Source organism: Ceratotherium simum, chromosome 33, assembly GCF_057802395.1.
Source record: "Ceratotherium simum simum isolate JZ-2026a chromosome 33, ASM5780239v1, whole genome shotgun sequence".
NCBI classification, from domain to species: domain Eukaryota; kingdom Metazoa; phylum Chordata; class Mammalia; order Perissodactyla; family Rhinocerotidae; genus Ceratotherium; species Ceratotherium simum.
In genome coordinates, this window is record NC_141932.1 from 27730039 (window position 1) to 27790915 (window position 60877).

The 60877-nt window shown below is 37.5% G+C and overlaps 1 protein-coding gene across 3 annotated transcripts; it reads left to right on the plus strand.

The window, feature by feature from the left end:
* Window positions 1-739: 739 nt before the first annotated feature.
* Window positions 740-29170, plus strand: LOC101402913 (uncharacterized). Of its 3 annotated transcripts, none has more exons than XM_014794830.2 (5): window positions 749-1118; window positions 10674-10746; window positions 13543-13669; window positions 13967-14065; window positions 27092-29170. In XM_014794830.2, the coding sequence occupies exons 2-5, from the start codon at window positions 10738-10740 to the stop codon at window positions 28114-28116; spliced, it is 1260 nt and encodes a 419-aa protein (XP_014650316.1). In that variant the 5' UTR covers window positions 749-1118; window positions 10674-10737; the 3' UTR covers window positions 28117-29170. The 3 variants fall into 3 exon arrangements, with proteins under 3 accessions (XP_014650317.1, XP_014650316.1, XP_004439827.1); XM_004439770.3 differs by having other exon boundaries at window positions 755-1118; window positions 13970-14065; XM_014794831.2 differs by lacking the exons at window positions 13543-13669; window positions 13967-14065 and having other exon boundaries at window positions 740-1118.
* The last annotated feature ends 31707 nt before the right edge of the window (window positions 29171-60877 follow it).

Below are 60877 nucleotides of genomic sequence, written 5' to 3' on the forward strand. Positions count from 1 at the left end.
CCCCTGATGCTCCAGGAATATCTATCCTTGTTATTGTTTTACCGATGAGACTAAGAGATTACTCTAATCCCAGTCATATACACAGTGATACTCATTTAAACTATCAATTACACACATACACTCACACACAAAATCCTGAATCCAGTTTCGCCTTCTCTCTACGACCCCCAACACCCTAAGTCACACACACCCGGATTCTCATTACTTGCTTCCTGCAAAGCCTGCCTCATCGCCCTCATTCTTTTCATGCCCGGACTTGCATACAGAAGTCTGAGCTCAGAACAACAGTAGCCCTCTTAGCAATTTCGGAAACTTCTCCCTTTTGACCTCCCCACCCCCGTTTTGAGTTTAGCGATTCCTCCCCTGCATCTCCCCAATCCCTTTGCAGGTTCCTGGTCTCCTCCCCTTCGGCTCCCTAACCAGCTTTGGGTCTCAGAAGCTCAGGTCCCACAGCTTCAATGCACTGAGGAATCCCAAGCCAAACGCACGCCCAAACAAGGGCCAAAACGGCGACCTAGGAAGCCCGCGCACTCCTTGGGCGCAGCGACACTTCCAGAAGTCTCCGCGATGTGGCCAGGAGGAGACTGTGAAGAATCAAAACAAGTTTCAAACGGTCCATCCACCGCTTTTCCTGCTCCGAACTACATTTCCCAGAAGGCTCGGCGGTGCGAATCCTCTTGCAAACTAACCCTCCTCTTCCTGAGCCTGTCCAACTCTTGGGAATAGTAGGACGGGCCCGAGAAGCCCATTTCAAACATGTAGGGGTGGACTTCTTTGGGAGCTACGGCCCGAGGCTGAGCCACGCTCCGCGAGGCCTCCGGCGAGGGGTTCGATAAACGGGCACAGCTAACCCTGACAGGAATCCTGACGATCAGTAGCCACCTTGCCGGCCAGCCGTACGCCTCTAACTACATTTCCCAGAAGTCTCCTCGGCATGAACACGTTCTCGCGTGATTTCAGCCTCAAAGTCACGCGCTGGCGGGACCCTCTGGTCTGGCACCGGCAACTTGCAGTGCTGTAGAGGGTTCTGCTGCTCTGGAAGCTTGGGAGGCCTGTGGTGAGGACCCGAGGAGAGGGCGGGGCCGGAGTCGGAGCCTCGGCTTTGTATGGCGGAGGAGGTGAGATTAAAATGGTGTGATTGTGTCTGTGTGATGGTATGTGGTGAATGACCGTGTGGTTGTGACTGGCTGTTCCTGTGGTGAGCGTGTGGTTCCAGTGATCACCGTATGCAGCACAGTCTGGGAGCCTGTGGCTGTGCTGGTGTGACTGGATGCGAGCCGATGGTGTGTGTATGAATGGGACCACGTGCGGCATTGTGTGTGCGGGTGTGGGGAGGTTGTGACTCCGAGGATGTGATAGCGTTTGTCCCCGTAGGGGTGTGTGGTTGTGTGACTGTGTGACTGGGTGCTGCAGAGTATAGGTGGGGCACCTGTAGATATTGTGTGGTTTTATCCGTGGTTAGTGCTATTGTGACTGAGTGTCCTCTTGGTAAATGTGTGACTGTGCTTATGTGACGGTTTGAGGCGCTGGGTTTGCTCCCCTTTTGCTTTGGTTGTGGGTTACCTCTAGCTGTATGTCCCCATGGTGATTGTGTGATTATGTTTGTGTAACTGGGTAAATGTATGAGGTTTTTTCACTTCTGTATACCTCTCTAACCATTGTACTGTAGTTTCCCCCCGTTTCTAAACTTTGTATCATTGCTGCCATACTGTCTTTTATCTTTTATTTTGCTTATTTGTACAACTATGTTTTTTAGAATTATCCATATTAGATATAATAGTGGTTCATTTATTTTCTTTGCTATATTGTATTCCATTTTTCCACTATACCACTATTTATTCATCCCTTCTAGTAATGATGGACATTTGAGTTATTTCTAGTGTTTTACTTTATAAACAATGCTGCCCCGAGCATTCTTTTACATAGGCTACACGTTCATGAGTTTATCTACCTGCCAATCGAATTGTTGGGTCATGTGATATTTTCCACTTTACTAAATAGTGCCAAAATGTTTACCAAAGCGGATGCACAAATTTATACCTGCACAGTAATGTTTGAAACATCTCATTGCTCCATATCCCTACCAAAACATGGTTCTGATAGGTTTTTTAAAAACATTTTTATGGTATGGTATATATAAAGTGTACAAATCTTAAGTATACAGCTGTATGTTTCCTACATCAATATAAAGAACTTTGCCAGTACTCCAGTTATTTCTCTCCCAGAATCACTGTTCAGAATTCTATCACCATTAGTTAGTTTTACCCATTTTTGAACTTCATATATAAATGAAATTATATAGCATGTACTCTTTTATGCCTGACTTCTTTTGTTCCACATTATGTCTGTGAGATTTATCCATGTTGATGAGTGTAATTGTACTTAGTTCTCATTACATTTGGGGATATATTGCAATTTACTAATTGATTAGACTGTTGATGGACATTTGATAGTTTCCAGTTTTTGGCTATTACAGATTGTGTTGCTGCAATGAACATTTCTACTGTGTTTTTGGTAAACACATAAATGCTTTTTTCTTGGGTAAATGTTTCGCAGTAGAATTGCTAGATCATAGGGTAGGCATATGTTTTTAAGAGATAGTACCAATTTCTCATGTGGTGGTACCAATTTCCACTCCATCCAGCAATGTATGTGAGTTTCATTTGTTCCACATTGTCTCCATTATTTGATATTGTCAGTCTTTTATTTTAACTGTTCTGGTGGTTGTATAGAGGAATTTCATCGCAGTTGTAATTTGCGTTTCCCTGACGTGTAATGATGTTCAGCACCTTTTCCTGTGTTTTTTGGCCATTTAGATATCCTGGTTTTTAAAGTGTCTGTTCAGGTCTTCTTACCCACTTGCCTCGTCTTAATTTTTTTTCATTTTAAAAAACTTTATTTTCATATTTTAAACATAGTGTAGAGAATTCCTATATATTCTTCACTCAGGTGCACACACCACAATTATGAAAACCAGGAAATATACACTAATACAAGACTTTTGGCTAATTTACAGACCTTTAAATTTGCTAAATGTCTTATCAGTGCCCTGTTCTGTTCCAGGATCCAATCTAAGATCCCACATTGATTTAATTGTCTTGTCTTATTAGTCTTCTCCCATCTTTATATAGTTCTTTAGTCCTTTTTATCTGTCATGACCTTGATACTTTTGAAGATTTATGTGCTGTTTCCTCATGGTTAAATTTAGACTGTGCATTTTTGGCAAAAAGATCACAGAAATGATGTTGTATTCTTTTCAGTGTGTCATATCAGGAGTCATGTGATAGCAGTATATCTCATTACTGGTAATGTTAACTTTGCTCACTTGGATAAGGTGGTGTCTGCCAGGTTTCTCCTTTGTAAAATTACTGTTTTTCCCTTTTTAATTAATAAGTATCTTGTGGGGAGATGCTTTGAGACTATGCAAAAATACTGTTTCTCATCATACTTTCACCCAGTAATTTTAACATCCATTGATAATTGTCGTCTGTAACAATTATTACTGTGATGTTTGCCTAGTGTTGATTTTCTCTATTATCCCTCCTACATTTGTTAATTTAAATTCTGCTGTAAGGAAGAGCTGTCCCTTATTCCTCGTGTGTTTATTCAATTATTTATGTATGAACTCATGGATATTTGTTTTATTCTATGAGTTTATTGTTATATAGTTTGTTGCTCAGATTGTCCCAGATTTGGCCATTAGAAACTCCTTCAAGTTGGCTCCTGTGTCCTTTCAACATGCCGTCAATTTTTGAGTGCTTTCTTACTTTCTGGCACCAAAATGTTCCAGGCTCTGTCTTGTATTTTCCTTTTTCCAGCCCTGGAATCAACAGTTTCTCCAAGGAGCCCTGGTTTCTTTTATTGGAGAGTGAATTTATAAACCAAACTCTGGGCACCTGGTGTGCTCATTGCTACTGGGGTGTAATTGCTGTAGTTCTTGTCAGTGGACAAAGGTAGAAAATATACAAATATATATACACACATCTATATCTATTTGTCTATTTATTTGTGTATGTTAAAAAACCCACTAGTTTGTACTCATACTTTCGATTCCAATCCAATACCATGCGATTCTGTCAAGAACTGTGAAGTGTCTGAGATTTTACCTTACTTTTAAGTTAACAAGTTAGCTTGCCAGAGTTGCACAGATGCTGGCAGGAGATGTGAGACTTCTGAGTCAGGATGAATGACAGTTTATTGCTCATAGCAATAGTCAATGTATCAACATTTTCTTGCACTGGATCCCATAGGGTGATGCAAAATACACAGGTATTTGTGTGTTCACTTGAATTTAGGTAACCTGAATCTTTATAATAGGTAGTAAGCATGCCTATCCTTTGCTCTGGAGGGAAACTGTTTCTATCTTCCAAGGCTGTTCACTATATAAATATCTTGGAGAAATAGTTCAAAATAATAGCACTTAGTGCCTCTGAAAACAGGATGTGCAGAAACACTCGAGACCCATGGAGAATTGTCTTCATCATGTTTGGCCATTTCTTTATTTGTAACTCCTTTCTCCAACAGTGAGAAACCTGTTTCTTAGTATCAATAATTTTTTACACATATCCTGGAATACATGTAGTTTCAGAATTGCTAACCCATACTCATGTAAACGAATTTACTAACTACAGTAAAGTATTTGTGTGCAACTTTTTTTCTTTAACCTTTCAGTGTATAGTCAAAAACTGTTTCCTGAGTTATTTCACTTAGTTCTTTTCTTAGCCCCTCTTCAGTGTAGTTTTGCTACTCAGTTTTCATACATTTACCTTTGTGTGTTATGCTTTCCGTTCCCCACATCCTAGTTGATTGTAACATGTCACAGTATTTTGAGTGTGAAAACCTTAATGTAGTTCCTGCCCACTCCCTGAGCATAATCAACCTCATTAGTTTCTGCTTTATTCTACTGGTATTTCTTCACACCAGTGAGCAGATACATGTATTCTTTTGCATGGCCTCTTTTTTTTCATTAAAGATAGCATATTCTAGGTACTGTTTTGAACATTGCTTCTTTTACTTAATGTTATATCCTGGACATCACTCCGCCACAATTCAAAGAGATACTCCTAGTTCTTTTTTTTTTTTTAACAGCTACATAGTTTTCCAGTATATGGATTTACTAAGGTTTATTCAACCACTCTCCTATTGTGGGCATTTAGGTCATTTACAATATTTTGCTACTAGAAACAATGCTGTAATAAATAACTTTGTATATATGTATTTTTGTATTGCTGGAGGCATATCTTCAGGGTAGATTCCTAGAAGTGGAATTGCTGGGTCAAAAGCTAAGTGTGAATGCAGTTTTGTCAGGTATTGCTGAATTCCTCTCTAGAGCTGCTGTACCAGTTTTCATTCCCACTTGTAATGTGTAAGAGTGCCTGTTTCCCCCACAGCCTAGCCAACAGGATGTATCATCATGCTTTTTAGTTTTTACCAATCTAATACATGAAAAATGTCTCTGTTTTCTTATTTCTTTCATTATGAGTGTGCTTGAACATTTTAAAATCTTTTTGTGTGTGTGATTGCCTATTTATGGTCTTTTTCTAGCAGGTTTTAGCCCTTTGTCTTTTATGATTAGTGCTTTTTTGTATCTTGAAAAGAAATCTTTGCTTATTTCCAAGGTCTTGAAAATATTCTCCTATGTTTTCTTTTAGAAGCTTTATAGATTTAGCATTCACATTTAAGTCTGTGATCCATCTTGAATTTATTTTTGTGTATGGTGAGAGGCAGGGATAAAGGTTAATTTTTTTTTCCCATTAAGTACCCAGTTGTTCCAGCACTGTTTATTGAAAACGTCGTTCTTGCCCATCTGAATTGCAAGGAGCTTTTATCATGAATCAAGTGATATTATATATGTGGCTCTCTTCCTGGGCTATATTCTGTTTTATTTGTCTTTTTGTTGTACCACTGTCTTTTTTGTGTGTGTGTGTGTGAGGAAGACCAGCCCTGAGCTAACATCCGATGCCAATCTTCCTCTTTTTTGCTCAGGAAGATTGGCCCTGGGCTAAAATCTGTGCCCATCTTATATGGGACGCTGCCACAGCATGGCTTGACAAGGGGTAGCGTCGGTGCGCTACCGGGATCAAACCTGCCAACCCCGGACTGCCGAAGCGGAGCGCGCGCCCTTACTAGCTGTGCCACTGGGCCGGCCCCCTACTGTCTTAAAATCTGTAATATTAGTCCTCCAACTTTTTTCTTCTTTTTCAGGACTGTCTTGGCTATTTTAAGTCCTTTCGATTTCCTATTGATGTTAGAATCAACTTGTTAATTCTCACCAAAAATGAAAAATCTTTGCTGGGATTTTGTTTGTGAATCTGTATGTTAATTTGGGGAAAATTGACATCTTATCAATATTGAATCTTCCAACTAATAAATATGGTATATATCTACATTCGTTAAGTTTTTAATTTCTCTCGGCAATTTGTTATAGTTTTCAGTGCACATCTTTTGTTAGATTTATGACTCGTATTTGATGTTTATTGTTGAAACTAAATGGTATTTAATTTTTTTTATTTTCCAGTTGTTTGTTGCTAGAAGTACAGTTGCTTTTTGTATATTGTCCTTGTATCTAACATCTATAAAACACTTACTATAGATGCTATTTATCAAGTTGAGGAAGTTCTCTTTCTCATTCGCTAAGACTTTTTTACATTAATAAGAGCCAAATTTAGACAAATGAATTTTCTGTGTCTATCAAGAGGATCATATGGTTTTCTTTTTTTTATATCAGTGTGGTAAATTACATTGATTTTTCAAATATTGAACCAAACTTTTCTTCCTGAAGTAAATCCTACTTGGCCATAATGTATTAAACTTTCTATTTCACTTGGTTAGATATGTGAATATTTTGTGTAAAATTTCTGCATGTATGTTCATGAGAAGTATTGGCTCATAATTTTCTTTTCTTCTAATGTCTTCATTAAGTTTTGGTGTCAGGCTTATATTAGCCTCATAAAATGAGTAGGGAAGAATTTCCTGTGTTTATTCACTATGTGTAAGGCCAAAGTTATTCCTTAAATTTGGAAGAATTCACTGGTGAAGCTGTCTAGGCCTGAAATTTTCTTGATAGGAAGATTTTAAATATGGGATCAATCTAACTCTTTAGATGTTCTGTCGTTTTTGTTTATTAGTTTGGGCATGTTTTTAGCTTTCAAACTTAAGAACATAAAGTTATTAGTGGTCTCATATCATCTTTTTAATTTCTGGGGCATCTGTAATGATGTTCCCTTTTTCATTCCTCATTTTATTCATTTGTGTTACCCTCTCTTTTTTTCATCAGTGCTCTTGGTCATGCATCTTTTCCTCCTCTCGTGCTTTCAAGATTTTTTCCTTTCTCTTTGGTTTTCTTTTTTTTAAAGATTTTATTTATTTATTTTTTCCCCCCAAAGCCCCAGTAGATAGTTGTATGTCATAGCTGCACATCCTTCAAGTTGCTGTATGTGGGACTCGGCCTCAGGATGGACGGAGAAGTGGTGCCTCGGTGCGCGCCCGGGATCCGAACCTGGGCCACCAGCATCGGAGCGCGCGCCCTTAACCACCAAGCCACGGGGCCGGCCCCTCTCTTTGGTTTTCAACAGTTGGACTATGATGTGCTTAGTTGTAGTTTTGCTTTTTGTTTTGTATGTTTGTTTTGTTTTCCTTTTTATTTATTATTCTTCAGGTTTGCTGAGTTTCTTGAAACTCTTGTTGAAGCTTTTGATCAGTTAGTCTATCGAATATTAATTCCTCTCCAATCTCTTTTCTCCTCTGAGACTCCACTTACATGTAGGGTAGATCTTTTAACTGTGTCCCATGTGTCTTTCATACTCACTTCTGTTCTTTCTGTTCTTTTTTCCTCTGTACTTCATGTGGATATATATATTTTTTATTTGTCTTGGAGTTCAGTAATTCTGTCTTCTGCTTGTCTGGTCTCAAGTTAAAACCATGCAGTGACTTCTTTTTTTTTTTTTTTTGTGAGGAAGATCAGCCCTGAGCTAACATCGATGCCGATCTTCCTTTTTTTTTTTTTTTTGCCGAGGAAGATTGGCCCTGAGCTAACATCCGTGCCCATCTTCCTCTACTTTATATGGGACGCCACCACAGCATGGCGTGACAAGCAGTGCATCAGTGCGCACCCGGGATCCGAACCTGTGAACCCCAGGCCGCCAAAGCAGAGTGCGAACACTTAACTGCTTGCACCACCAGTCGGGCCCCTGTAGTGACTTCTTAATTTCTTACTTTGCTGATCTAGATTGTCTTTTTGATTCTTTTGTATAGATTTCAATTTTGTTTAATTTCTTAACTTACCCATTTGCCTATCTTTTCCTTGGTTGTCTTTAACATTTTAATTATAAATATTTTAAATTATTTGTTTGCCAGTTCCAATATCTGAATTATCTGTGGTTCTGCTCCTATTTTCTGTTTCTTATCTCCTTGCATGTCTAGTAATTTTCAGTTGTATGATAGATATTGTGTCTAAAACAACTGATGGGGCTAAGGCCAGTCTCTACCTACTTCTGGCTTCTCATTATATATGAAAAATTAAACTGCTTTTCAGGTCTCTGTTACTAACAAATACAATTACTAGCATACAGGAAATTATCAGGATAATGCTGGAAATAATTTAAAACATTTTTTATTAAAATTATTTATTTAATTTATTAAAATTAAAATTTATTAAGGGGGCTGGCCCGGTGGCGTAGTGGTTAAGTTCATGCTCCACTTTGGTGGCCCAGGGGTTCGCAGGTTCGAATCCTGGGCGCACACCGACACATCACTCATCAGGCTACGCTGTGGCAACATCAGACATACAAAATAGAAGAAGATGGGCACGGATGTTAGCCCAGGGCCAATCTTCCTTAGCAAAAAGAGGAAGATTGGCAACATGTGTTAGCTCAGGGTCAATCTTCCTTACCAAAAAAAATTAAAATTTATTAAAATTTATTATTTAGAAGAGTGCAAAATGCTCAAAAAATTTAAGTTATTTAGTAGATATCAAAGGACTCTCTTCTCTTTAGTGGTGTCTTTTGGCAGTGCTCCATACCACAGGTGTAGTCATTTTGCAAGCATACTACAGTCTTGGCCACAGAGATTGGTGGCTTTAAAAGGGAGGAGCAGATCCCCCAGATGCAAGAATTCAGCCTGAGAGGATACTCCCTAGGGGCAAAGATGAAGAGGGTTGGGAAAGCTATTGAGCTATTGAACTGAGAATGTTTCCTGCCCGTTCTGCTTGGAAAGTGCAGCACATGAGGACATCCCTTTAGCCAGGGAAAGGCCGGAAAGAGAGACCAGAACGGGGGACTTAAAGTGAGGAATATGAGAGAAGGAACTCTGTTTCCAAGTCTTTCTGGATTACTGTTGATTCTTTAGTATCTAGCACAATGCCTGGCACATAATTGGCTATGTGGTTGATGAAAGAATACTAAGAGCTTAATAAATACTACTACTAATAATAATATTAAAGGAGTACTTTCAAGTTTTAAGGAAGAGACATTTGTGGATTACTTTAGTTTTCATTTCCTGGAATGTGTATACCCCTGGGAGAATGCAGCGAGTGTGTAGGGGTAGAAGAAGCCATTAAATAATTGATAACTTGGTGCTACTTCCTGGGTTGTCAGTTTTACCTGAAATTATTGATAAATTGTTTAATGATCAAGAAGCCTTGTGCATAGAGAGGAATGCTCACTGCCCTTTATACTTTTATAATGCTCAGTTTATTATATTCCTATATCTAATAAAGAAAAAAAATTCTTAAACATTTAAACATTGATCACAAATTCAGTTACTCCATCTTAAGCATGCAGAATATACACAATTATTACAATTTTTATTACTACACTTACAGTCAAAAGCTATTCTAAAGCATCAATGATGTGGGTTTAGTCCATTTGTACTTTTTTTGTACTTTTTATTTCCTTCCTATTGTTACACTAATTTTAACGTCTTCCTAAAGTTTCAGTAATATTACTTTCTTTGCTTTTCTGGATTTCAATTATCTTAAGGCAAGACTCTTTAACCCCAAAAGTCTTCTCAACAAGGTGAGATTAGAGAACCTGGTTTATCAATCAGTTGTTTCTTGGTCAGGACTTAGGACCTGATTGTACAATCCAAGATCATTGAAAACTGATTTGACCAATGTATATCCAAACTAAAATGCATATGATCGACTTTTAGAGATTAATCATTCAGAATTCATATATGGGTAAAGTGAAATATGTACAAAAATATTTATTACAGCATTGTTTGTTGTAGTGAGAGACTGGAAACAACCCAAATGATCATAGGCAGCAGATTGGTTAAATAAAGTATATCCATTTAATGGAATACAATGTATCTAAGAGAATTATGTAGCTCTGTATGTACTAGTTGGGATCCGGTCTAAGATATACTAAGTAAAAAAGAGCAATATGTATAACAGTGTGTATAATATACTAAGATTTGTATTAAAAAATTTTTATCTTTGTGTGTATGTACATATGTATACGAATTATGTGTTCCAAGCTATATTGGGTTGTGCAAATCTATCCTGCTCCAGTCAAAGCCTAAGGTTTCTGGAGTTGAGAATAATGAGAGATTTGCCCATTCTTCTCACTAATACCCCTCAAGTGTTTGTGTGGAGTGAACAGAGGGGAAATGATCATGCTGGGAGTTATGAGGCAACTGGGATCTTAACGAGGATCTTCTTTTGCTTCCTCCAGCTCTGCTGTTTTCCAAAAGAGGAGCCCAGAGGAGGAGTGGTACTTTTCTGCAAATATCAAAGCCATGGCTCAGGTGAGATGCTGTTTCCTTTTGCTCAAATAGAGTCATTTTTACCCCTTTCCTCATCATGATGCTTTTTGTTGTTTAAAAAAAGCAAAACAAAAACTTTCAGACAGTTTAGTTATAAGCAATGCCAAAGTTGTCTTACCCTTGCTCTAAAGAAAAAGGTTTCTAATAAGCCAATTCAAAATTTCTGTCTCACTGGAGATATTTGTAGAAAAAAGAAGTGCTTAGATAATCATTGTTGGAAAAAAGTAAAGAATGTCTGGTTAAAAATCTTGACACTTTTGGGGCCGGCCTCGTGGCGTAGCGGTTAAGTGTGCGCGCTCCGCTGCTGGCGGCCCAGGTTCAGATCCTGGGCGCGCACCAACACCACTTGTCAGGCCATGCTGTGGCAGCGTCCCATATAAAGGAGAGGAAGATGGGTATGGATGTTAGCTCAGGGCCAGTCTTCCTCAGCAAAAAGAGGAGGATTGGCATGGATGTTAGCTCAAGGCTGATCTTCCTCACAAAAAAAAAATATTTACATTTTTAACTTACAGATAACTGTTAGAGAGCCAACTGGTTGGATAACAAGTTTCTCTGAAGATATCTTAAATTAAAATCCATCAGAAAATTGCTTATAGATTTCATCAAGAATCCTTACTTGTTCCCACAAAGAGGTTGTGAATTACATAATGTAAAAAAAACGGCCTGATTAAGACCAGCTTTGGAAAAATTTTTTGTTGCTGATTAACACAGTCCCCTTTCAGGAACCTGAGCCCCATTTCCTCCTAAACAACCCAGTGCCCTCCCTAGTTCCCCCTTCTTCTTTTAAACGATGTTTACAAACTCATTTAGTAAGTCCTTCAGCATCTTCTATCTCAGACTTCTGCCAGAAATCTTGATAGAACAGAAGTGTGTTTCCCATTTGTTAATGAATCTAATTTGCTTGGACGGTGATTTGATAGGATGGAAATGAATAATTAGAGACACCTCTTACGTGGTTGACCTAGATTTTCCAGTATGAGAATATGTGGAATGATTCTGTTTGATTTTAGTCTTAATACATGGAAGGATCTCCTGGTGTATGAGCCTGTCAGGTTTGGGCGTATGACTAGTGATCAGTGCAAAACTCTGACACCCCACCAGATCATCCATGATAAACAGACTTCAGTAACGCCGTTGTGTGAATCTGGATCATCCTCCATCAATTTCCTGTAACTCAGGAACAAAGGGAATTTACAGTTAAGCAAAAGGTGGTTATAAGGAAGATTGAGCCAATGTTGGGGGAGGTCTTTAAAGATCACCTACAGCCTCAATGTCTGTAAGCAAAAGAAAAGTTATAATTTATATCCATATAATAGAATATTATTCAGTAAAAAAAAATATGCTTATGAAAAGAGTTTTTTGTAACAAAGAATAACTCTTATTATATGGTAGTGTGACATGAGAATGGATCAAGTCTTGAATTATATGCAAATTTAATTTTCTAAGATAAAATATTTTTTAAAGTCATTTTATACGTATTTATAAGGGAAGTAGTACAGTTCCAATCTTGCCTCATCACCAGCCCTGCTCCCAAAAGGTGGCTGCCCTCAACACTTGAAAATGGTTTAATTGCTATCTTTTGATGAATCAGTTTTACTCATTGTCCCTTAACTTACTGCAGAGTGGAAGGGACATTGTACTCCTGTATTGCACCCTTCATTTCCCCTGGTTCTCTTATTACTTATATCACAATTTTTGGTTAAATCAATAGTGTACATAATATTATGACAAATATCACTCACTGTTTAGCCAGTTCATGGCTTTATTGTATTACAGCCTTTCATTTTTTCTGGGGCTAATTGCTCCCCGCCACCACCCCATTTGCTTAGTTGGCCATGTATTTATATCCAAAATCTCCAGAATGTCTGCCACATGCCAGTCAAGATGTTTTCTGGTCAAACACATCAATTCCTTTTGAATGTGGAGACTTCCGTCCCTTCTACTCCCATCTGGTCTGGTTACTCTCTAGGCCTGCTTCAGTTTTCCCAAGACTTTCCTTTTTTTGTTTTCCTGGGATTTTCCTTCACTGTTCTGTGTTAATTCACCTATTTCTTGAATCTTATCTTCCTCTTATCTGGTTTACTCCTCCATTTTGATGGAGCACATCCTCTGGTAGTTTCCTAAGAAATTGTGTTTGTGTCCTTTTATGTCTAGGAATGTCTTTTTTCAACCCTCACAACAGAATGATAGTTTGGTTATAGAAGTCTAGGTCAGGATTTCTTTTTTCCATCAGAATATTGAAGAATTGTTGTTATTTCTTGTTTTTAGTGGAAGTGTTCAGAACCCCATTGCCTCTCTGATTCTTGATGTCTTTTATATGATCTACTCTCCTCCGGATGCTTTTAATGTCTTCTCTTTATCCCTTATTCTGAAATTTTACTTTTAGCTATTTGGGAAAGAGGAGCGAGAAAGAAGCTCGCATGTGGTGATGACGTATAGTTTGACAAGTATTGTGCCAGGCATTTGTATATACTGTTTCATTTAATTGGGAAACTCATATTAGCTCAAGTTTGTACCTTCCCAGACTTACTTGGATAATGGAGATGTCCCACTATACACAGGCAGTTTTATCTGGAGGAAACAGAATGACATGGGCGCACAGAGATTCAGTCAGGCTTATTATTTGTTTACGGTCCTCCACTTGCATTCCAGACCTTCAGCACCACTCTGTATGCTTGCTGTTTTTCACTTCCTCTGTCTTTGTTTTTGTCTTCTCTCTTTCCTTCACAAAAGCACTTTTTTAAATTAATCAAGTCATATACATGGTTGTTGTTCCAGGAGTCAGTGATGTTCAGTGATGTGTCCATAGACTTCTCTCAGGAGGAGTGGGAATGCCTGAATGATGATCAGAGAGATTTATACAGAGATGTGATGTTGGAGAATTACAGCAACCTGGTTTCAATGGGTAAGGACATCTGTCCATAATAATTCAGATTCTGCCCTCAGAAGGTCTCCGTCCTTCATTGTGAAATGCTCACCTACCTTTCAAGTAACCAGTTGGATTTCTACATCCTGTTCCCAGAGGAATGTTTTTAATATTGTTGAGTTAGAGGAAGCTTCATTGAGTTATGGGGGAAGTTTCAAATCCTCTATTGTTTCATAAATCTGTTATTCCTTTCTTTGACTCTTTCTTAATGAAGGGACTGGATTTGAATTCTGGGACATTCTCATCGTAAACTTGTCTTGTTACTTCTTTTGTAAGCAGGACACTCTATTTCTAAACCAGATGTGATCTCCTTCTTGGAGCAGGGGAAGGAGCCTTGGTTGGTTGACAGAGAACTAACAAGAGGCCAGTGGCGAGGTAAGTGAGGCCCGGCAGTTAACAACCCAGTTCATCAGTGGAGAGTCTGCTTCTTTGAGATGCTATCTGCGAAGCTCCCCTTAAAAACTTTAGGCCTGTTGTGCAAAAGTAAGCCTTTTCAGCGTGAGCTTTCAAATAACCTTACCTTTCCGCTTACTCAGTATGCTCTGCCTGCTCTTCTCCTCTTATACCTCGTTCCCAATTCTAACCAGCTGGTCCCCTCCTGCACCCTTTCTAATGAGATTCCTTTCTATCCGTGTTTTGGGTCTAGTTCCTCAAAGCTTCTCATCCTTTTTTGTATTTAGTCTTAAAAAAGCATTGCTGTCTCCTGAAACATAGTCTTTTCTACATTGCCAAAGACTTATTTTCTTTAGAGTTTTTTAGATACAGTAGTTCATACGCTCATTGATTCATTCATACTTATAATGAGCATTTAGTGATTTTCTAGTGTGTGTGAGGTATTCTGCAAGGTGCTGCAGAGATTAAAAAAGGAATAAGCAGTTTCAGAATTTGTAGCTTTATAGGAGTACTGGAACATGTCTGTCTATAACTTCTGTAAAGTAGAACCACTATAAGAGAGGTTAAAATAGAGAGTGCAGCAGAAGGTGAGGGCTAAAGGTGTGGAAAAGGGGTTGATCCGTGTAGAAGTCATAGCGGGAGATTGGAGCCTGCATGCCATTGACCTCAGGTAGAATGTGGGAAATAAAGAGTCTGTGCCTTCCTGGAGAACTGAGAGCTGGCAAAGATAAAGAGATTTGATATGAAGGAGGAAAAACAGGACAGCACATTCATTCCATCGGTGTATGTTTATTGAGTACCTGTTGTGTACTGTATACTCCGTAGTAGCCAGCACTGTTCTCAACCCTGAGGTTACAGCAGTGAACAGAACATGCAGATCTCTATTCCCACAGCTTACCCTCCAGGGTGTATTTATTTATTTATTTATTGTATATACACAAATAAATGAATATATAATATATTGGGTAATAGTGAGTGCTAAAAAGAAAAACAAAGTGGAGAAAGGGGATAGTGGGTGCTGTTTTATGTGACATGGTAAGAGACACTTTTTCCAATAAGGTGACATTTGGGCAGAGACCTGAAGAAATACTGTAGTAAATCATTATATGTGGTTACTGGGAAGAAGAACATTCACGAGAGAGAAAGCCAAACGTTCGAGGGCCCTGGGGCCGATGTGTGTTGGCTGTGTTTGAGGAGCAGCCAGGGAGGCCAGTGCTTCATCTATACCTGTTATTGTTGAAATATTTTCAAATAAATCCAAGACCTCACGTCATTTCACCTTTGCACAACCTCAATATGTAATTCTAAAAAATATGGACATTTTCTCCCTTACATAACTTTAATGCCATTATTGTCCCTAATAAATTTTACAATGATTTCTTAGTACACTGGACTGTTTTAGTGTCACTATATGGAGTACTAGTGAGAACAGACATTTTCATCTTAATGGTTCTATTGTCTTTAACTTGTTCACTACTGTATTTTACACTTTTTTATCTATTACTATCCTTATTTTTTCAGTCAATTTTTATGGACTTTGTGAAATAAAAACATTTATTTACCCATTTCCAGAGGGTGCTTTTACTTTGTAGTTTTAATTTGGATTAGCATCTTTAATATGTATGTTTTAATGTGTTGGTAGTCAGCTCCTTTGTGGTTAATATGATTTGTGAGTTTAGAAAATTAACTGGCCTCTACAAATTTTACAGATATTTTATTGTGTTTTTCTTTTTTAATTTTCTGCAATTTGTTTTATAGCATTTAAATCCATTTTAAATTTCTTTTGCAATAAGGTATACATTGAGAGTCCAAATCAACCACCCCCCCCATACACACACACACACACACACACACACACATATCCACACATCTTATTTTAGCACCATTTACTTATCAGCTGGTTATTTCATCATTGTTTTATCTGCCTATTCAGTAATAAGTTCTGATTTATGTTAGTTTTTATTTCAGGGCCTCTTTTTCTATACTTTGATCTATCTATCCACCTGTGCCTGCAGAGATAGATATGCCTAGCAGGGAATTCATATATTTTAATTCTTTCTATTGGAAATTATCACATATACAGAAAAGTAACAAGCTATAGGTGGACATTCAAACAATATGGAATGAACTCTCATGGAACCATCACCTAGGTCAAGAACTACAACACTACCAGCACAGATCTCTTGGTGTCCACAATGTCTGTGTGTCCCTTCATAGTTTTACCACCTAAGAGTGCCACCCACAGCAATGTAGTTTAGTTTTACTTGAGTTTGAATTTTATATACATTGAATCATACTATATATATTCTTTTATGTCTTGCTTTTTTTTTTTTTTTCCTGAGGAGATCAGCACTGTGCTAGCATCTGCCAATTCTCCTCTTTTTTTGCTGAGGAAGACTGGCCCTGAGCTAACATCCAATTCCAATCCTCCTCTTTTTGCTGAGGAAGACTGGCCCTGAGCTAACATCCGTGCCCATCTTCCTCCACTTTATATGGGACGCCGCCACAGCATGGCTTGCCAAGCAGTGCATTGGTGCACACCCGGGATCCGAACCAGCAAACCCCGGGCTGCCGCAGCGGAGTGTGTGCACTGAACTGCTTACGCCACCGGGCCGGCCCCTTATGTCTTGCTTTTTTATTGAACATTTTGCTTTTAAGATTCATACCTACTGTTGCTAGTAGTCAGAGTTGATTCATTCCATGGTGTGAGTGTATCACAGTTTATCACTTGTACTGCTCATAGACAATTGCGTTGTTTCCAGCATTTGACAGTTACAAACAGCTACTATGAACATTTTCTCTGTTTAGGACTAGAGAGAAATGAATGCATCATAAGACATCATATCTTCATCTGCCTGATTTTCAGCTTTTCTTTAATGCCTATACTAGTTTACAATCCCACCAGCGGTATATGAGCGCTCCCATTCTTGCACATGCTTCCTAACGTATGGTATTGTCAAACTTCAATTTTGGTAATTTCAGTTGGTGACTGTATAATGATACTTCAGTGTGGTTTTAATTTGTATTTCACTTCTTACTGATGAGTTTGAACACATTTTCATATCATTGGTCTTTTGAAATTCTTCTGTAGTGAACTGCCTGTTTAAGGCTTTTTTTCCTGTTTTTCTATTGAATTGTCTGTAATTTTCTTAATGATGTGTAAGGGTTCTTTATATATTTTGCTTATGAGTACATTCCATGTTCTAAAAACTGTAAATATCTTCTCCCACTCTCAGTTGTCTTTTAGCTCTCTTTATGGTTTCTTTTTGTGAACAGAAGTTCTTAATATTAGTTAAATGTATCAGTCTTTTCTTTTGTGCTTCACAATTGTTGGGTCTTATGTAAGAAATTCTTCCTTAGCTTGTTTTTGAATCTTATATAAACAGAATCACACTATCTGTACATTTTTGTCCTGTTTCAGAAATCTGTGCTTACCATATAACACCATGAAGATAGTCTCCTGTTTTCTTCTTGATGTATTATTTTGTTCCTTTGTAATCTTTTCCTCTAATGGGCTAAATTTTTTCTGTGCTGTACTCAGGTGTGGTTACTTTAATTCCCCCCATATTTTGCTTCTGGTAGTATTTTTCAATCTCAGGACTCGTATCTTTTTTTGGTGGTAGGAAATCACTGGCAGTCATCTCTTCAAATATTACCTTGCTACCATTTCCTCTTTTCTCTCTTAAGCTCCTATTAAACAGAGATTAGAACTTCTGGATCATCTCCAATATCTCTTACTCTTCATCTGTTTTTCCATTTATCCTGACTTTATAATAGAATTCCTTGTCTTTTTCTTTTTTTTTTAATTTTATTTATTTATTTTGCCCCCAAAGCCCCAGTAGATAGTTGTATGTCATAGTTGCACATCCTTCTAGTTGCTGCATGTGGGATGTGGCCCCAGCATGGCCGGAGAAGCGGTGCGTCAGTGCACGCCCAGGATCTGAACCCGGGCTGCCAACAGCGGAGTGCGCTCACTTAACCGCTAAGCCACGGGGCCGGCCCTCCTTGTCTTGATTTGTATTGATTCACTAATATATTCTTCAACTCTAACCTTTTGGCTCTTCAACCTATCCATTAAGTTTTTTATTTAAAAAAAATAGTATAGTTATTTATAAAATATGGTATATACCCAATAGGATATATATAACATATAATTAACATAAAATTATAAGATAATAACATATAAATCTCTAGATTTGCATATGCAAGAGATCTGTTAGGAAATACACCAAGGAATATAATTGCTGGGTCTTGGCATACATACTTATTTCAGCTTTACTGTGTAATGCCAAACTGTTTTCCAAGTGTTTGCATCACCATTTTCCCTATAATTGATACTGTAAGATTTTTTCCATTTTTTAACAATCAGATTGATGAGTATAAAATCTTATTTCATTGTTTTAAATTAAATTTTTCTGGTTACTGTTGAAGATGATTACCTTTCCATATGTTATTTGGCCATTAGATTGTCTCTTCTGTGTAATGCCATTTTGATCGTTATTGTGTTACACTGTCTTTTTCCTTAGATTTGTAGAAATTCCTTATATATTTTCTAGTTACTAAGTTTTGGTCAGAATTGTTTTAAAGATGTCTTTTCCAGTTGTAGCTTCTTTATTCACTTTCTTTATGATGTCTTTTACAGTAATTCTTCATGTCACTATGGTTAAATTATATATTTAATGGTTAAATTATATATAGTTTAGGGGCCAGCCTGGTATGTAGTGGTTAAGTTCGCGTGCTCCACTTCGGCGGCCCAGAGTTCGCAGGTTCGGATCCCGGGTGTGGACCTACACACTGCTCATCAAGCCATGCTGTGGTGGCATCCCATATACAAAAATAGAGGAAGACTGGCATAGATATTAGTCAGGGACAATCTTCCTCAAGCAAAAAGAGGAAGATTGTCAACAGATGTTAGCTCAGGGACAATCTTCCTCACCAAAAAAAAAAATTATATACAGTTTGTAAAAAATTCTACTTTTTCCTGTGTGCTTCACACCTTTGGAGTCTTAAAAAACCTCTCCTAGCCCAATTTTCCCCTCTTTTTTTCTTCTAAACATTTTTTTTTTTTTTTGTGAGGGAGATCAGCCCTGAGCTAACATCTGTGCTAATCCTCCTCTTTTTGCTGAGGAAGACTGGCTTTGAGCTAACATCTATTGCCAATCCTCCTCCTTTTTTTTTCCTTCCCCAAAGCCCCAGTAGATAGTTGTATGTCATAGCTGCACATCCTTCTAGTTGCTGTATGTGGGACACGGCCTCAGCATGGCCGGAGAAGCGGTGTGTCAGTGCGCGCCCGGGATCCGAACCTGGGCCACCAGTAGCGGAGCCCACGCACTTAACCACTAAGCCACCGGGCCGGCCCTCTTCTAAGCATTTTTATGTTTTGACTTTCTTATTAAAGCCCTATTATTGTAACTGGAGTTGATTTTTATAAATGATATGAGGTAGAGATCAGTTGTAATTTTTTTCCATATAGAAAACAAATTATCTTAACCCCACTGAATGAAAAGTCCATCTGTCTTCCACTGATCCACAGTGTTCCTTCTGTCATATATTAAAATTCCTTGTATACATAAGTCTCTCTTGTTCCACTGGCCTTTTTGTCTATCCCTGTCTAATTACTCTTGCTTTTATAATAAGTCCTGATCTCTGGTGGGACAGATCCCTCCACCTTTTTCTTCACAAGTGTTTGGTTATACTTGTCTTTTTGGTCTTCCACATAAGTTTAAAAATTACATTAAGTAAAGTTTCTTTAAAAATGTTGAATTTTTTTCAACATCCGTTCATGATAAAAACTCTCAACAAGTGGACATAGAGGGAATGTACCTCAACATGATAAAGGCCGTATATGACAAGCCCGCAGCCAACATCATATTCAGTGAGGAAAAGCTTTCAGATCAGGAACAAGACAAGGATGCCCACTCTTGCCACTTTTATTCAACATAATACTAGACGTCTTAGCCTGAACAATTATGCAAGAAAAGGAAAGAAAAGCCATCTAAATTGGAAAGGAAGAAGTAAAACTCTCTCTATTTGCAGGTGATATGATAATTATATATAGAAAACCCTAAAGACTCCACCAAAAAAACTGTTAGAATTAATAAATGAATTCAGTAAAGTTACAGGATACAAAATCAGTGTACAAAAATCAGTTGCATACACGAATGACGAACACTCAGAGAAATTAAGAAAACAGTGCCATTTACAATTGCATCAAAATAAAATACTTAGGAATTTAACCAAGGAGATGAAAGACCTGTACACTGAAAACTGTGAGACATTGATGAAAGAAATTGAAGATGCAAATAACTGGAAGGATATTCCATGGTCATGGATTGGAAGAATTAATATTGTTAAAATATCCATACTACCCAAAGCAAGCTACAGATTCAGTGCAATCTCTATCAAAATTCCAATGGCATCTTTCAGAGAAATAGAACAAACAATCCTAAAATTTGTATGGAACTACAAAAGACTCTGAATAGCCAAACAATCTTGAGAAAGAAGGACAAAGCTGGAGGCATCGCCCTTTCTGATTTCAAACTATATAACAAAGCTATAGTAACCAAAACAGTGTGGTATGGGCATAAAAACAGACACATAGATCAACAGAACAGAATAGGGAGTCCAGAAATAAACCTATGCATATATGGTCAATTAATTCACAACAAAAGAGCCAAGAATATACAATGGGGAAAGGACAGTCTTTTCAGTAAATGGTATTGGAAAACCGACATCTCATGCCAAAGAATGAAACTGAACCACTGGGGCCGGCCCCATGGCTTAGTGGTTAAGTGCGCGCGCTCCGCTGCTGGCGGCCCAGGTTCGATCCCGGGCGCGCACCAGTGCACCGCTTCTCCGGCCATGCTGAGGCCGCGTCCCACGTACAGCAACTAGAAGGATGTGCAGCTATGACATACAACTATCTACTGGGGCTTTGGGGGAAAAAATAAATAAATAAATAAAATTAGAAAAAAAAAAAAGAAACTGAACCACTGTATTACACCATACACAAAAATCAACTCAAAATGGATTAAAGACTTGAATGTAAGACCTGAAACGATAAAACTCCTAGAAGAAAATGTAGGCGATAAGCTCCTTGACGTGGGTCTTGGCAATGATTTTTTGGATTTGACACCAAAAGCAATGGCAACAAAAGCAAAAATAAACAATCAGGACTACATCAAAATAAAAAGCTTCTGCACAGCAAAGGAAACCATCAACAAAATAAAAAGGCAACCTTTGGAATGGGAGAAAATATTTGCAAATCATATATCTATCAGATATATATCAAGGGGTTGATATCCAAAATATATATACAGAACCCATATAACTCAATAGCAAAAAAAACCCCAAACAATCCAATCAAAAAATAGAAGATATAAAAAGAAACATAGAGATTTTAGAACTGAAAAATAGAACAGCCAAAATTTTAAAAATTCACCGGATAGGCTCAATAGAAAAATGGAGGTAACAGAGGAAAATTAGTGAACTTGAAGGTAAATGAAAAGAAATTAGCCAATATGAGTAACAGAGAAAAACGATTGAAAACTTAAAAAGAATACAGATTCAGGGACATGTGGGACAACAGCAAAGGTTTAACATTTGTGTCATTGAAGTCCCAGAAGGAGAGGAGAAAGTTCAGGACTGAAAAAAATATTTGAAGAAATAATGACTTACGTAATTTGTGAAAGCTATAACAAACATACCAATTCAAGAAATTCAGCTGCCTCAAACAGGATAAACCCCAAGAAGTCTGTACCCAAACACATCATAATCAAATTGCTGAAAACAGATGCCAAAAAAAGGAAGGACAGAACCATAGAAAAATAATGCATTACTTTGAATGACTGGATTTCTCTTCATAAACCATGGAGGCTAGAAAAAAGTCGAACAATATTTTATTGTGCTAGAGAACTGTCAACCCAGAATTCTATATCCAGCAAAAACCCTTCAGGAATGAAAGTGAAATTAAGAAAAGCAATATTGCAAATGTACATGGCAACTGAGATTCTGGCCTAGGGGTCCTTGTGACACTAGGCAATAGTGGGAACAGTGGCTAATGAGAGAGTCTGTACCGGCCCCAAAGGCGTGAGCACTTGTTAAGCCCAAGAGACAGCTGTCATATGTGAATGCAGGCCCAGTGCTGCCAGATAATCTAGTCTTTCAAGGAAAGCCAGAAATCCAGATTAAACAAAAGTATTAAATCTTCTGATCTCTATTTCCTATATAATTCTCCTTCCCCATAACTGTCACCATCTTTTTTTGGTCACCATTTCTATCCTTTCTCCTTAGAGAATTTTTTTTCAAGAGTTAATTCTAGGGCCGGCCCCGTGGCTTAGCGGTTAAGTGTGCGCGCTCCACTACTGGCGGCCTGGGTTTGGATCCCGGGCACGCACCGACACACCGCTTCTCTGGCCGTGCTGAGGCCGAGTCCCACATACAGCAACTAGAAGGATGTGCAACTATGACATTCAACTATCTACGGGGGCTTTGGGGAAAAACAGAAAAGGAGGAGGATTGGCAATGGATGTTAGCTCAGAGCCGGTCATCCTCAGCAAAAAGAGGAGGATTAGCATGGATGTTAGGTCAGGGCTGATCTTCCTCACACACACACACACACACACACACAAAGAATTCTAGTTTTAGTGATGATTGACTTTTCACTGTAGAATTTGAAGGTTTAACTTACTTTACACCCTCTTTCCTCATCATACAAATATAATTATATCATAATTTTTAAATTAAATCATCATTTGGTTCACCTAATCACTATATAAATAGTTTTCAGCGCTGAGCTCTGTAGTCACATGTCACTTCTTGCACCACTTTTTCTTTTCCATGTGATTAATCCTTGCCTCAATTAAGAGATGCTTAGTTGTCTGTGTATCTGTCACTGATCTAACTCTTTTTCAGACACATCAGATAACTGTGGTTTGTTTGTTTTTTAACTGAGACATGCCTCTCATCCTTTGTTCTTCTACCCCAATTGAGACTGTTACATAGCTGTCATTTTAGAATTTCCCTTCATTATATTCCCGTGGATTCTCTTAGGACCATCCCATGGATGCCTTTTACCTCTCGCCTTTGAATTCCTTTTGGTGCTCTTCTATATTTGGATGTCTTGGATACCCTTGTATACCCTGACTGCTGGATCTCTTGCCTTCCTCTTTCTTTGTTTATTCCCTCATTATTTTCAAGCACATCTTCCAAAAGCAACCAAGGAAAGTATGCAAGAGAAGTAAATAGAAAGTATATTTTGTGAATCTTTGCGTGTCTGAAAATGTTTTCATTTCACCCTCTTATTTTCTTATTTGATTGATAATTTGACAGGAGATGTAATTTTAGGTTGAAAAACTTACCTTCAAATTTTGAAGGCATTGCTCCATGGATTTCTAAAATCTAGCATCTAGTGTTGAGAAGTCCAAGACCCATTCAAGTTCTTAATTCTTTTATGTGACCTGTTTAATCTCTTTGGAAGCTTTTAAAGTTTATTCTTTATTTATGATGTTTTAAAATTTCATGTTGAGGTCTCATGATGTTGATTTTATTCTTTCATTTGGCTGGGCATATGCTGAGACATTTCATTCTGGAAACTTTAAGTCTCTGAAATTGTCTTGTGTTATTTTATTGGTCATTTGTTCCCAATCGTTTTCTCTGTTCTCTATGTTTCCGACTTTGATTGTTCACTTTTTATATCCAGTGCCTGGCACCATGTCTGACACATAGTAAGGCTCACTAAACTTTTTGAATTATTGAACACTCATAATTCAGATCTTAACATTTCTTGTCCTAGCCCTAGAATTTCTTTTTTTTCCTTCTATTTTCCATCTCTCTTTTTATGTTGTACTTTCTGTGAGATTTTAGGTTCTAATCCTTGTGTTAATTTTTATAAAAAACATTTTCTCTTTGAATATTTCTTTTTCTGACATCATTCTCTTGTGGGATTGTTATATATTGTTTTTAGAAGCAGTCTTCTTTTGATTTTTTTTTTAATTTTCTCTATTGTCTCTCTTTCCTGAGTTCCTTTCTCCTTTTTATTTTAATCTGTCATGTTTAAGATTTTCCTGAAACAGCTACTGACTCAAGGCTCTGCTCATCTAAAACTGCGGCATTAAAAAGCTGATTTGAGCTGGTTTGTGTCTGAGGATGTGTAGGTTTATTGGTTGTAGTCACTGTAATGATCTGTCTAGAACAGTTCATTGGCTGATACTACCTATCAGGTCTCTTTTCTTGGGCTGGTTTTCTCCAGAATGGAATCCTCTACTTTTTTTCTAGTAATTAATAAAATAAGCTGGGCTACCAGATTCTGGGATTTTACTGGGTACAGTGGGCTGAGGAATCAGCCTGCTGTATGGGATAGGTTTGAGAATCTGAAGTCTGTCTGTTTCTTATAGATCTTCGATTTATCTTCCTTTTTGCAGCCCCTCATGCACCCTACTTTCAAAGGTACCTGATGATTGCAGTTCTTGAAAATATCTGGGATTCCACAATAGGACCAGTCTGAGACTTAGGTTTCAGTTTTTTTCATGGTCTACCCTTTCTTCCATTCTCTTTGTCCTCATGGAGTTTCTTCTTTCGTTTAATCTCATTACTATCACTTTAGTGGGACTTCATGAAGGAGCAGTAATAAATGCATATATTTAATGTGCCATGTTTGGAAAGAGTATGTCCTTTTTTTCTAAAGGAATTTTTGAGACATTTTTTATTAAGGAGTATACATTTAAACACTTGCTAATTGAGTCAGTCAATAAATATTAGTTGATCTTCCAATATGTACCAGATACTGTGCTCAGAGTTGGGTACACATTGATGATGACAATGGACATTTTCCTTGCCTTCCTAGAACTTAAGACCTATTGAGGGGAAAAGATATTAAATGAACCTAAATAAATATGTAGTTACAACTTGTGAAAATCTTGCTAAGGAATAGAACGGAGTGCTAAAAGGGTGGTTATAAGCAGAGTATAATTTGGTCATGGGATCAGGGAAGGCCTAAAGAAGTATGATCTCTAAGTAGAGATTTGGAAGATCAGCAATAGTTATCAAGGCCAAGAATGAAAGAAAACACCTTCTAGACATAGGGAAAGGACCTGGAAAGGCCTTAGAAGGGACCAAGAGCTGGGAGCATTTGAACAACTACAAAATAGGCCAGTGTGGTTGGAGCTTGGAAACCAAAAGGGAGCATAGTGTGAAATTTAGTTGAGGAGGCCGGCAGGAACCAGATCATTCAGAGCTTTGTAGACCATGTTCAGGAGTTTGGCTTTTATTATAAGAGCAGTGTCATATGGGAAACCACTGAAGGATTTTAAGCAGAGCAGTGGCAAGCTAATAGGATTGCAGTGACATGGATTCAAGATTGCAAACCTCAAGTAGAGAAACTAGGTAGGAGGCTATTTCAGTAGTTCAAGGGAGAGATGTTTTATATTAGGTATTGTATTGAAGATTGAGGGAAGAGTTTCAAAATATATTTAGTAGCAAGATTAGGCAGTATTTGAAGAAGATGATACTAAGTGATTTTCACTTTTTGGGCTTGCAGTTTTCCCTGTGTCCATAGTGTGGTCTTCAAAACACTTCACTTGCCTAATGTCCCCATTTTTTAATAGAAATTCTTCAGTAATATTATCTCCCAAATACTAAATACTTATACCAAATACTTTTCATATATTATTCCCAATCCTCACAATGATCATAGGAGTTAGTTACCATTCCTATTTTATAGACTGAGAATTGGGGGCTCAGAAAGATGAACGAATTTTCCCAAGAAAACAAAGCTTGTAATTAACTGAGTTTGAGTTCAAAACACATATAACTGAATCTTGTACCTCTGATCTTTGAGTAGCGATACACTGCCTCCCATTATATTCTCCCCTTCTCTTTGAACCACAAATGCCCTTCCTGTCAGTTGGTCATCACTAATATAGTGCTTATGCACTTACTAAGTCCTCTCTTTTATTCTAAGGTCACCATCACAGAATTCCAAGGCAAATAGTATTTTCATCAAGCCCCAAACATATACCACGTCTAGCCACAGAAGAATCCTCCCTATCTACCACTCATGCTAGAGTCATTGAACATTTGACTTCTTAAGCTTTTCTCCCATCTGGATTGCCATCCTTTCTTTCCTTATCATGTGTTAAAGAGACTCTGGGCCTCCGGTCTACTGAATCTAGACCAGTGCTGTCCCATAGAACTCTCAGTGATGATGGTAATATCCTATGTTTGTGATTTCCAGTATGGTAGCCACTAGCCACATATGACTGTTGAACACTGGAAATGCAGATAGTGCTATTGAGGAACTGAATTTGAATTTTTATTTAATTTTAATTATGTTAAATTTAAATAGACACATATGCTAGTGGCTACTGTAATGGACAACACAGATCTAACCAGGGGCTGCCAAACTTTTTCTTAAAGGGCCAGATAGTAAATATATTAGGTTTGCAGTCAATGTGGTCTCTTTTGCAAGTACTCGCTTCTGCCATTGTAGCTCAAAAGCAGCTATAGAAAATACATAAATGAATAAGTGTGGCTGTGTTCCAGTAAAACTTTACTTACAAAAAGTGTTTCAGGGCTGCAGGTTATATTGCCAGCCACTGGGAATTTTCGCTCAGACATATTCATTTAATCCTGACAACAACTCTATTAAATAGGTATGCTCATTTTGCTTATTTTATAGTTCATGCTGTGGGGTACTCTTATATGTGTGTGTGCATATGGTGTGAGATTTTGTGTGTGTGTTTGTATGTACGCTTAGAGTCATCCTGTAACAAGGGAGATAAGATTAAGGTAATCTGTATATTTAGCAAGCTCCCCTAAGTAATTCTGATCTATAGCAATGTTTGGAAAGCGACAGCTTACTTACTGCCCTCATCTTACTATGCGATCTCTCCTCACTCTTCTTTTCTCACCCATTTTTTAAAAATTCAGTTTAATTCTCTCATTTTAATTGAAGTTTTACTTTTCCCAAACAAGAAAAATGTTAATGATTGCTTTCATATTTTCTTTCAGTCCTGGAATCAAGATGTGAGACCAAGAAATTATTTCTGAAGAAGGAAATTAATGAAATAGACTCAGCCCAGTGGGAGATAATGGAAAGACTTACAAGACATGACCTTCAGTGCTCTAGTTTCAGAGATGATTGGGAATGTAATGGCCAGTTTGAGAAACAACATGGCTCTCAGAAGGGACAGTTCAGTCAACTGATATTCACCCATGAAGGCATGCCCACTTTCAGTCAGCATCCATCCTTTACCTTACAGCAAATCATTAATAATAAAGAGAAATACTGTGCAACTAAGGAATTTGGGAAAACCTTTAGACATGACTCACAGCTTACTACACATCAGATAATTCATACCATTGAGAAACCCTATGAATGTAAGGAGTGTGGGAAGGCCTTTAGACATCCCTCAAGACTCAGTCATCATCAAAAAATTCATACTGGCAAGAAACCCTTTGAATGTAAGGAATGTGGAAAAACCTTTATTTGTGGCTCAGACCTTACTCGACATCACAGAATTCACACTGGTGAGAAACCCTATGAATGTAAGGAATGTGGGAAAGCCTTTAGTAGTGGCTCAAACTTCACTCGACATCAGAGAATTCACACTGGTGAGAAGCCGTATGAATGTAAAGAATGTGGGAAGGCCTTTAGTAGTGGCTCAAACTTTACTCAACATCAGAGAATTCATACGGGGGAGAAACCCTATGAATGTAAGGAATGTGGCAATGCTTTTAGTCAGAGCTCACAACTTATTAAACATCAAAGAATCCATACAGGGGAGAAACCCTATGAATGTAAGGAATGTGAAAAGGCTTTTCGTTCCGGTTCGGACCTTACCCGACATCAGAGAATTCATACTGGTGAGAAGCCCTATGAATGTAAGATATGTGGGAAAGCTTATTCTCAGAGTTCTCAACTCATTAGTCATCATAGAATTCATACTGGTGAGAAACCCTATGAATACAGGGAATGTGGGAAGACCTTTGATTATGGCTCACAACTTATTCAACATCAAAATTTGTACTGGTGATAAACCATAGAATTTATGAAATGTGTGGGAAGGCTTTAAATTATAGATCAAAACTATTCAGCGTCGAAGAATTTATCTTGATAATCTCTTTAAATAGAATAATGTAGAAACATCTTATTTGCTGACTGTAGCTTATTCAGCCCAAGAAAAATCATGTAGAAGCAGCAGTCTGTGAGTAAAATACATCTTGGAAGCCCTTTAATAAAAGCTCATATTTCTCTTGACATTAGATAATTCAAATCTAGCAAATACTGAAAATGACAGCACTTTTGACACCTTTCTAATGTTATCTTAACGTAGAGAATTCATGCTGAAATATAATCCTGTGATTTTCATTTTCTTTTTTATCCTAATTTGTGTGTAGTTGTTATATTCTTAATCTTTTAATCCATCTTAAATTTTATATGACTGTAAAGTCCATCTGTTTACATCATGGTTTGTAAAATACTTTTATTTTTAAAATACCTTTAATACCTGAGACAAATGATGTCTTTATTTTTGAAGATGGCTTGTTCTTTTGACTCTACAAAATTTAGGCTTTCTTATTGTAAAAACGTTCATGAATAACTGTCCATTCAGTAAATAGAGATCCTTTAATAGTTTTATGGCATTTCCTTATGTTGCTGTAATATTATTTTATTGAATCTCTATTGGTAGACATTGTAGTTTTCTCCAGAATTTTTGCCGTTATACACAGTGTCCTGATGGACATTCTCCCTGGGCTTTATCATTGTATCATGTCTTCTATTTTAGTTACAGAAATAATGCATGAATATATTTTCCTCATAAAAGATTTAAACATTACAAATAAGGCAGACATACCCTTTGACCACCATTCTTGTACCCATCTCCCTTCCCAAAGGAGTGATTATTTGTTTAGTATTTATCTTTCCTGAACATTTTTCTATGTTTTTATACATATATGTCTTGGTAGAAATTATAAAATGGGGATAATTATAATACCTACCTCATAATTTTGTGTGAGGATCAAATAAATTAAGACACATAAAGTGCTTAGAATTGTGCCTCTCATAATAAATAGATACTCCCTGAATGTTGGTCGTTGTTATTCATCATTGTCATTAGTATTATTTGTTGAAAGACAGCTGTTTCGGCAGACTTGACTCAACATTAGACAGGATATATTGTTGAAGAAAGACCCATTGAGAGTAATGAATTAAGGAAATTTTCCATCATTATTTATTTCCAATGGAACATGAGATAATCCTGGGCGTTGGTGGGGAAAGTAATGTATGTAATGTGTGGGAAGGACTTTATTCAGACTGGCGTCCCTTTTACTACATCATATAATACTTAATATAAAAACAAACAAGAATATAGGCAAAACACTGGTGACATTGGTGGAGAAAAAGTGTGAAAAGACATTGTGTCTGAAAAATGGATAAATAGACATATATGCATATGTATATATACACATAGAAACCTTTTGGTTAACCAATTTAAAATGTTACATTGAATACAACACTTCTTTCCAGTACATTTGAAAACCTCAACAAAATTATTTTTTAGGAAAATAAAAATTACCAATATTGACTCAAAGAGATTTAGAACTCTTGGAAGACTCTCTTATAAACAAAAGAAAAGGAGAAATTTAGTGTGGGATATGGTAGCCATTACTAACAAAGCACCAAACCCAATTTCTTTTCAGGCAAAACGTTATCATGTTAAAGGAACTGTTTATTATATAGAAGCAGACTCTCATAACATACTCTAACATAATTTTGATGTTAGAAATGGATTAGGAGGGCACAAAAAAGGAAGCTATTTTTCAGTATCATCCATGCAGTTATATGCAAGCACACGAAAGAAATTAGCAAACTAATTTTCTATTGGAAGAGTCCTAGAACTGACCTTGGTTGGGACAGTAGCTAAAGACGATGCCCAGTTCCAGCTAACTGATGCTGTGAGGCAATGGATCCCCCATTTTGCCAGCTCTTCTGACCTTTTGAGAAAATCCAGAAATCTTTTTTTTTTTTTTTAGTGTGTGATAGCTCTTGACTTTTAAATGGCAGCTCAGATTTTTTTTAAGAAATCACCATGAGGACCAAAGAAGATATATCAACTCTGCAAGTGGCAAGTGGCTCATGGGTTACTTTTGTTCTGGACACTAGAGCAGTGAGTGCAAAAGGCTTGCAGCAGGAGTTTTTAATTGTGCAAATCCCTTGGCCACAAAGAAATTTAAGGGGTGGAAGGAATGGTACAATGCAAGATAATTTATCCAGAATATCCTAGATGTGAACAGTTTTAGATTAAAAGTATTTCCAGAAATAAAGTAGCTAAACTCCAAGTGTAAAGATTTGGACTTGATCCAGCCCCAACATTGTCTTTTTTTTAATTTTTTTGTGAAGAAGATCAGCCCTGAGCTAACATCCATGCTAATCCTCCTCTTTTTGCTGAGGAAGACTGGCTCTGAGCTAACATCTATTGCCAATCCTCCTTTTTTTCCCCCAAAACCCCAGTAGATAGTTGTGTGTCATAGCTGCACATCCTTCTAGTTGCTGTATGTGGGACGCGGCCTCAGCATGGCCGGACAAGCGGTGCGTCCGTGTGCGCCCGGGATCCGAACCCAGGCCGCCAGCAGTGCAGCGCGCGCACTTAACCGCTAAGCCACGGGGCCGGCCCAAAACATTCTTATATTCTTCTCTATTTATTTTTTATTAAATAGGTTTTGCAAACCATTTCCAGTGTTTTATATGCTTCTTAGGAAGATATTGCTTATAGAAAATTTTAGAGGGCAAGAGGATAAAGGAACAGAGTGTGCAGTTTTTCCTATATGTGTTTATGTGGGTGTGCATTCACACAGAGATTTAACATTTTAATCCATCTGGAATTCATTATTGTGTATGGTGTGATACAGGATGTCAGCTTTGTTTCCTTCCAGAAAATAAAGCCAATTATGCCACAACCAATTATTAAACTATTAACCTTTCTCCTACTGAATTAAAATACTACTTATCATATATTACATGCTCATATCCTCAGATCTATTTCTGTGCTCTATTTTCCAGCAACGTTTGACATACTTTTCAGTAACTTATTATTATTTATACTTATAACTTATTATTACTTGAAAATAAAGATGTATATTATTAATATATAGTTTTTATTTGGAGATAAAGACAACTCTTCATGAGAATTATTATTTTATCCAGTTCTAATAAAAAACTCATTGAGATTATATTTTGAATTTCATTCGCTTTAAATACAGAGTATCCCAAAATGAATTCACAATTGACATTGAGTGGATATTCATTAATACATGTATGTCTTGAAATTTCTTTGACAACTCTTCATCCTCCTTACTCTCTAATATCTTTATCATACAATGCTTCACCATGCTTAAAATATGCTAGTAATATCTGAAAGTTTAATATCTTTTATTAGAGTATTGATTATAAAATGATAGATTCTTTTGATCTTTTATAATCTGCAGATAAAGTGATATACCCATCTCACAGTATTTATACCTATTTTACTTTCTTGTCTTATTTCCTGTTGTAGACCTGATGACGGTGGGTGTTGGGCAGGACTTTTTCTTTTTACCATATTTTCCCCATTTTTAAAAACTGAAGGGTCAGTTTTTGAGCATAATTTCTGCTTCCTAGTTTCATCTCTACTCCTGTTTGTGTGTCCTGAAAGAAATGATGTATTGCCTTGGTGAAATGTGTCAAAACACATAAAGTACCTCCCTTTATTTGACCCTGAGTTTCTTAATGTTCTCTGGGGCAGGCTATGATTCTCTATGCCTACTTCCCAGGCCAAGTCCTCTGCTTGTATGTGTCCCAATATCTAAAGTTTGAATGAAGTCGTAGGATGTGCATTTTAACTCCAGATTCTAGCTGTCTCTTTCAACAAAAATGCTCTATTCTCAACTAGTCCAGAAATCAGGAGGAGAGAGTTATGATTAATTATCACCCACAGAAATTTCTACTATAGCCATCTTTGTTTTATTTCTAATTTTAATGGAAACACATATTGACTACAGTCGGTATGTTCTACCTTTTGTTAATTTGAGTAGATAAGGAATTCATTCAAAGAATATTGAGTTACTCATAAAGAATCTTAGAGTGCTGAGGAACAAAGACAAAGAGCCAGGAACAATGCTCCAAGTGATGACACAGTACTTGTGTGGTGAGATCACTGCTGCTGCTGCTGCTGGACACAAGAATCCCCAGCCTACACTACTGACGTGGGTGCTGGGCTCTGGATGTACCTGCTGCTGCTATCTGTGCACCGGGGGTTACCCATCACCCGGATGGAATCTCCACAGTCTTTGTTACTTTGTGTCATCACCTTGCTGTTCTGAGATGGGTGTGTTTAAGTGCTGAAGCCTCGGTGCCATCCTGTGCATTAGTTCCTGGGGAGGCTGGGATGCATTTTCAGTTTAGTGAGATTCAGCCTCTGCTTCTTAGAGATGGATGTTTCCCATCATAGGAAGGGTACACAAATACCGGGCAGCTAAACAAATGACCAGTGTTCACAAGACGGCATTCCATCAATATATATAATTCTTCCCATAACTGAAAATGAAAACCTCACCTAAAATAACATAGCCATTCCTCATTCAACCAAAAATGTGCTGGGTGGGCCGGCCCCGTGGCTTAGCGGTTAAGTGCGTGCGCTTCGCTGCCGGCGGCCCGGGTTCGGATCCCGGGTGCGCACTGAGGCACCACTCCTCCAGCCATGCTGAGGCCGCGTCCCACATACAGCAACTAGAAGGATGTGCAGCTATGACAGACAACTATGTACTGGGGCTTTGGGGGAAAAATAAATAAATAAAATCTTTAAAAAAAAAAAAAATGTGCTGGGTAATGTCTATACTGCCTCCCTATCTGTCACGATCCTGTGTAGACATTCTGTAACATTTTGTCTAAGTTGTAACAACCTACTTAAAAGGGAGAGTAAAATAGAAGAAATTAATAACACCATATAACTATATATAAATTAGCTAGATGTTCCAGCTTTCCTTTTTGTAAATGATAGTTGTGACACATTCTTTTTTACAAGGTTAGCAGATTGGGGAGTTTTTATAGATCAAGTGACCCAAACCTTCTTTCATAAAGGATCTGAACCCTTGTTGGTTGCTGTAGTTTTCTATTAACTTTTACTATTGGAAGTGCTAGGGGTAGGAGTTGACCCAGGGGAATCTTTGGGTTCCATCCGTGTTATATTTGGAAATTCAAATTCCTTGAGAACCAGGATCAATCAGTCCACCAACCAACTGCTCCCTTCCTCTCACCCCAGCCTTTGGTCTGTTGCCCATAGTCACAAGGAGCACCAAGTAGCAAAGTTATCATCCCACTTCACACTTCACTGCAATCACCGTGTCCACTGGCGAAAGCATTCCTTCGTGTATTCTCTACGTTATCCTTAGACAACGTGTCAAAGTTTGGCAATGTTTTTGATATTTAGGTTTGACTTTATAATTAGTCTTTCAGAGTATGCTGAAGTTTGATTATAGTTTATGGTCTGGGTATAAGGAAAGAGGAGCGTGAGAAAAAGTAGAACTCTTGCAAAATAACTACATCAGACAAGGTCATTATAGAATCTTCAAGCAAGGCATCTCTAATAACGCATCTTGTCTTAAAGTTTATGTTTTCTGCTAGTAGTATAGTTATGTGAACTTGCTTGTTTATTGCTTACATGACATAATTTTTTCCATCTTTAATTTCAGTCTTTTTGTGTCATTATAGATGTGTTTTATAAACACAATATAGTTGAATTTTTTAATCCAATCTGACATTCTTTGTCTTTTAGGTAGGGTATTAGATCCATTTTTCTTCATTGTAATTACTAATATATTTAACTTTAAATTTACCATCTTACTTTGTGCTTTTCTATTTTTTGTGCCAGTTCTAATATTCTTTTTTTCTTCTTGTTTTCTTCTGGATTTTAAAAAATTATCATTTTATTTTTTAACTCTATTAGTTTGGAAATTCTGTATAGTATTTCTATGCTTTTCTAGGGTTACCTTAGAAAATCTCATGCATAATAAAACCTATTAAGATCCAAAGCAGTTCACACCTTTACTCACTCCCATAACAGTAGAAAGTACGTAGAGTACTTTAGCTATATTTATCTACCCACCTCCCAATGTAGATTATTATTCTCTTGTATGTTTATTATCTTTGTTTAACCCCATAGACATTACTATTTTTTATAGTTAATGTTCATTTACATTTGCTCCCATAATTCCTATATTGCTTTTCATTCCTTCTTGTATCTGAACACTTCCATCTGGGATCATTTTCCCTATGTCTGGTTGTAGACTCCTACAGAGGACGTTATTTTATTTTGGCTATCAGTTCACTCTCTTGACTTTCATTGCTGCTGTGATAAGTCAGCTGTCAGTCTAATGGCTACTTTGAAGGTAATTTGTCCTTTTTTCTTTTGCTGCTTTAAGATTTTCTCATTATCTTTGATTTTATGCAGTTTCTCCATGATGGGTCTAGGTTGGGGGACTTGAGTCAATGATTTTGTGGGAGATCAAGATTGGGCCACCCTGAAATATGTCTCTTTACCTTAATTATTTTCTCTGATGGACATTTGACCTCCCCCAAACTGCCTAAAGGAATTTAACTCTGGGTGTAGACAGACTGGCAGAGTCCTCGCTAAGCCCATTCTTAACAAAGTTCTGTTTACCAAATATTTACATTTGTAAAGGTATCTCCCTCTGTGTAGTGGAAAGATGAGGGGATGACCTTATCTGTGAAAACTCTCATCAGGACGGAAGAAGAAGACTTAAATGTACATACTCTTGATTACTATAATTCCTGTCTCTCCAGCCACGTTCTCTGTAGGTGGCCCTGCAAAGCATTGTCTGACAAACATTTACATTTCCCTCTTCATGTAAATTGTCTTCTTCCCCTCTGAAATCCCAAAACCCCACCACCCCCAACATCCTCCTTTGTCTTTAGCTGAAGATAGTATTTAAGACGAGAATCTCTGCTATTGTGTTGAGAAGCTCAGTTTCCCTGGTTTCTCCCATGTATACATGTTATTAAACTTGGTATTATTTTCTCCTGCTAACCTCTCTTTTAATTATTTGGCCAGCCAGAAGAACCTTAAGAGAAAGGGCAGAGGGGGATTCTCCCTCTTCCCAGACAATTTAGGGATTTTCATCATCTTTGGAAATTATTAATTGTTTTTTCTAGTATTGAAGTTTAATTGCAACTCCAACTCAAGGTATGTTAGACCTCCTCACCTTCTCGCTCTATCTTACTTATCTTACTCATATCTTTCCAGCTCTCTTTTATATATTTCCTCATCTTGTGTCTCTGTGATAGATTCTGGGTAATTTTGTTTATCTGTCTTGCAAGTAAGTAATTCTCTTTCCTGCTTGGTCCAATTTTGTGACCTATATGTGCACTAAAGTATCTAATTTTGGTTATTGTACTTTTCACATATGAAAGTTTTATTTGGTTCTTTTCCAAATCTGTGTAATTTTTATAGTTCTCTACACATATTTTAAGGAAATAAAATCAAGCTTTAAACATAAACTCTCCAGTAACTTGTGTCTATGATTCAAATGAAGGCCTATTGTTGCTGTCTTGTGTTTTTGCTGGTTCTCTCTCATAGTAACTTGTCTCATTATCGGCTTAGTTTCTTTTACCACGTGCTTCTCATTGCCCTTGCAAACAATTGTTTGTGAAGATTCCCTGAGATCAAGAAACAATTGATATTACTTCTGCCAGGATAATGGGGGCACTGTTGGAAACTACCTTAAGCCATTTTCAGGGCTTAAATTCCTGTCTCACCCGAGTTATGTCTATTCAGGCTCTAAATCTGCCTGAAGGCTAGTAGGCATGAAATCTTATCCATTTGTTCATTCTCTGAGAAACTGGAACAGTTTTCCAGCAAACAAAAATGTTTGCAGGCTTGAGTAGCTATCAACTGCACCGACTTTAGAGTCAACAGAACAGACTTTTATGCCTCTTTCCCTCCACGTTTACATACTTTGAAGGAGGGGAGAGATCATAATTCCTGAGACTCTGTTGTTGTTGTTTTTTTAAACTTTTTTGTTGTAAAAGTAAAACACAGATACAGAAAAACCACAAAAAAATATAGCTAAATGAATTTTATAAGACAAATACCCTTGTAACCATCACTCAGGTCAAGAAATAGAAATTTATCAGATAACTCAGAAATTCCTCCATGTGCTCTGTCCCAATCATTACCTTGCCCTGTCCCCAAAAGTAACCACTACCATTCTCCTAACTTTTATGGTAATCACTTTCTTGTGTTTCTTTATAATGTTATCCATTTGTGCATCTCTAAACACGATGTTTGCCCTGCCCTTTTTTATTATTTGACGTGTCTAAGTCTCTTTTAACCTACAGTATTTCCTGATACTTATATGTTAATAAAAGTTTTTCAGTTTTGCTGGATATAAAATATTTGGCTCATATTTTCTTTCATTGAGTATCTCAAATATGTTACTTTATACTTGCTAAAGTATTTACTATCAAATTCTGATGAGAACCTGATTTTGTTTTGACTTTTAAAACTCACTTATATTTCTCCCTAGGCACCCAAATAACTTTTTCTTTTCTTTAAAGTAATTTTGCTAATATGACTTGGAGTTTGTTGTTCTGGATTGATATTCTCAGTCACACTATCTACTCTTTCAATATGTAAGTATAAATCTTTTTTTATTTCAGAAGTTTTTCTTATTATTATTACTATTAAAGTTTTTACTATTTGTTCTGTTCCTTTGCTTTGGTTTTCTTCTTCAGGAACTTATATTAGTATGTTTGATCTTCTTTGCCTATCTTCAGTATTTGTCTCTGTCTCTCAAGTCTTTTGTTTTTTATTACTTTCTTCATTTCTTTCCAAAATTTCTGTAGAAATTTTCCTCATTTTTACCTTCTATTTCTCTTAGGCATTTGTTGTGTTTATTCGTTGTTGTATTCCTTCTAGTTGAGTCTTTATTTCTGAAATGACTCATTTCTAATTCTTTTCTGAGTTATAATCTCATTTCTGGATTTTTCTGATTCTAATTTATATTATTCTTTCATATCTTGTATCATTTTCTCAAGGAAATTTTAACTCATCTTGAAACAGTAGGTTCCAGTTTTGATCTCTTGTGGGCATTGCTTTCTGATATGCTTTCATTGCCTGTAAGGATGTTATTGTGTTCCTTATTCTCTCTCTTTTATTAAACAGTAACTTTTATAGAATTTGTCTTTGATACTTTTCTGTTGCTTATTTTTATATAGTAGTTTCCCTGGACTGTTTTAGAAGGAGGCTTGATCCAGGGTAGTTTTTCTAACCCAACAGAGCTCCCCCTTCTGTAGGTTTTGCATAGTGTTAAAAAGATATACGTAGTGGCTGGCTTTCTGAAACTCCCTTGCTCTCTCTCTCCCTCCCACTTTTATTTGGACCTTGACTTCAACTCTATTTTCCCTGTCCAGCTCAATTATGATACCATTCTTTGCATTTTCTCCTCAGGGTGGGACTTTCTCCTGGAAAGAAGCTTTGGCTGTCTGCTTTGAGGCTTCTCACAGACAAGACTTCACCAGCCCCTTCTCCCATCTTTCTTCATGGGCCACTTGCACTCCTCTCCCACTGGTGTGGGCAAAGCCACACCCGTTTCAGCTGTTGTTCTCAACTGGACCCACTGTGCTTTCCAGTGAATATCTATTTTGCTGTTCTCTTGTTTTTAAATTACTTCAGACACCCCATTACCTCCCTTGGCTTCCTTCTTCACAGATGCACAGATTCACCATACAGGTGTTGTGTTATTTGTGATTTTTCCCCACCTTCTTATATTTGAAGGTTCATGGGGATATCTTCTGTATTAGTTTGCTGGGGCTGTCATAAATTACCACAGATTGGGTGGCTTAAGCAACAGAAATTTATTTTCTCATAATTCTGGAAGCTATTAGTCCAAGATCAAGATGTCGGCAGGCATGTCTTTTCCTGAGGCCTCTCTCCTTGGCTTGCAGATGGCCCCCTCCTCACCGTGTCCTCCCATGGCCTTTCCACTGTGCCAGCACATTCCTAGTGTGTCTCAGTGTATCCAAATTTCCTCTTATAAGGATACCAGTTAGATTGGATTAGGGCCCACCCTAACAGCCTCATTCTAATTTAATCACCTCGTTAAAGGCCCTATCTCCAAATACAGTCACATCCTGAGATACTGGAGATTAGGGTTCCAACATATGAATTTTCAGCCTATAAAATTGTCTCATGTAGTTTTGCTTAAATGTTGTCAATAGGTTTTTGCTTTTGCTGTCTTATTGCTCTATTTTTAAGTGGAGATTTGGGAAGATTCAAAAACTGTGCTGCTGCAGCCACTATCTTTTCTAGAATCTTTGTTACTCTTTTTTGGTTTTGCTTAATCAGCTTTACTGAGGTAAAATTTACATCCAATAAAATTCACCAATTTTAAGTGTACAATTTGATGAATTTTGACAGATGTATACAACCATGTAATTGTTACCACAATCATGAGAACATTTCTATTACTTCAAAAAGTTCCTTCTGGGCCGGCCCCATGGCTTAGCGGTTGGGTGCACGCTCCGCTACTGGCGACCAGGGTTCGGATCCGGGCACGCACCGACGCACCACTTCTCCAGCCATGCTGAGGCCACGTCCCACATACAGCAACTAGAAGGATGTGCAACTATGACACACAACTATCTACTGGGGCTTTGGTGAAAAAAAAGGAGGAGGATTGGCAGTAGATGTTAGCTCAGGGCTGGTCTTCCTCAGCAAAAATAGGAGGATTGGCATGGATGTTAGCTCAGGGCTAACTCACAAAAAAAAAAAAAAAAAGTTCCTTCATGCCTGTTTATAGTCAATCCCCTCCCCAACCCCTGCCCTTGGTGCCTGATAGCTATTGATCTGCTTTCTGTCCACAATAATTTCACTTTTTCTAGAATTTCATATAAATGGAATCATACAGTATATAATCTTTTATGTAAGCCTTCTTGTACTTAACATAATTCTTTTGAGATTGATTCATGTTGTTCTGTGTATCAGTAGATTATTCTTTTTTTCTGAGTAATAATGCATTGTATGGATATACTCTAATATCTATTCACCAGTTAATAGACATTGGGTGGTTTCTAGTTTAGGGCAGTGTGAATAAGGCTACTACAAACATTCAAGTACAAACCTTTGTATAAGCAGGTATTTATTTCTCTTTGGTAAATAGCTAGGAGAGTCATATCTGGGTCATATGCTGAGTATATTTTTAACTTTATAGAAAACTGCCAGGCTGTTTTTAAAAATAGTATACTATTTTGCATATGTGCCACCAATGTTTCAGACTTCCAATTGTTCTATTTCCTTGCCAACACTTAATATTTTCAGGTTAAAAAAATTTTTTTAACCATTTTAATGGGTGTGTAGTGTCATCTCATTGTTTTAATTTACATTTTGTTTACATTTTAATTTGCATGTCATTGTTTTAGTATACTAATAATGTTGAATATCTTTTCATGTTGGTTTTTGTTTTGTTTTGTTTTGTTTTGTTATGCCATTCATATACCTTTTTTGGTGTAGTATTTGTTAGATCTTTTGCTGGTCTTTATTGGGATGTTTGTCTTTTTATTGTGTCATACGAATTACTTGTATATTTAAGATACAAGACCCTTATTAGGTATACATTTTGCAAATATTTTCTGCCAATCTGTGCCTTGCCTTTTCCTTTTCTTAACAGTGATTTTTGAAGAGCAGAAGTTTTTAGTTTTGATGAAATCCAATTTATCTTTTGTTTTTTTGGGAGAAAGATCAGCCCTGAGCTAACATCCGTGCTAATCCTCCTCTTTTTTGCTGAGGAAGACCGGCTCTGAGCTAACATCTATTGCCAATCCTCCTCCTTTTTTTTTTTTCCCCAAAGTCTCAGTAGATAGTTGTATGTCATAGTTGCACATCCCTCTAGTTGCTGTATGTGGGATGTGGCCTCAGCATGACCAGAGAAACGGTGCATCAGTGCGCGCCCAGGATCCGAACCCGGGCCGCCAGTAGCGGAGCGCGCCCACTTAACCGCTAAGCGACAGGCCCGACCCCTCTCTTTCATTTTTAAATGGATTGAAGGATCCAGGGTTGGGCAGTGAATAAAAACGAAGCCCAAGTCATAAGTTTAAATAATATATCAATTATAACAGAAATATGGGAGTTGGGAGAGAAGTTTTCTCAGTAATCACTGACTTACATTTCATTTGAATTTATATAATTTAAAAAATAGTAGGGGCGGCCCAGTGGCATAGCGGTTAAGTGCTCGTGCTCCACTTCGGCAGCCCAGAGTTTGCAGGTTCAGGTCCCGGGCACACCAAGGCACGGCTTGTTGAGCCATGCTGTGGCGGCGTCCCATATAAAGTAGAGGAAGATGGGCATGGATGTTAGCCCCAGGGCCAGTCTTCCTCAGAAAAAAGAGGAGGATTGGCATCGGATGTTAGCTCAGGGCTAATCTTCCTCACACAAAAAAAATTTAAGGTAGAAATTGAGAAAAAATGATAATTTATAAGATGGAAATTGACCAATTTGTTCTTAAAGATATAACCAATTCAAAGGTAAGACTGAATAAAATTTTATTTGCTTCCCCCATGGATTGTTAATATTTGGAATTAATATACCAATGTTTTAATGAAAATTCCTTATAGTTGTTGTCAAAATTTATAATCTCATTAAGGGAGAGAAACTAACCCTAAAAGTCAAGTTGCTTACTATTTTCACAAACTTTCTAACTTTTACATTGTGCTCAGATAAGTGAGAATTCTAAAGAATCCATAATAAGAAATACAAGGAACTTAATTTTATTGTTTTACATTGTCATGCAATTAAAATTTTCTTTGGAAAAAGATGTCCGTGTAGTTCAGTTTATTATAGTATTATCAGTTGTATATGGAATCTACAGTGATAATTTATATTCCCTTATAATCCAAAAAGTTAAAATTCCTTATTTTAAAAGAATTTATGACTTGGGAACTCAAAAATTCTTGGATAAGATTACTTTAATCTATTTTTATTATCTTGATTAAATTTAACTTTATGAAGTGAGTTTCATGCTACATAAAATCTTAAGGAACTCATTTTTTTCCTCTTAACATTAGATTGCCAAGATTCATCCATATTGTTTGTCAAGAAAGTCTATTCACTATGACTAATCTATAACATTCTGTGGTGTGAGCACATAAAAATTCATTCACCTACTTTCTTTTTTTTGAAAGGTCCAATGCAATCCTTTAATTACTTGGGATTGTTTCCCCCATACCTTCCAACACTAGGCAACCTCTGATTTCTTTACATCCTTGCCAACACTTGTTATTATCTGTCTTTTTTATTACAACCATCTTAATGGGTATGAAGTGGTATCTCATTATGGTTTTGACTTGCATTTCCCTGTTGCCAAATGATGTTGAGCATCTTTTCAAGTGCTTCTTGGCCATTTATATATCTTCTTTGCAGAAATGTCTGTTCAGACGCTTTGCCTGTTTTTAAAGTGGGTTGTCTTTTTACTATTGAGTTGTAAGGGTTCTTTATATAATTCTAGATGAAAGCCCCTTATCAGATATATGGTTTGCAAAAGTTTTCTCCCATTCTGTAGGATGTCTTATCACTTTCCTTTTTTTTTTTTTTAATAACTTTTTTTTTTTAAAGATTTTATTTATTTTATTTTTTCCCCCCAAAGCCCCAGTGGATAGTTGTATGTTGTAGCTGCACATCCTTCCAGCTGCTGCATGTGGGACCCGGCCCCAGGATGAACGGAGAAGCGGTGCCTCGATGCGCACCCGGGATCCGAACCCGGGCCACCAGCATCGCAGCGCGCGCACTTAACCACCAAGCCACAGGGCCGGCCCTCACTTTCTTGATAATGTCTTTTGAACCATTAAAGTTTTTTTTGAATTTTGATAAAGTCTAATTCATCTATTTTTTCTTTTATTACTTGTGCTTTTAATGTCATATCTAAGAAACCATTGTCTAATCCAAGGTCTCAAAGATTTACAGCCATGTTTTCTTTTAGGTGTTTTATACTTTTTAGCTTTTATATTTAGGTATTTGATCAATTTTGAGTAACTTTATGTTTATGGTGTGAGGTAGGGGCCCAACTTTATTCATTTGCTTGTGAATATGTTGTCCCAACGTGACATTTGTTGAAAAATTATTACTTTCCCCATTGAATTGTTTTGACACCCTTCTCAAAAATCAAGTGATTGTAAATCTGGGGGTTTATTTCTGAATTCTCAATTCTTTTTCATTGATCTTTATGTCTATCCTTATACCACTACCACACTATCTTGACTACTGTAGTGTACTCAGCTTTGGATTTAGGAAATGTAATTCTTCCATCTTTGTTATTTTTCAAGATTATTTTGGCTATTCTAGGTTCCTTGTATTCCCATATAAATTTTCAGATCAGCTTGTCAATGTATCAAGGAAACCAGGTGGATTTTTATAGAGATTGCACTGAATCTGTAGACCAATTTGGGAAATACTGCCACTTTAACAATATTAAATATTTTGACTCATGAACATGGAATGTCTTTCCATTTATTTAGATTTTCTTTAATTTCTTTCAAATTACAAACTACTGGTTTGTAGTTTAAGACCATAAGTTTTGCACTTATTTTGTTGAATTTATTCCTAAATATTTATTTTTTTGATACTACTGTAAATGGAATTTTTTCTTATTTTCAATTTTGATTGTTCATTGCTGCTCTATGGAAATATAATTGATTTTTGTATATTGATCATATATCCTGCAACCTTGATGAACTCATTTATTAGTTCTAATAATTTTTTAGTGGATTCTTTAAGATTTTCTATATACAAGACCATGTCATCTTCAAACAGATAGTTTTATTTCTTCCCTTTTAATCGCGAAGCTTTTTATTTCACTTTCTCTTGACTAACTGCTGTGCCTAGAACCTCCAGTAAAATGTCAAATACAAGTGGTAAGAATAGACATGCTTATCCTGTTCTTGATTTTAGGAGGAAGGCATCCAGTCTTTTGGCATCAAATATGATGTTAACTGTGGATTTTTTGTAGAAGAACTTTGTCAGGTTGAGAAAGTTCCTTTCTTTTCCTGGTTTGTTTAGTGTTTTTATTATGAAGGGGAATTGGATTTTTTCAAATGTTTTTTCTGCATCTATTGAGATAATCAGGAGGTTTTTGTCCTTTATTCCACTCATATGATGTATTATGTTAATTTATTTTTGAATGTTAAATTAACCTTACATTCCTTAATAAATCCCACTTGGTCATGGTGTATCCTTTTATATATTACTGGATTTGGTTTGGTAGTATTTCATTGAGGAGGTTTTTTTTTTTTTTTGAGGAAGTTTGGGCCTGTGCTAACATCTGTCACCAATCTTCCTCTTTTTCCTTTTTCTCCCCAAAGCCCCAGTACATAGTTGTATATCCTAGTTGTAGGTCCTTCTAGGTCTTGTATGTGGGACATTGCCTCTGCTTGGCTTGATGAGTGATGCATAGGTCCAGGCCCAGGATCCAAACCGGTGAACCCTGGGCCGCCGAAGCAGAATCTCGAACCTAACCACTATACCACCAGGCCGGCCCTTGTTCAGGATTTTTGCATCTATATTTATAACGGATATTGGTTTGTAGGATTCGTTCCTCATGATGTCTTTCTGGTTTGATATTAGGCTAATCCTGGACTCAAAGAAAAGCTGGGATGTATGACTTCCTCTTCTATTTTTTGGAACTTTGTGAAGCATTTAGTTCTCTAAAAGTTTGGTAGAATTCACCGGCGAAGGCATGTTGGCCCAGTCTTTTCTCTTTAGATAGTTTTTACTTACTAATTCAATCTCTTTACCTTTTATGGATTTACTCAGATTTTCTATTTCTTCTTTAGTCAGCACTTTATGTCTTTCTAGGAATTTTCCCATTTCATCTGAGTTATCTAATATATTGGTATATATTGTTCATAGTATTCCTTTATAATCTTTAAAAATTTGTGTATGGTCAGTAATAATGTCCTCTCTTCCATTCCTGATGTTAGAAATTTGAGTCTTTCTTTTTTCTTAGTCAATATAGGTAAAGGTTTGTTCATTTTGTTGATCTTTTCAGAGAACAAACTTTTGGTTTTGTTTATTTTCGCTATTGTTTTCCTATTCTCTATTTTATTAATTTTCACTCTAATCTTTATTTTTTCCTTCCTTCTGTGTGCTGTACATTTAGTTTGTTCTTCTTTTTCCAGTGTTGTAAGGTAGCAATTTAGATTGTTGATTTCAGATCTTTCTTCTTTTTCAACACAGGCATTTTACTGCTGTTAGCTTTAGCTATTAGATTTAGCTACAACTCCTAAGTTTTAGTAGGTTGTATTTTTTTTTTATAATTTTATTTATTTATTTTTTCCCCCAAAGCCCCAGTAGATAGTTGTATGACATAGCTGCACATCCCTCTAGTTGCTGTATGTGGGACGCAGCCTCAGCATGGCTGGAGAAGCGGTGTGTCTGGTGCGCGTCGGGATCCGAACCCAGGCCGCCAGCAGCGGAGGGCGCACACTTAACCGCTAAGCCATGGGGCCGGCCCGAGTAGGTTGTATTTTTATTTTCATTTATCTCAAAGTATTTTCTAATTTCCCTTGTTATTTTTTCTTTGACCCATTGATTTTTATTTATTTATTGCCCCTGTATGACATGGAAATTCCATGCCATCCTTATTTTGTTTTTTTCATCTTCTGGATAATTTTTCTTAAAAATAATGATCCAGATTCTTTTTTTTTTTTACTGAGATATAATTGACATAAAACATTACACTGGTTTCAAGGGTACAACATAATGATTTGATATTTGTATATATTGCAAAATGATCACAACAAATAAATCTAGTTAAAATCCATCACCATACATAGTCACAAATTTTTGTTTCTTGTGATGACAACATTTAAGATCCACTCTCTCAGCAATTTTCAAATATGCAACATGGTGTTATTAACGACAGTCACCATGTTGTATATTACGTTCCCATGACTTATTCATTTTATAACTGGAAGTTTGCACCTTTTGACCCCCTGCACCCATTTCACTCACCGCCCCCCACCCCCTGCCCTTGGCAACCACCTGTCTGTTCCCTACATCCATGAGCTTGGTTTTTTTATTCCACGTGTAAGTGAGATCATACAATATTTGTCTTTCTCTGTCTGACTTATCTCACTTAACATAATGCCCTCAGGTTCCATCCATGTTTTTGCAAATGGTAGGAATTCTTTTGTTTTTATGGCTAACATATATATATATGAATTGCTGAATCATGTGCTGATTCTGCAATATGCTGATCTGTAATTGCTGAATCAACTCCATAAGTGGAATTGCTGGATCATATGGTAGGTCTATTTTTTTTTTTTTTTTTAAAGATTTTATTTATTTTATTTTTTTCCCCCCAAAGCCCCAGTGGATAGTTGTATGTTGTAGCTGCACATCCTTCTAGTTGCTGTATGCGGGACTCGGCCCCAGGATGAACGGAGAAGTGGTGCCTCGATGCGCACCCGGGATCCGAACCCGGGCCACCAGCATCGCAGCGCGCGCACTTAACCACCAAGCCACAGGGCCGGCCCTCTATTTTTAATTTTTTGAGGAATCTACATAATGTTTTCCATAGTGGCTGCACCAGTTTATATTCCCACCAACAGTGCACAAAGGTTCCCTTTTCTCCACATCCTTGCCAACTCTTGTTATTTCTTGTCTTTTTGATAACAGCCATTCTAACAGGTGTGAGGTGATATCTCATAGTGGTTTTGATTTGCATTTCCCTGATGATTAGTGATGTTGAGCACCTTTTCATGTGCCTGTTTGCCATCTGTATATCTTCTTTGGAAAAATATCTATTCAGATTTTCTACCCATTTTTTAATCGGATTATTTGTTTTTTTTCTATTGAGTTATATGAGTTCTTCATATATTTTGGATATTAACTCCATATCAGATATATGATTTGCAAATATTTTCTCCAATTCCATAGGTTGTCTTTTCATTTTTTTATTTCATTTTTTTTATTGAGGTAACATTAGTTTATAACATTATATATATTTCAGGCATCATTATATTTTGAGTTCTGTTTAGACTACATCATGTTCACCACCCAAAGACTAATTACAATCCATCACCACACACATGTGCCCAGTCACCACTTTTACCCTCCTCCCTCCCCACTACTCTCTGGTAACCACCAATCTAATCTCTGTATCTATGTGTTTGTTTGTTGTTGTTGTTGTTTTTATCTTCTATTTATGAGTGAGATCATCTGGTATTTGACTTTCTCCATCTGACTTATTTCACTTAGCATAATACCCTCAAGGTCCATCCATGTTGTTGCAAATGGCAAGATTTCCTCTTATTTTATAGCTGAGTAGTATTCCATTGTGTATATACCACATCTTCTTTATCCATTCATCCCTTGGTGGGCACTTAGGTTGTTTCCATGCCTTTTCATTTTGTTACTGGTTTCCTTTGCATGCAGAAGCTTTTTAGTTTAATGTAGGCCCACTTGTTTATTTTTGCTTTTGTTGCTTTTGCTTTTGGAGTCAGATCCAAAAAGTCATCACCAAGACTGATGTCAAGGAGCTTGCCACCTATGTTTTCTTCTAGGAGTTTTATGGTTTCAGGTCTTATGTTCAAGTCTTTAATCCATTTTGAGTTAATTTTTGTGTATGGTGTAAGATAGTGGTCCAGTTTCATTTTTTTTTTTTTTGTCCTGAGGAAGTTTTACCCTGAGCTATTGCCAATCTTTCTCTTTTTGCTTGAGGAAGATTTGCCCTGAGCTAATATCTGTGCCAATCATCCTCTATTTTGTATGTGGGTCACCGCCACAGCATGGCTGCTGACAAGTGGTGTAGGTCCACACCTGGGAACCGAACCTGGGCCGCCAAAGCGGAGCGTGCCAAACTTAACCACTAGGCCACGGGGTGAGCCCCCTCCAGTTTCATTCTTTTGCATGTGGCTGTCCAATTTTCCCAACACCATTTACTGAAGAGACTGTCCTTTCCCCGTTGTATATTCTTGGCTCTTTTGTCACAAATTAATTGACCATATTTGCCTGGGTTTATTTCTGGGCTCTCTATTCTGTTCTGTTGATCTATGTGTCTGTTTTTATGCCAATACCATACTGTTTTGATTACTATAGCTTTGTAATATAGTTTGAAATCAAGGACCCATTGATTATTTAGGAGTGTATTTTTAATTTTCACATATTTGTGAATTTCCCAAATTTCCTTCTATTATTTGTTACTAATTTCATTCCGTTTTAGTCAGAGAACATAATGTGCATGATTTCAATCCTTTTAAAAATTTGAGGCTTGTTTTATAACCACCATATGCTTCATCCTGGAGAATGTTCCATGTGTACTTGGGAAGAATATACATTCCAGAACTGTTGGATGGTATATTCTATAGATGTCTGTTAAGTCTAGTTGGATTATAGTGTTGTGTAAGTCCTCTGTTTCCTTCCTGATCTTCTACCTAGTTTTTCTATCCATTATTGAAAATGGGGTATTGCACTCTCCAACTGTTATTGTTGAATTGTCTGTCTCTTTCTTCATTTTTTCCAATTTTTAAGTCATGTATTTTGGTGGATCGACCCTTTTATTATTATAAATGATCTCTCTTTATCTCTAGTAATATTTTTTGTTTTAGTCTATTTTGATTGGTATTAGTATAGCCACTCCAGCTTTGTTATGGTTGGTGTTTGCGTGACATATCTTTTTTTATAACTTTAACTTTTTTGTATTTTTGAATCAAAAGTGTGTCTCATGTAGATAGCATATAATTGGATCTTTTAAAAAAATACAGTCTGACAATTTCTACCTTTTGATTGTTTAATCCATTCACATCTGATGTTATTGATATTGTTGAAATTATTGCTGCCATTTTACTTTTTGTTTTCTGTATGTCTTTTTTGTTCCTCTATTAGTCTTTACTTCTTTCTTTTGCGTGAAGTGAACATTTTCTAACACAACATTTAAATTTTTAAAATTACTTTTTGCCATATTTTTTAAAATTATTTTCTTAGTTGTTGCTCTAGGGCTTACCATATACATCTTACATTATCAGGATCTACTTCAGATTTAGTCCAATGAGATACAGTTATGTTACTCCTATATAGCTCCACTCTCTCCTCCCCTTTTTTTGCTATATTGTTAGACATATATACCTGTATATACTACAAACCCAACAATACATTATTTTAACTATTACTTTATATAATATCTATTAAAGAAGCTGAGATAAGAAAAGAGAATAAGTATATATTTATAGAGTTCCTATATTAACCTTCTTATTGGCCATATATGGTTCTCTTTTTTCCTGTGGATTCGAGTTACCACCATTTCTCTGGTGTCATTTCCTTAGCCCAATACAGCTTTGCTCCCATTCACTTTCTTTGTGCTGTTACTGGGAAATATATTATATTTCTATATGTTATAGGTCTCCAAATATTATTACATACATATTGTTTTATTCAATTGCTTTTTCAATTAGTAAAGAGAAGAATGGAAAAGAAATATGAATTTATCCACTTTATAATTACACAATTATTTTACTGGTGCTCTTTGTTTTTTTACGTGGATTTGAATTATTGCATAGGATCACTTCCTTTCAGCCTGAAAAACTTCCTCTAGTATTTCTTGTAAGGTGTATCTGCTAGCAAATAAATCTATCAGTTTTTGTTTATCTGGACAATAGTTAAAATAATGTATTGTTTATCTTTTCACTTTTATTTTATTATATTTTTTGGGGGTGAGGAAGATTTGCCCTGAGCTAACATCCATTGCCAATCTTCCTCTTTTTGCTTGAGGAAGATTGTCTCTGAGCTATCATCTGTGGCAGTCTTCCCCTATTTTGTATGTGGGACACTGCCACAGCATGGCTTGATGAGTGGTGTGTAGGTCCACGCCTGGGATCCGAACCTGTGAACACTGGGCCGCTGAAGTGGAGTTTGTGTGCTTAACCATTATGCCACTGGGTCAGCCCACATTTTTATTTTTTGAAAAATAATTTTGATGGATATAAGATTCTTACTTCACTTTTTTTCTTTCAGCACTTTGAATATGTCATCCCACTGCCTTTTGGCCTTCTTTCTTTCATTATTTCATTTTTTAATTTTCCATTATTGAAAAGTCAGCTGTTAACCTTCTTGGTGTTCTCTTATATAGCACAAGTTGGTTTGTTCTTGCTCTTTCAATATTTTTATTTTGTGTTTAACTTTCATCATTTTTATTATAATGTTTCTGTGTGTAGATCTCTGTGATTATCCTTCTTGGAGTTCATCAGGCTTCTTGGATGTATAAATTAATGTTTTTCATCAAAATTAGAAAGTTTTCTGCTATAATTTCTTTGAGTGTTTTTTCTGCTGTTTTCCTTTCTTTGTGGTAATCTCATTATGTATATTTTGGTGCACTTAGTGGTATCCCACATTTTTCTGTTTCTTCATTTCTCTCTTGGTTCTTTGGATTGTTTGATCCCTACTACTCTATTTTCAAGTTTCCTAATTCTTTCTTCTGCCAGTTCAAATCTATTATTGAGCCCCTCTAGTGGATTTTTTATTTTGGTTATTGTTCTTTTCAACTACAGAATTTCCATTTGGTTTTCTTATTTCTTTCTCTTTATTTATATTGTCTATTTTGGTGAGATATTTTCATTATAACTTACTTTACTTCTTTAAGTATGGTTTTGCTTAGTTCTTTGAACATATTTATAACAGCGGATTTGAAGTTTTTTTCTGTTAAATATGATATCTGGACCCCCCCTTAGTGACATTTTCTGTTGGTTCTCTTTTTCCTGTGTATGGGTCACCACATTTTCTGGTTTCTCTGCATGTGTCACAATATTTTGTTGGAAACTGAGCACTTTAGAGACCAGGAACATCATAAAGATTGCAACATAGGTCATTCCCAGCTTCAATCCCCCTCATAAGAAGACCAGCTAGCAATTATCCGTAGACAAGACACCATTGTGAAAACCCCAGAACCTGAGGGTGAGCCTGAAGCACCCCCCTAGACCACAGAGACCGAGAAGAACCACATTAGAAGGGTAAAGGGAGTGGATTCACTTTGACTGCATTGCCCCCTCCCCCAGGCCAGCACAGCACTGCACTGAGAAGGCCTCCCTTCTCAGTGGGTCAATGGTTTCTCCAGTGGGAAAAAGAGAACCCAAGGTTGACATGTAGCTTCCTCAGCGTTGTGGGACACTTCCAGAGAGGCCTACTCAGGTCTCACCTCATGGGAATTACTGGGGGAATCTGTAGAGCTCTACCACTGGAGATCAGACAGAGACAGAGAAGGAAGGTGGGGATTACAGCCACCAGCACTTAGATCTTGGCAGACTGCATTCCTGCTTATAGCAGCAACAGAGCAGAGATCCCAGCCAGTGGCTTTCCCTATCTGCAAAGCTGAGGTGGTGGTCCCGTCTGGCCGGTGAACTCAATTGGCAGTTTGGATCCCCAGCCAATGGGCTGTACGGCCCGTGGAGCCCATTCTGCAGCCTCACCCAGGCAGGGGAGCAAATTCACAGCTCTGTCTAACCACTAAGCATAGCCATCAGTCCCATTGCACCAGGAAGCCTGGCCATAGATGCTCAGCCCCTGCAGAGCACATCCTATGGCCCACCCAGGCAGGGGAGCAAATTAACAGTATCACCCAATTGCTGAGCATAGCCTCCAGTCCTGCTCATCTGGGAAGTGTGGCCACAAACACCTGGCACCCACAGAGCACATCTTACAGCCTACCTGCGCAGGGGAAGAGTTTGAATTCCCACCCAATAGCTGAGCATAGCCTCTAAGTCCTGTCCCTCCAGGAAGTGTGGCCACAGATGTACAGCAGCTATGGAGCACATCCTGTAGCCCACTTGGGCAGAGAGCCAAGGCAGTAGCCCTGCTCAACTGCTGAGCATAGCCTCTGGCCATGCATAACCAGGCAGCCTCAACAGTGACCTTGAGCAGTCTTGGAGCCTAGCCTCTAGTACCGCCCAGCCACAGAGCCTAGCCTACAACTCCACCCAGCAGCAGAGCCTGGCCTATGGCCCTGCCTGATTGCTGAACACAGCCTGTGGCCTTGCTCAGGCAGGGAGCTCAGCCAGTGACCCTACCCAACTACAGAGCATAGACTGTGGCCCCACCCAGCCAAGGAGCCTGGACAATGACTCAGCCCAATCCTAGAATACCGTTTCCAGCCCCACCCAACTGTGAGGTACAGCAGCAGTCCTGCCCAACCAGAGAGCCTGGCCAGTGACCTCTCCCGCTAGTGGAGCATAGCCAATGGCATATCTGATCACAAAGCCCAGCCTGCGGCCCTGCCTAACTTTGGGGGACAACCCACAGTCCCACCTGATCACAGAGCACAGCCTGAGGCCCCATAACTGCAAAGCTCAGCCCATGGCCCTGCCTGAACACGGACTCCAGCCAGTGGCAGCATCCAGTCAGCAAGCACAGCCTGAGGCCCCACTCAACCAAGACCAATTGCAGAGCACAGCCTGCTGCCTTAACCAATCATGGAATCCAATCAGTGGCACCACCCTGTCAGGAAACACAGCCTGCTACCCTATGCAACCAGAGGTGATTGCAGAGCCTAACTAGTGGCCCCACCTGACCATGTGACATAGCCTGCAGCCCCTTCCAACCAGGGAACCCACTCTACAGCCCCACTTGAATGAAGAACCTGGCCAGCAGCCCCATCCCACAGTGGAACTCAGCCAGAGGCAATGCCCTGACCTCAGAGTACAGGCAGTGGCCTCACTTATCTAGAGACCCCAGTAGCAAGCCTCACTTGCCTTTGGATGCTACCAGCTAACCAATTCAGTACCCCATGCTAAGCAAACTGGTGAAGCAAAGCTGTAAAGTCTGGAAGAGAAGACCCTTTACTCAAATACACATTTACCAACACAAGGATACAAGAATTATGAAGAATCAGGTAAACCTGACACCACTAAAGGAAACTAATAAAGCTCCAGTTACTGACCCTAAAGAAACGGAGATCTATGAACTGTCTGAATATTCAGAATAATTCTCTTAAAGAAGTTAAGCAAACTAAAAGAATACACGGACAGACAACTAAACTAAATTAGGAAAACAATGCATGAACAAAATGAGAAGTTCAACAAAGAAATAGAAACCATAAAAGAAAAACATAGAAATCCTGGAGCTGAAGCATACAATTACTAAACTTAGGAATTCAATAGAGAGCTTTAACAACAGACTCAACCAACAAGAAGAAAGAATCAATGAACTTAAAGACACCCCATTTGAAATTATCCAATCAGAGGAGCAAAAAGAAAAAAGAATGAAAAAGAGTGAAGAAAGCTTACAGGACTTATGGGACACCATCAAAAGAAATCCATAGAGACAGAAAACATATTAATGGTTGCCAGTGGCTGAAGGGACGTAGGGATGGGAAGTGACTGTGTAATGGGTTGTGGGTTTTTTTGTTTGTTTTGGGGTGGTGATGATGAAATGTTCTGGAATTAGATATTGATGATGGAAGAACAACATTGTGAATGTGCTAAATGCCACTTGAATGGTACACTTTAAAATGGTTTAAATGGTGAATTTTATGTTGCCACAAATAAAAAAAAAGTTCATTGTCTTCCTGGTACTTTTCCATATGACTTTTAACTCCAGCTTACCCAGCCTTTACCCAAGTTCTGCCTAGGCACCACAGCCCTCTTACACCTTATGTACGGTGACATGTACAGTTCTACAGTCTAGTTATACAATTCTGTGATTCAGCTTTGTCTTGCTTCTCCCATGGCTATACCTTTTAATCCTGTTCTTCATCAATTCACCTCCATTATCTTCTTCCAATCATCATTTCCCACTTTTTCAGGCTGTCTTCGATTATGATTCATTTATAATCAAATCCACAAAGGACATACAAAAGTGAATTTGGCATATAAGAATTATATATAAGGCCAACTGGAATTGGGAAAGATTGTTGTTCCTTCAACTCATTGGGAAGGGTGGAAGGTGGCCTTTTCCTCAGCTTCAAGGAGATATTTATTATGAGATATGCTGAGTGAACTGTGAACCAAGAGACCAAGTGTGGCTTTTTTGGCATAGAATTGTGTTTGGAATGTCAGCAAACATCATCCCACAAAGAGAACTTCAGGCCCATATGATTTCACTGGAAAGTTCTACCAAACATTCAGATTAAAAATAATTTCAATCTCACATAAACTTTTCCAGAGAATAGAAAGCAGAAACAGTGACTTGTTCAATGAAAATATGATCACATTGGTTTCAAAATCTCTCAAGGACAATACGAGGAAAGAAAGTTATAGGCAGGTTTCATTCATGAAGATAAATGCAAAATTCTTATCCAAATTATTAGCAAACTAATTCAGCAATTTTTAGACAGCTAGATCATGACCAATTTGGAATATATATTCCAGAAATGCAAATTTGATTTAATATTAGAAAATCAGTTAATATGATTCTCCACATTAACAGATTAATATAGAAAAACTACAGAATCATCTCAAAAAATGCAGAAAAAAAGCCTTTGATAAAATTTAATATCCATTCATCATCAAGCCTCTCAGAAAAAAACAAAAAGAAGGGAACTTCTTTTAACTGAGAAAGGATATCTAAGAACCTTACAGGATGGTGAAATGTTGAAATCTTTCCCTTTGAGATCAGGACCAAGGCAAGAATGCCTCCCACCATCACTGCTAATCAACAACATACTGGCTGCATCACTTGGTGACCACACAAGGCTGCACCATATGCAGTACTTCTAGTTCTGTGTTAATAATAAAATGTTACTCCAGTTTCACACTAATAAAGTCATTCCAGTGTGAAGACACTAGGTGAATGTGAAATATTAGTCATGTGTCTGTTTCTGGACAGTCATGCATTTGTGGACTCTTCAGTGACTAACGGGGATGAAAGCTTAGCTTGAAACCCTTATCATACTAATAACTGCTACCAGATTTCTCTACCTCTGTGAAGAATTGAGTTGCAATCAAAACACTGACCACATTTCTAACATACAGCTTTTCTCTTTTGGATACACTTCAGTGAGTGTAAAGATTTGACCTTCAATGGAAACACTTACCACATTATAATATTTGTATGGTTTCATTCGTCCATACTCTGCATTTATTAGTTTTGTTCCTGTGAAGACTTTCTGAGCATTATGAAGCATTGATTGAAAGCCAAACACCTCAATACGTTCATCACATTAATATGGCTTTTCTCTCATCTAGAATGGATAAGATCTAAGCTGTGTCTAGATTTCTTATCATACATAAGCATGTATTAGGTTTCAGACTGATGTGGATGCCCACATGTCTAACAAGGCTTGACATTGACAAAAATATTTCCAACATGTAGAATGCACATATCTTTTAATTTCCAATTGTAAATGTCCCTAGTGTCGTTATATCCCTTGGGTATCACCTCTATAGCCTCTTCTGGGTGGCTACTTCATGTTTTGTGGGAATTGCTCCACTAGGTAGAAGCCATGACTAAACCACTTCTCTTCACCTATATCTATGGGAAAATTGATTTACATGTATGATACTTTATTTGGAACTTTCTAGTATACTGATTTTTTTTTAACTTGAAAAAATATGTACTTTACTCTCACAGAGTATGTCTTAGAATCCTGTGCCCCATTATTCCTAGAATGTTCCACTTTCCAAATAAAGTGAAATAAACAAAAAGATGTGGTGAAGAGAGAATTGTGTTTAACCACATAGCTGTACAAAATTTTATTGAATGTTATAAAGTATGTATATAATTGTTATTTAATTTTATGTCAGTTGGTAGAAAAAGAATAAACGTTAGACTAATATACACCAGCTCAGTGTTTCCAAAGTAATAACAAACACCTTTGCACATAGGGATAGGTCTTCCATAAACATTACATGTTTGAGAATGAATACTAACCAACGGGAGATAAATGACAAAGGGCTGCTCTCAGCCCTCTTCCCTCATGTAGATTGCAACATTAAAAAAAATCTCTTTCTCTGTTATCTTCTTTCAATGCCCAGTTCAGAATTTCGGAATTTGTATAGACCGTGCCAAGGAGAAACCAAAATTATTATCCTATAACAGTAACAGGAGAAAAAAATGGAATTTACTTAGCAATAGCACATTTCTGAAATTCTCCTACAGAGTTTCTTTTGAGGAGCGTTAGGGTTTTCTATCCTACCAAAGTACAATGCATACGCACATCTTCAAAGCTGACTACCATTTTAGCAAAGGAGGCACCCCACATAGAATAAAATAACAGGGATAGACAGAAAATGTGCAGAAATGTTCTAAGAGAACAAAAACAAACAAAAACCAATGAATTTTAAGGCTTGCCTTAGGGTTTACTAAGCCAAGTTTTTTAAAATATATTTTTCAACCAAAATATATCAATAATTAAATTATAATGGAAGACAAAGACTGCAACCCCAGGAAACCCCATTATGTTCCTGAATTTGGCTCTCTGTCTTGGTTGTGTACCTGCACCTGTTTTCGTGGGATATGTCCTTCTAGCTAACTGCAAGATATCTGTTTCTAATGAAAATTGTCTGGAGCTATGGATTGGAGCAATAACCCAATCAATTATACTCAACTACTGGTCTTCTGGCTAAGAGAGACACAGAACCTCATAGTAACCTAGAAATTAAGCCTAAGAGCAGTGATTCTCCCCTTGAGCAGCCCCTCTCTCCTCCCCACCCCACCCCTCAGGAGATTTTTGGCAACGGCCTGAGACATTTTTGGTTGTCACAATTGGGTGGGGGAGGTGGTGCTTTTGGAATCTCATGGGAAAAGGCCAGGGATGCTGATAAATATCCTACAATACACAGAAAAGCCCCCGCAACAACAAAGAATTATCTGACCCAGAATGTCAATAGTGCCAAGGTTGAGAAGCTCTGGCTTAGAGAGTTATTTGACAGCATCATAAGGTGCCTAGGAGGAGCCTGGGAATTTTGGTCACAGACCTTGTCTACAAGATAGGAGATATGGTTTGTTTTTCTAAGTATTAAAATCTAAAGGAAGCAGAGTGGTAACAATTATTTGTGATTGAACACGAAGAATGGCCAGTTGTCACCCCTTTCCAGTGAATATCCAAGGAGTGAAGGATGCCTTAAATAGCTGTAAATGGACAATATGCTATGTTAGCTTGGAAGTCAATTGCTAAAATATCCCACCCCAACCTAAAATCCCCAGTCCCAAACTGAAGAGCTTTCTGTCTATCTCCCTCTATGGTCTCTCACCACCCAGGCCTAATTATGCATATATAGAACTTTACTCTGCACTTATATTCTTGAGTAGTGTGAGATTATGTGTTTGTTTATGAATCATTTGGCCTAGAATGGTATTTAGGCTGAGAAAGCAGTTGTATCAGAGGGAAAATAGCTGGGTCCTTATAGAAGCAGAGGCATCAAGTAAAATCATTTTTCTTTTTCTTCATATTGGTATACCTCCATTGAAGGAGAAATATAGGCAAGAAAGGAGCTGGTTTCCTGAACACAGAAATGGGAAAAATCTCTAATGAGAGTTGGAATCATCTTCTAGGCTCACAAAAGAACACAAATCTATTCTCTACTTACAAGAAGCATAAACCAAAAATTCTGACTGTAGCCCAAGGTTTTCTAAAATGCCAGGAAGCTCACCTTCTATACCTTAATTATGCTTTGGCGACCTCCCCCTTGGCCCCTTTCCAGCTCATAGGCTAGAGAAAGAGTGCACTGCGGGCATATCTTCTTGGAAAATGAAACTTTGCAATTGTTTCTGAGAAATGAATTGCAGGCCAGGATACAATTCAGAGCCCAAAAAACTCAAGCAGGAGATGGAGTCATTTTCTTTCCAGGGACTATGAACAATGTCAAACATCTAACTCATCACTTATCCTTATAGAAGAAAGAGCGAGACTACTTCCCTCTCAAGGGAAAATGGATGTAGGTATGAAATAAAGTACCTCCATCCAGTAGAAAAGAAATTATGCACCCATTAAAATATTTATTAAGGGTATGCAACAAATTTTTATGAATATAACTGTTCACGAATATAAATGAACATGAATATAAATGTTCATGATATAATTTTAAGCATGTTCATAATACATAAGAAAATGTGAAGTGACATTTAAATACTGATTACTTGAATAGATTTTGTAATATATATCAAATAGATTCATTATTTTTTTCCCTTTATTGTGGATACCTAGGAAGTAAATTTTTCCTTGAGAACATACTAAAGGTCATACTGGCCTAGGTGATTTGCACAATCTAATTTAATCTGGAAATAATATATACTTATATATCACTCATCTGCAGACCAGTCTATACATGGTATATGATGTCTAGGTTAATAGTTTACATATAGAACCCCCAAATTTAACTACTTCCCTGATCATGTACTACTTTCAGTATTGTAAACTATGCTGTGGTGAAAAAGCATATTTTTGTGCATTTGTCTCGTTATTTCCTTAAGATAACGTCTAAAAGTTTAATCACTGGCCTTGGATATATATTACTAAACAGCCTTCATGAGTATGACTGTTTTCCACTTCCATGCCTACCCTTGGTGTTCTTCATCTTTTAAAATTGTCTCTGCCTAATTTAAAATAATTCATTTTAACTGATACTTCTTTTAGATATTTCTTTTCACTAACTTGATTAAATTTGTATGGTTATTAGCAATATATTTTTTATTAACTGCTTATTCATATCCTTTTTCCATTGCTATGTACAACTGTTTTTTATTGCTTTCTTTCATTGCATTAAATATGTAACATATGAATACATTGTTGTAAAGATACAAATACATTTGCAATTTCTCAAAGGCTTTGAAGTCACTAAGAGAATGCCTTGGCTTGGCCTGCCAGTCCTAGGAGCACTTCACACTCAAAAGCCCACCTGCTCATGGCAGCAATGATGATGGAGAGTAAGTGTGATATTGTGATTTAGAATAAGAAATATATATTTGGTCTCTCTCCCATTTCTGGCACAGAGCTCCTAAAACCGTTGGAATTTCCTGTGATGAGAGTGATCAAAGTGTCTCTTGATACGTTAATGAGGTGACTTTTGGACCCCTAAGGTTCCCAGTTGCCAGGAAAACCAACAATGTGATTAGAGAGTTGAAACTTTCAGTCCCAGCCCCCTGACCTCCAGGGAGGGAAGAGGGGCACTGGGCTGGAGGTTGGATCAATTGCCAATGGCCAATGATTTAGTCAATCATGCCCATGTAACGAAAACTCCGTAAAAAACCAAAAGGACAGCATTTGGAGAGCTTCTGGGTAGTGAACATGTGGAGATTTGGGGAGACCGTGGAAGCTCCACACCCTTTCCTCATGCCTTGCCCTATGCATCATCTCTTCCATCTGACTGTTCCTGAGTTATATCCTTTTATAAAAAACCAGTAATCCAGTAAGTAAAATGTTCCTGTGAGTTCTGTGAGCTGTTCTTGCAAATTAATCAAACCCAAAGTGGGGGTCATTGGAACCTCCAATCTATAGCCAGTTGGTCAGAAGCACAAGTGATAACCTGGACTTGTGACTGGCGTCTGAAATGGGGCGGGGCGGTCTTGTAGACTGAGTCCTTAACCTGTGGGATCTGATGCCATCTCCAGGTAGATAAGTGTCAGAATTGAGTTGAATAGTAGGACACACAGCTGGTATCTGAGAATTGTTGGGTGGTGTGGGGAAACCCCCTTATACACACACACACACACACACACACACACACACGTTGGAATTGGGTACAGAACTCTTTAGTAAGCAAATATGAGGTTTGGTCCAGGCAATCTACACCTAAGGAGTGACCAGTGCAGCAGTACCCTCCCTCCCTGGACAGGGACCGAGCAACCACATAGGCTTAAGCCAGCACCCTAGCAGTAATGCACTTGAGGATGCACACAAGCTACCAGCACTGCTTCCGTAATTAAAACTCATTCGCCCAGCCATTGCCCAGCTTTGGAAAAGCTATTCCCTGGGCACCTTGTTTCCCCCAATGCGAGTGGCCCTGTGAGTGTCAAGACTCTGTAAAGAAGCAGAAAAGTTGATCGCTAGGAGGCAAGGCAAACATCAAGCACTGAAAGAAATCAGATAGAGACTGACTTCAAGGAAAACTCAGTATTGCCTGATAAATTTTGTTATATTACCCCAATGGCTAGCCTTAATGCCATGAAGATTATCCATTCTAACGATGTCACTGTCTTAGCTAACTGCAGGTGATAGCTGGCATGAGAGGAGACAACAGAAATTAACTTGAACTTCAAGGAAAACTGTACGAAATCCTCATCAAAACCAAATATCATAAATATATTTGAAGCAGAGTTCACAAGCCATGTAAAATCAAACTTATTAGCTGGCATTCTATAAAGAAGAGCTTTCCTTTTTTACTCCCTTTTCTCTTGTTTATGGATTTTTATTTATTTAATGAATTACAATCAATTACAGAAATTATTGATAGCACAAGGAAAAGAATGATTTCAAGTACTTTTTAAAAACTATAACTGTATGATTAAGAGGGATATACTCTAAAACAGGGGCTGACAAACTTTTTCTGTGAAGGGCCAGGTAGGAAATACAGTCGATCCTCATTTTTTGTGGATTCCGTATTTGTGAACTTACCTACTTGCTAAAATATATTTGTAATCCCAAAGCCAATACCCACAGCACTTTCGTGGTCACTCGTGGACACGTGAAGAGCAATGAAAAATAAAGACCAATGGAAAACGAGTCCCCTGACACACATGTTCTCAGCTGAAGTCAAACAGGGTGACCTTCTGCCTTCTTGTTTTAGCTCTTAGACTGCAAAGAAAGTGTCCTTTTCACAGTCTATTTAGTACCACGTTTTTTTCTCATTTTGGTGCTTTTTATTGGTGATTTTGCTGTTTAAAATGGCCCCCAAGCATATGCTGAAGCACTACCCAGTGTTCCTAAGTGCAAGAGGGCTGTGATGTGCCTTACAGAGAAAATTTGTGTTAGATAAGCTTTATTCATAGGCATGAGTTATCATGCTGTTGCCCATGAGTTCAATGTTAATGAATCAACAATATATAAAAAGTGCCTTTAAACAGAAACACATAAAACAAGGTAATGTATTGATTGCTTCACAAAAATGTTGTGACCAGATGCTTGCAGGAAACTAACCCTGTATTTCCCCTACGAGCAACGGTTCCATAATTAGTGTCTGCAACAACTTTATAGAATATAACTACCATGAATGATGAGAATCAACTGTATTTTAGGCTCTGCAGGCCACTCAGTCTGCGTAACTACTCAATTCTGCCCTTGTAGCTCAAACACAGCCAGAGACAATATATAAATGAGCTAGGCTATGTTCCAATAAAACTTTATTTATGGACACTGAAATCTGAAATGCATGATTTTCACACCTCAAAATATTCTTCTTCTTTTGATATTTTTTAACCGTTTAAAAACATAGATACCATTCTTTACCCACTAGCTATACAACAGGTGGCCGGCCAGATTCGGCCTGCAGGCTGTAGTTTGCCAACCCCTGCTTTAGAGGAACTACAATCTAAAATTTTATTTACTAGCTTTATTGTTAGTAATAATATTGGCATTGCAATTTTAAACTATTTTATAGCGATTCTAGGCTAATGCAAATAAATAAATGTTAGTATTATTAAGAATCAGGATTTCTAGAGAAAAGATCGTTAGACAAAAGCAGAAATATAAAATGTAATGTTAAATTTGAAGTAGTAATGGCAGCATGAACTCGTGCTTTGAGTCTTCAACAAGCTTCTTGCCCTCTTTTAACAAAGATAAAACAGTGTGCAATCTAGAACTCAAGATATTTGACTCCCTAATGCTGGGATG

Excerpts from the sequence above, each read along its gene's own strand:
- LOC101402913 (XM_014794830.2), top strand. Across the intron at positions 13,670-13,966 it reads CAGCAACCTGGTTTCAATGG|CAGGACACTCTATTTCTAAA; the intron begins GTAAGGACATCT and ends TTCTTTTGTAAG. Across the intron at positions 14,066-27,091 it reads AACAAGAGGCCAGTGGCGAG|TCCTGGAATCAAGATGTGAG; the intron begins GTAAGTGAGGCC and ends ATTTTCTTTCAG.